This window comes from Urocampus carinirostris, chromosome 13 (assembly GCF_059441175.1).
Source record: "Urocampus carinirostris isolate Australia breed hairy pipefish chromosome 13, RoL_Ucar_1.0, whole genome shotgun sequence".
NCBI classification, from domain to species: domain Eukaryota; kingdom Metazoa; phylum Chordata; class Actinopteri; order Syngnathiformes; family Syngnathidae; genus Urocampus; species Urocampus carinirostris.
The window spans coordinates 35,041,559-35,113,300 of NC_142361.1; the positions used below are offsets into that span (position 1 = coordinate 35,041,559).

General features: G+C 40.4%; 2 protein-coding genes across 3 annotated transcripts; one reads left to right on the forward strand and one right to left on the reverse strand.

Annotated features, from left to right (window-relative positions):
* Window positions 1-9,029: 9,029 nt before the first annotated feature.
* Window positions 9,030-51,476, reverse strand: LOC148354428 (uncharacterized). 2 transcript variants are annotated; one of them, XR_015852536.1, is made up of 4 exons: window positions 51,009-51,476; window positions 46,148-47,227; window positions 17,380-17,437; window positions 9,030-13,118 (listed from the first exon to the last, which is right to left on the reverse strand). XR_015852536.1 is itself a non-coding variant. In XM_088351743.1 (4 exons), the coding sequence occupies exons 1-4, from the start codon at window positions 51,225-51,227 to the stop codon at window positions 13,103-13,105; spliced, it is 1,362 nt and encodes a 453-aa protein (XP_088207869.1). In that variant the 5' UTR covers window positions 51,228-51,476; the 3' UTR covers window positions 9,030-13,102. The 2 variants fall into 2 exon arrangements, 1 of the variants encoding a protein (XP_088207869.1); XM_088351743.1 differs by having other exon boundaries at window positions 46,159-47,227.
* Window positions 51,477-56,992: 5,516 nt separating this feature from the next.
* On the forward strand, window positions 56,993-63,441 carry LOC148354429 (uncharacterized). The gene is made up of 5 exons (XM_088351380.1): window positions 56,993-57,062; window positions 58,612-58,819; window positions 58,874-58,991; window positions 61,320-61,491; window positions 63,118-63,441. Exons 2-5 carry the CDS (start codon window positions 58,697-58,699, stop codon window positions 63,287-63,289), a joined length of 585 nt encoding a protein of 194 aa, XP_088207506.1. The 5' UTR covers window positions 56,993-57,062; window positions 58,612-58,696; the 3' UTR covers window positions 63,290-63,441.
* Window positions 63,442-71,742: the final 8,301 nt, after the last annotated feature.

Here is a 71,742-nt window from a genome sequence, read left to right on the forward strand (position 1 = left end):
GTATTTCTTTTTCTCTCTCTCTCTCTTTCTCTTCACCCCTTTTCTCCCACTTTCTGTCTCTGTCTCTTTCACTCTCTTTTTCTCTTCCTTTGTTGCTCTTTGTTTCTTTCTCTCTCTTTTGCTCTAACTTCCTTTTTTCCTTTTCTCTTTCTCTCTTTCTGTCTTTCTATTTTTCTTTGGATTACTTTCTTCCTTTCCCGTTTTTTTCCCCTCTCTCACGACTTTTTATCTCTTTTGTTTCTCATGCTCTCTCCCTCTCTCTCTTTTTCTTTCTTTGTCCTGCCCTCTTTTCCCTCCCTCTTTCTCTTATTTCTTTATCCCTCTTTTTCTTTCTCTCTCTCTCTCTCTCTCTCTCTCTCTCTCTCTCTCTCTCTCTCTCTCTCTCTCTCTCTCTCTCTCTCTTTCTTTTCCCCCCCTTTTCTCTCACTCAGTCTCTTTCACTCTCTGTGTCTCTCCTTTTCTCTTCCTTTGTTGCTCTTTATCTCTTTCTCTCTCTGTGTCTTTTAACCTCGTTTGCTCTAACTTCCCTTTTTCCTTTTTTCTCTTTTCTCTTTCTCTCTTCCTACCCTTTGCGCTTTCTTTTCTCTTTTCTCTCCTTCCGTCTTTCTATTTCTCTTTGGATTTCTTTCTCCCTCTCCCTTTCTTTTCCCCTCTCTCTCATGACTTTTTATCTTTTGTTTCTCACGCTCTCTCCCTCTCTCTCTCTCTCTTTCCACCCCTTTTCTACCTCTCTGTCTCTTTCACTCTCTGTGTCTTTCAACCTCTTTTGCTCTAACTTCCTTTTTTCCTTTTCTCTTTCTCTCTTAATAGCCTTTGCCCTTTCTTTTCTCTTTTGTCTCCTTCTGTCTTTCGATTTCCCTTTGGTTTTCTTCCTTCCTCTCCCTTTCTTTTCCCCCTCTCTCACGACTTTTTATCTTTTGTTTCTCACGCTGTCTCCCTCTCTCTCTTTTTCTTTCTTTGTCCCGCCCTCTCTCCTTTCCCTCCCTCTTTCTCTTTTTTCTTTATCTCTTTTTCTTTCTCTTTAATTTACTAGTTCGGCCCCCGACAGAATGTTTGTTCTATCGTGTGGCCCCCGAGTTGAAATGAGTTTGACACCCCTGCTCTAAACAATTCTGCCACAAACATCCATTTTAGATGAAAGCAGTGGTTCCCGAAGTGGGCGGTACTGCCCCCCTGGGGGCGGTGGAAAGATCTGGGGGGCGGTAGGGGGGCGGCAGTCCGAAGTCGAAGTCAGAAATTTGAACGTAGTGCGATTGTGACACTGCAAAACACTGAGGGTTTTTTCAAGGTTTTGTAGTGAGTGATGGAGTTTTGCCCAACCACAATTGTTACTGTTCGAGTTGTAAAAGCGCCGACCAATCAGAGGTAAGTTTGAATAATGGCACAAGCCAATGAACGCGATTCAAAGTTTGCAAGCGCCACACTATGCCACACCCACCGTGTGAGCTCGTTGAGTGTCATGACAGACTCTGTAAACATAGTCCCAGAGTCAACAAACGAGAGGGATCACTTTTTTGGATCTATTTTGGTTTTGACGAAGCGGACGTGGAACCGAAGAAAACGCCCGTTGCAGAATTTACTTTCGCGTAATAGCTAGGTCCAAAGTAATTTTTACCAGCACCTTAAAAATTATTACGGCATGTAAAAAGGATCACAAGTAAAAGATGAAGAATGTGCATCTACAAAACTGGGAGGGTGGGGGGCGCTGGTAGTACACTGGGGAGCCAAGGGGGCGCTAACCTGCAAAAGTCTGGGAACCGTTGGATTAAAGGAACAGTGTGTATTATTTAACCGCTACATGTCGATGTGGTGTGTAGTGCAGGGGTGCTGATTTCATCAATTGTGATCTACTAGCGGATCCCAGAAGTATTACTGGTAGATCACGAGAAACTGTAGTCAGTCTTTGGTATTTGTAAGGACACGCTGCCATCTAGTGGTCAAATGCAACACCTTAGCAATACAGTCTTAGTTATTGTTTCTTTGCCATATCATCAAAATAAGACTGACATAGCACTTTTTACGATTTGACTGTTTTAATTTGATTAAACACATTTGTTTTGTTTGGTTTTGTTTTGAGAAATACTTTTCGCATTCAATTACACAAATTAGTGATTTAGTTTTCCCACGAAACATCTATTTTGTCTTTTTGTCATAATTGTTGGCAATCGTGCTTCTACGGGTAAACCAAAAAAACTGCAAAACCGAAAGCAAGTCAGGCAGCCGGGACGGGAGAACGGAAGGTGGTTGGAGATCGGAACAAGTCGGGTAGCCGGGACAGGTGAACAAAGCATGATCGTGGTTTGGCACAAGTCGGGTAGCCAGGGCGGGAGAACGGAGAGTGGTCAGAGATCGGAACAAGTCGGGTAGCCTGGTCAGAAGAACAGAGTGTGGTCGGAGATCGGAACAGGAAACCGGGAACTGAATCAGGCAGGCTACAGGAACAGGTTGGGAACAGAGCGAGAGCCAGAGTCAAAAAAATGCTTGCCTTGCATGTGCTGAGGTTCGCTGACGGACTGACCAAGAGTGACCAAGAATGAAGTGGTTAAATAGGGAGAGGGGTAATTAGGAAACATGTGGCAGCTGGGGCTGAGAGAGTGAGCGCAGTTGAGGGCAATTAGATGGTAATTGGCAGAATCGCGACAGAATGAATGAATGAATGAATGAATGAATGAATGGCCTTTATTGTCATTATAAAATAGTACAACCAAATTGGAGGGCTTCTCCTTTTGGTGTAAAAAGCGATGCAGAGAGCGGCCGGCTAGCCTCACACTAGCATCAAGTATCCTCGGACTGAGCCAGGTCTCCATGATGATTCAAATACAAATGTTACGAATGAATTAGTTTCCATGAGTTGTAGCTCCAAAGCATCCACTTCAGGGGTAATGGATCTGACATTGGTGAGATACAGTGTCAGCAGGGGTGGTGTGTTTGAGTTGTTTAGTAGCTGCAGCAGTAGGATATAACTGCAGAGCCCACTTCTGTCTCAGGAAGTCCTCAGGGATAATAGATCGATGAAATAGCTGACGTCCACAAGTTCCTATCGGGTGTAGTGGTGTAACACAGAGGTGTGAATGGATATTGTTCAAAGAGAAACAGTAGTAATGCGGTTTAGTGAAATATACAGAAAACTGTCAAGGTCAAAATTTGAGATACCGTAAATTCCGGACTATAAGCCGCTACTTTTTTCCCTAACTTTCAACCCTGCGGCTTATTCAGTGATGCGGCCAATTTATGTCATTTTTCTAACGGCTGCCAGCGGCGCTCGAGTGTTGCTACCATTAACTGCCCTGTCAAAGCTATACGGTTTGGGATGAAAGTTATATTATTATTATTAAAGCTTTAAAAACTCTCTCGGTGTACCGGTTTTCTTTGCAAATATGTGTAACCCGTGTATAATATGTATTTGCAACTGTATATTTTTGTAATGTATTTATTTGTATTTATTTTAGACACTTATTCTGATATGTTTTGCCTGGGTGAACGAAAAATGAGGGGCGGAACAAACGCGGGGTGCCGAGTTTAAGTGGGGACCGCTAAAGGTGAAGGACAGACAATGAAAGAAGAGGGGGTAAAAAGTTGGTTAAAGAAAAAGGAGTTGCGTGAGTAAATGTGTTCATCTTATATTTTTTTCCCACCCTTACCTTTAGAAATATACACTTTTTTCCTTGGATTACTTTCAACAGGACCTGGACTCTGCAGGTCTGCATCAAACCTTAAGTACCGGTATCATTTTCCGTTCATTTTGCCGGCTGTGATTTTTGGACTGTGGACTTTAATGAAGAACATTTAGTTTCAATCGCGGGACTTGAAGTCGGGTTTGGGTTAATTTTGTGTTTGAGTTACATGTTTAAATGTGGGCGCGTGCGGCTTATATACAGGTGCGGCTCGTGTATGTACCAAATCGGTTTTCCTCTTAAAATGTGGTGGGTGCGGCTTGTAATCAGGTGCGCTCCATAGTCCGGAATTTACGGTATATTAAAGTAAAGACAGAAACACACTCTGATGTGCGTCCCACCTGAGCTTTACACTTGATCTGCTTCCAAGATCGGGTCAGGGAGGAAAGACAACTACAGGCTCATTTATTAAAAACACAAGCATAAAACAACACATCTGATTGGCATAAACAAGGTCACATGAATACATAGAATGAGTCTGATTGGCTTAAAAAAAAATCACGTGAATACATGAAACGAATAATGCTAGATGGCATGAGAGCATAATAAATGAACAGTAAGAAAAGTGAAACCTTTGTAAAATAAAAGAATAATGAGTTATGGTAAACCTAGAAAGTGTGGAAGGGAGGCAAGCTCTTGAGCAGGCTTCCTGACACTAAAGTGAAGGCCATCTTGATGAATAGTTAGCGGACCTCAAGAGGATACAATTGTTGTAAGAATACAAACAGCACCTGGATTTAATCTTTGATTTTGTTCAGGAATTGTTGGGAATTAATATCAAAATGTACCGTTTACCAAATTGTTTGAATTAGTTATCTGACTCTATTAACCAAACACAATCTACATTCACCCAACAATTTATGCGCGCTCGTTTCTTGAGGGAAAAGATGAACAAGAAAGCCGGCATTTTCACACGGGGGCAGATTTAATTTCATTAACAATCTTCTATTCTATTCTATTCTATTCTATTCTATTCTATTCTATTCTATTAACTAAGTCGTAAACGGCCGAATTAGTGTCGTTGGAGTCTCTGGGAAGCCCTCTTCTGAAGGCCTTTAGCTCTCACCTATTCACCATCTTCTCCCGGCATAATAGCGTGCCGACTCCTCCCATGGGCGTGCCAAGGAAGCCCCCCTAGGCTTCACCATCTCGCCGAAGAGCGTCACGATATCTGGAATACTCAAAACAACGCCTGCCGTCCTCCGTCAGAGTCCTGTTATCAACAGAACTAGACAAAATATTCTGCATTTGGAACAGCCTGACCTGTCATTGAACTAAAGCCTACTCAGTGAAAATCTTTCTTGCATAATGAGTCAATCGTATAAAATCCTTTATAGTCAAATGTATAAAATCCTTTGTAGTCAATTGTATAAAATCCTTCAGTACTTAAAATACAAAGGCACATTCAAAATATGATTTCCTTTGTTTCCTTTAGCCAAAAAATGGGTACGAATAGTAATCAGTTGCATCTTATTCCATTTTTTACTGGATTTCATGAGAAATAGTAGACATCAGGATGCTGAAACGTGGAGCTAGATGTCTTCAATCGGGATGTTCAAATAGCTGTGAGCTCGGGCCCATCCATCAACTTGAAAGTTCATTTCCATTTCTGCGTGTCCAATGCAGATGAACAGGACTTGCATTCAAACGGTTTTTGTTTTGTCACTCGCGGCGAGAGGGACAAAATTGATCTCATCCGTCTGGGTGATGAAGAAAGAAAACAGCAATTGGGAAGATACAGTCTTCAGGGTATCATGGCTGGCTTTTTGGTTGATAAGGAACTAATATTTTAAGAACTTTGACATTTTTAATGTTTAATATCACGTGAATCCATTCAATATGGTTGGTGTCAGGTGTCAAACACAGGCATGCCTTTTCTTTTGAAATAAAGGTGCAATAAGAAAGCTTGATGCGGTTGAGAAAATGGTCGGATCGCTTTTTTGGGCCACTTTTTTTTACCACGGAGGAGGAAGTTGCCTAACTCTTGAAGCCCATCTTTCAAAAGTAAGTTAACCTTAACTTTATTATTTAAGTATTGATTTAATAAAGCTCGGTTTTGTTTTTTAATCACTACTGTATATAGAAGTTAAATAACCAGATAAAAAATAAATAATCTTGAGACAGAATTCTTAAGAATAACTCGAGTACCATAAAATAAGAAGATTGTTCTTTAAAGACACAACATTTTCGGGCATTTTCCACACCCAATCATTTTGGTTCTTTTAAAGATTTATTATTTTGGTTATTTCGCTGGAAAAATAATCCGTAAATAAAAGAAAAATAATAGGAAAATAGGAAAATGAAATATTAGAAAGCTAGATGCATATTAGAACATAGTAAAAAAAAATCAAAAAAGTATATATATATAAATGAAATAAGAAAAAAAGAAAGTTAAACAGTTAAAAATGCATAAGAAAAATATTAAATCACAGACAAACAAAAATTATTATGTATTTGGAAAAAAAATCCACAATAAATTAATAGGTGACTCGAAAAATCAAATGAAAATACTTCAGAAAACTAAAACAATATTAAAATATAGTGAAAAATTTTACATTAACCTCACTATCGGGTAATAACGTTGCTATTCTTTGATATCCACACCCTTTAGGGGGAATCTGCTTCGTTTAACAGTGGAGATTTAGTACAAAGTAAGGGCTCAGGGAAAGATTTCTAAAACAGATGTAGAATTTGGCACTGGTTTTTACAGTTCTCTCCTGTTCACCTTGCAAGTTCAAAAATCATTGATTGTTAAAAATCATACATTGTGTTTTCTGGATTTTTCTTTTTAGTTTATCTCTCTCACTGTGGATATGCACCTACAATGAAAATGTTCAGATTTTTTGGGTCAAGAACACACACATTGATTGATTAAAAACCATAAAAATTGGAAGCATATAACTGGAAAACACATACAATTGTGAAGAACAATACATTCAGTGACATATTTCGAGATTAACACCGTAGTAATATGCCGCTGTATTTGTGTATATATATATATATATATATATATATATATATATATATATATATATATATATATATATATATGTATATACCGTATTTTCCGCACTATAAGGCGTTATAGGGCGCACCCCCAAAAAATAGTTTTTAGTCCTATATCTTCCATACATAAGGCGCACCGGATTATAAGGCGCTACAATGGGAACGTCGACAAAACAGTCAGATGGTTCAGTCAAACTGATTACCCCCTTAACATTCCCAAAGCTTGCAAAGAAGCAAATACGTGTCTCAGACATGTATGGAAACAGTGTCCGTACGATGTTACTCAAATGCATCGTTCCATCATTCGGAAGGTTAAAGTCTTAGGATTCAAGAAATGCCAACCATTCCTTAGTTTCTATTTTCTTTTTCGCTCGCAACTTTACTGTGCATATGACAATAAACATTTGGAATTGAGTTTAATTTAAAAAAAGACCCATCACAGAAACATCTAGATCACTCTGAAACAAGATACTGGGAAAATATATAGCCGGAGTAGCTCACCGAAGTCGTTGCGTTCAATAATAATGTGCAACCATGGTCCTCTTATATCCGTGAGTGTAGTAAATCCAGGTGAGTAAAATATTTACAAATACAGAATGGTAAAACATGTTTCCTCTATGCCGTAGACAACCAAACTTGCTATTCACATTCATCTTTTTCGGCCAATTGCAGGTTTTGTTTTGCCCCTTTAGCCTATGCGAGCCTGTAAATGATAAAAAGGATCCGCCCACTTCGCCTCCGAATAAGTTTAGCTAATAGTGATCAATTCAAATGATGATTGACACATTGGTTAGGAAATCAAACGCCGGTATATAAATCCCAGAATACACCGCGGACTACTTCGCGTTCAGGGGAAAATCGAGTCGGCGTCTGCTTGCATTAGTTGCAAGATTTTGCGACTTAATATTGATCCATATATAAGGCGCACTGTATTATAAGGCGCATGGTCAGCTTTTGAAAAAAATAAGACTTTTTGGTGCGCCTTATAGTGCGGAAAATACGGTACATAAATACATAAGAATACTCGGATAAAATACTTAAAATGAGCTAAATTAAAAACAGCACATCACAGTTTTTTAATGCACAGAGCTATTCTACCTGGAAGTGTTTTTTAACAGAAATACTTCTTTTCAAATGTATTTCCTCATCTCAAGTACCACAAAAATATTCAGATGTGTGCCAGCAAGCTCCATTGTGACGTTGCTAGCAGTTGACCATGGTTCCGTAATTTATTATGTAAGTACAAGTGCAGTCAATGAGGCAGAAAGGTACATGTGCATTTGTGTGCCTGTACACGTTTGTTTTAGGGACGCGCCTGTAAATTGTATCTGTCTCACTGCTTATTTGCCACTTCCGACCATTCATAACAAAAAAAAACACAAATAATAGGCCATTATGACGCAATCTGGGGTTTGGCAAGTCAAATGTCATGATTGCTGATTCAGGGCACCTTTGACTACCCAATTTATTCGAGGAATCAACTCCTTGCCCCGAGGAATTCTCGTGCTGGCGTGTAAGGGTATAAGCCTTTGTTACCGTTCGTAATCATGGGAAATGTGAACCCTCTTCCAAATAAGACCAACGAACTGACTGTGCCGGTGAAAAACATCAAAGCGTACAGGGAGTGCAGTTTGCTGTGTTTTACGGAAACGTGGCTCACGTCTAGCATCCCGGACGCTAACGTGGAGCTACCCGGCTTCAGCGCTGTTAGGACAGACAGAGACACAAAAGCCTGCGGGAAGCGGAGAGGAGGTAGACTCGCTGTCTAAGTGAACACGAGGTGGTGTAACCCTGGGCACAAAGATTTCCATCTGCTGCAGGGACTTCGAACTTTTGGCCTAGCGTGTGACGTCATCCACTCCGCTGTTGCTAAACTACAACACAGCACCCCGAGGCCATCCTGTTAATCTGTTAATAAACAACAAAAGGATACTGCTGGAAGTGTGAATTTCCCTACGGGGATGAATAAAGTATCTATCTATCTATCTATCTATCTATCTCGAGCTTGTGTGATACAGTCATAGGAAGCACAACATTCTCCGGGCATAATTCTGTGGACGGAAAGACAACAAATTCCGCCCACACAGCAGCTGCAGGCAGACCCGAACCTCCCACTGTATTTTTTAGGAGACGTTGTTTGAATACACAAATTTATTTTGTGTATTTTTGTGCGCTTGACAGTTGGTGAGGCCACGACTAGCAATGAAACGATTGGAAACACAGAAATCACCAAGATTTTATCTAAAATCCCTTTATTAGTTCGTACATAGAATTTTGGCTATATTTGTTATATTCATATACAGAGAGGAGTCAAAAATAATATTTCCTGGTATATATTTATAAAATAAAACACATTTATAGGACTACTGTTGTCACACTATATCTAGATATAGCTTATATATTGGGATGAAAACAAGATACAAGGTTCAGTGGTTACATAGTACGGACATACAGTATATTTGTGTATTTGGTGAGTAGTGAGAATAAAACTTGGTATGGAAAATTCCTACTAATCCTCAGCCGTTACGAAGTTTTTCATCAAAATACAGGAGTCATTGTGGAAACTGTAGTAATGGAAAATATAACAGCACTTTGAACTCCATGTTGTTGTCATGTCCTGGTTGTCATGGCGCCCAGCTGGCCCCGCCCCTTGATACCGGCTGACCCGCATTTTCCTGATTACTCCTATGGGTACTTAAACTCTCCTTTTGGAACTGCCCTTTGCCAGATCGTTGTTTACCCTTGTTGAAAGCCTGTTCATGCCTGTTTGATCTGAGTAATGCCTAGATTGTAATTTTGCCTGCCTTCGAGCCTGCTTTTTTTTGTCTTTGGTCCGTTTGTGTGTTGGACAACTTTTCTTTCTCAATTAAAGTGACAGATCGCCTACACAAATGAGTTCCAACTTTCTGATTCCCGACCCACTTCGTGACAGTTGTGGTTTCTCACGAAGCTTTTCGTATTCAGTTCTCAGGTTTTCCATAGAGTCATGACGATATTTATAGTACATTTGAGGAATATTGTAATCCTGCGCTACTTCGTACTTCATATTTCGGTGCATTACAAGTTTAAAAATATTCCATTATCCATTATCCCTGATCGCATACTGCTTCGAGCTGGGGTCTGGTGACTGTTTTAGCAGTTCTGTTCACCAGAAAGTGAACTGTCATCGTGCGGTCACGATCCAGTATCCCTGTTTGCCTATTGCTCTAAGCTGGGGCGGGCAAAGGTCTTTTTTTCACTTTATTTCCACCTAAAATGAACTGAACTTATGCGGCTGCTATCCAATATCCCCAGTCCCGTATTGCTACAAGTCGGGACTGGCAGAAAGCACTTTCATCGACAGGCGTATCAATCGGGCGCAGGTAAAATGAAATGCATTGATGTGGCTGTAATACATTATACCCGGTTGACTGTTAATGAGAGCAAGGGTCGAGAGAACCCTTTTTTTTCTTTATTTTGAGTCCCTGAAGGTTTCCATTGTGGCCCCCCTTAAATGAGCTGCACCCTTTTGGTTGCAATCTAATAACCCCAGTCGACTATTGCTGAGAGCCGGGGCTGAGAGAGCAAAATTTGTGTCATGCAGGGCTACTCTTGTGTTTCGCTCTTCCCTCCTAAAATGAACAGCACCCATGCAGTCACAATCCAGTATCCCCGTTTGCATTTTGCTGTAAGCTGGGGCAAGCAGAGTGCAGTTTTAGTCGAGCATGACAGGTCTTTTTTTGCCTTCATTTCCGCCTAAAATGAACTGCACTTAAGCGGCTGCTATCCAATACCCCCAATCTGGTATTCCTACAAGTTGGGACTGGCAGAAAGTACTTTTGTCGGCGCCCGTAAAATGAAATCCATTGATGTGGCTGTAATACATTATACCCGGTCGACTGTTGATGGGTCGGGAGAAAACTTTTTTCATTTTGGATTGCTAAAGCCTGCCATTGTAGCCCCCCCTAAAATGAGCTGCACCCTTTTGGCTGCAATCTAATATCCCCAGTGGATTATCGCTGAGAGCCTGGGCCGAGAGAGCAAAATTTGTGTTATGCGTGGTGGCTCTTGTGTTCCGGTCGTTCCTCATCAAATAAACAGAACCCGTGTAGTCACGATCCATTATCCCCGTTCGGCTATTTCTTCAAGGCTTTTTAGAAAAGGGGAGTAAAGAGTTTCACATATCGACAGTGGTTCTGGTCCCCATCAACCACGATAAAAAAGGGATTACAGTGAATTATCATCTGTTTTTGATATTTTTTTCCCTTTGATACAAAACAACTTTACTTAATTAATAAATGTTCTGATATTAGCTAAAAATAAAATGGTGGATATATACCTTTATACTACAATTTGAGGTCCAAACATGAGGATGATTTTATAATTTTGTATCGCTTTAGTAATAAAGTATATCATATTGTACACAAATCTAAACATTTTCTTTTTAGGTTTTGTGATTCTAAGACCATCATAAAACTGTAGAAAGTTTTAGAGTTGGTGATACTTACTGTTTGAGTTTTTTGACAAAGATCAATGATCTAGTGTCAAATAAACTACAAACTAATGTAATGCTGCTGTCATAAGTACATCAAAGTTTCCTTTGTATTGATGCTTGTGACAAAATTTAAGGTGAGTAAATGTTTTGGGAATATTTTTAATCACTGTCTTTAATTTATGGCATAGAATTGTTTATTTTTCATGCAAATATATAATGACTGACCTGCCATGTAATAGAAACTAAAAATTCGGTTTTTTGGGGGGTTATTGTATAATTATGGAGATCCGGTGGCCTTATTGAGACACCCGTTGTTGTTTTAATACTGTCATGATTTGCCAATTGCCCTAACTTGCGCTCAACCGTTCAGCCCCAGCTGCCACTCGTTCCCTAATGAGTTCTCCTCCTATTTAAACAGTCACTCCTGACCATCCGGATTATAAGACCAAATCTCGCCATGATGACAAATAAGACTTTAACTCAATATTTGCCTGTTCTTGGGAACTAGCGTTTTTTTTCTGTACCAAGGTATCTCCCCAAATCGGCTAGCATTATAGCGGAAAACTTGCTTTTTGTGCTAGTAACTTCTAGACTTTCAGCGGTCGAAAACTCCGCCCTCCCCCCCTTTTTTTTAATCATTTATTCTCTGTGCTATTAAATTTCAATCGGCCTGGTTCATTGATTACATCTATGGGGGATTAGTAATTCATATCAGAACTCCAAGAACTCAATGAAGTAATTTAGCATCCTTCAGAGAAATGAAAGATTCACGGTGGAGCAAAAGCAACACCTAGACGCAAATTTGTTAACTAATTGCATCAAAGAATAATTCGTTTCAATCGGTTTTCAAAACGAAAGCTCGAAAAATCCTTACAATCGTTAGCACTTTTGTCTTTCTTATACTCTTCTATGTGTGTACAGTATAAGGAAGTTCAGTTCTTTTAGACTCACAGGGATGCTTTGCTATACACATTTCCATGGTTACCATACATTTAGCTATTCAATCTCACAATAAGCAAAAAAAAACAAAGAAAAAAATGATGTCACTCATTTGTAGTAATGAACAAAAATGCACCCACGCAGCATCGGCAGCAAGTAGGGTAACGGTTCCTTCAACCTCCGTGGATTGATTCCGAACGTTACCACCGTTTAACCCAGGGGTGTCAAACAGGCGGCCCGCGGGCCGGATCAGGCCCACTAAGGGATTGAATCCGGCCCGCGAGACAATGCCGAGGGAAGCACAAGAGAAAAACAAGCTGCATGTTGAAATATGTCCACTTGATGTGGCCAAAGCCAGCTGCCTCTCACAAACACTGTACTTGTATTTACCCCTCTCTCTCTCTCTCTCTTTCTCTCTCTCTCTCTCTCTTACTCTGTTTTCTCTCATTCTCCATCTCTCCCTTTCACTTTCTCTCTCTCTCTTTTTCTCTTTCTTTGTTCCTTTTTGTCTTTCTCTGTGTCTTTTTACCTTATTATTCTCTCTCTTCCCTTTTCCTTTTCTCTCCCTCTCTTCTCTCTTTCTCCCTCTTTACCCTTCTCTTTTTCTCTCCTTCTCTTTTCTCTCCTTCTCGCTTTCTAATTCTCTGTGTATTTCTTTCTTTCTCTTTACCTCCCCCTCTCTCACTAGTTCTCTTTTTATCTCTTTTGTTTCTCACGTTATCTTTCCTCCTCTTTCTCTTCTCTCTCTCTTTCTTTCTCCCTTTCTCTCTTTGTTTGTCCCAACCTCTCTCTTTTTCATTCTCTTTAATCTACTAGTCCGGCCCCCGGGCGAATGTTTGGTCTTTTGTGTGGCCCCCGGGTTAGAATGAGTTTGACACCCCTGGTTTAACCGTTGGGTTTGTGGATCGATCCGCGCGTCCCGCCATCCAGAAATGTGCTAATAAGATTCTCTGGCGCTCTCTCCGGATTGTGCCTTGTCGAGCAGCATCTGAGCAAGAGGCGTGTGTGGTCAGGAGCCCTCAAAGCTGAAAAACACCAGGGAAACACAGCAATGACTTCATGTGATTGGATGAAACACGCGTAAGGGCTTGCCTGGAAGGATTTTCTTACTGCTGATTTATTCGGACCATTAGGAGAAGCGTCCTCGTTAAATATGAACCCCCCACCATCATTCTTCGGCGGTCAGTGCATTAAAACCAGAGTCGGACCAGGGTGACCTCTTAAAGGGACACACACGCACACTGTGTTAAGGTGTACACTAACAGAGGAGCTGCTTCTAGGACACAGGTGTCAACCAGGCGGCCCGCGGGCCATATCAGGCCCGCTAAGGGATTGAATCTGGCCCGCGAGACAAGACTCAGAGAAGCGCAAGAGAAAAACAAGCTGCAGGTTGAAATATGTCAACATGATGTTGACAAAGCCAGGTGCCTCTCACAAAGGCACTGTACTTGTATTTATTTCTCTCTCTCTTCCTTTCTCTTCTTTCTTTCTCTTCTTTCTTTTCTTTCTCTTCTTTCTTTTCTTTCTTTCTCTTCTTTCTTTCTATTTGTTTTTTCTTTTCTTTCTCTTCTTTTGCTTCTTTCTTTCTCTTCTTTCTTTTATTTCTCTTTTTTCTTTTCTTTATCTTCTTTCTTTCTCCTTTTCATTCTCTTCTTTCTTTCTTTTCTTTCATTCTCTTCTTTCTTTCTTTCTTTCTCTTCTTTCTTTCTTTCTTTCTCTTCTTTCTTTCTTTCTTTCTCTTCTTTCTCTTCTTTCTCTTCTTTATCTTCTTTCTCTTTCTTTCTCTTTCTTTCTCTTCTTTCTTTCTTTCTTTCTCTCTTTCTCTTCTTTCTTTCTCTTCTTTCTTTCTCTTTGTTTTTTCTTTTCTTTCTTTCTTTCTCTTCTTTAATTCTCCTCTTTCTTTCTTTTTCTTCTTTCTTTCTTTCTCTTCTTTCTGTCTTTCTCTTCTTTCTTTCTCTTCTTTCTTCCTCTCTTTCTCTATCTTTTTCTCTTTAATTTTCTCTTTCTCATTCTCTCGCTTTCTTTCTTTTCTCTTCCCTTCTCTTTAATCTACTAGTCCGGCCCCCAACAGAATTTTTGTTCTATCGTGTGGCCCTCGAGTTAAAATGAGTTTGACACCCCTGTCTTAAAGGGACACACACGCGCACTGTGTTAAGGTGTACACTAACAGAGGAGCTGCTTCTAGGAGGACCTTGTGTATTATTTAGCAGGTTATAGTAGTTAAAAATTTCAATTTATTTGACAAAAACACTATTTCTATCTTGAAATTAAGCTTGACTACATAAAGTATCCGATAAACGTGTTTTTTAATCGTCGTAAGACAAGAAATTTGTGATTATTTTACCTAAAATGAGGTTGATCTAGAGCAGGGGTGTCGAACTCAATTTACCTTGGGGGCCACAAGATAGCACAAACATTCTCTCGGGGGCCGGACTAGTAGATTAGAAAGAAAGAAATAGAGAAAGAAATAAGACAAAGCAAAGTAGAGAAAAAAGGGTGGGACAAAGAATGAGAGAAAGGGAGAGAGAGAGAGAGAGAGAGAGAGAGAGAGAGAGAGAGAGAGAGAGAGAGAGAGAGCAAGAGAGAGAAACATAGAAAAAGAGAGAGAGAACGTGAGAAAAAAAGAACGATAAAGACCAATAATGAGAGAGGGGGAAAGAAAGCGAAAGAAAGATATCCAAAGAGAAATAGAAAGAGAGAAGGAGAGGAACAAAGAAGAGAAAGAGATGATAGGAGAAGAAGAGAATGAGAAAGCAAGAGAGAGAGAAAGAGACGAGAGAGAAGGAAAAATGGAAGAGAGAGCAAAATAAGGTAAAAAGAAAAAGAGAGACAAAGAGACAATTAGAAACAAAGAAAGAAAGAGAGAGACAGCGAGAGACAAAAAGGAGGGGAAAAAAGAGCGAGATAGAGAGAGAGAGAGAGAGAGAGAGAGAGAGAGAGAGAGAGAAATAAATACATACATACAAGTACAGTGTCTTTGTTCGAGGCACCTGGCTTTGGCAACATCAAGTGGACATATTTCAACCTGCAGCTCATTTTTCTCTTGCGCTTCTCTGAGCCTTGTCTCGCGGGCCGGATTCAATCCCTTGGCGGGCCTGATCTGGCCCCCGGGCCGCATGTTTGACGCCGCTGATCTAGAGCAAGGGTCTCCAGACTTTTTCAAGCTACTCCTTGCTTACTCCAGTTAGATATACATTTCTAAAATAGTAACTTCATTTGTACTATTTACTATGCTGTTGCTATGTTATTACCGGGTTAATGATTGGAAGGAGAAAGAAGAATGGGAGAAAAAAAAAAGATGGAAAGAAAGTGAAAGAAAAAGAGCGATAGAAATAGTGAGAAAGAGAGAGAGAAAAGGAGAGAGGGGGAGAGAGAATGACCAAAAGTGAAAGAAAGAGGGATAGGGAGAGAGAGAGAGAAAGAGAGAGAGAGAGAGAGAGAGAGAGAGAGAGAGAGATACATTTACATTTAGAGAGAAAAGACAGACAGAGGAATTTAAAGAGAGTAAGAAAGAAAGAAAGAGAAAGAAAGAAAGAAAGAGAGAGAAAGAAAGAAAGAAAGAAAGAAAGAAAGAAAGAAAGAAAGAAAGAAAGGGAGAAAGAAAAAAGAGAAAAATAAAGAAAGAGAAAGAGAGAAAAAAATAAAGATAGATAGAAAGAAAGAAAAAAAGAGAGAGAGAAAAAAGAGGAAGAAAGGGAGAAAGATAGAGTTAGACACAGGCAGGAATAGGGAGAAAGAATGAAAAATAAGGGAGGGAGAGAGAGAGAAATAAATTTACATTTAGAGAGAAAAGACAGACAGAGGAATTTAAAGAGAGTAAGAAAGAAAGAAAGAGAAAGAAAGAAAGAAAGAAAGAAAGAGAGAAATAAAGATAGATAGAAAGAAAGAAAGAGAGAGAGAGAGAAAAAAAGAGAAAGAAAGAAAGATAAAAAGAAAAAGAAAAAGAGGAAGAAAGGGAGAAAGATAGAGTTAGACACAGACAGGAATAGGGAGAAAGAATGAAAAATAAGGGAGAGAGAGAGAGAGAAATACATTTACATTTAGATAGAAAAGACAGACAGAGGAATTTAAAGAGAGTAAGAAAGAAAGAAAGAGAAAGAAAGAAAGAAAGAGATAATTAAATAAAGAGAAAGAGAGAAAGAAATAAAGATAGATAGAAAGAAAGAAAGAAAGAAAGAAAGAGAGAGAGAAAAAAAGAGAAAGAAAGAAATATAAAAAGAAAAAGAAAAAGAGGAAGAAAGGGAGAAAGATAGAGTTAGACACAGGCAGGAATAGGGAGAAAGAATGAAAAATAAGGGAGAGAGAGAGAGAGAAATACATTTACATTTAGAGAGAAAAGACAGACAGAGGAATTTAAAGAGAGTAAGAAAGAAAGAAAGAGAAAGAAAGAAAGAAAGAGAGAAAGAAAGAAAGAGAGAAAGAAAGAAAGAAAGAAAGAAGAGAGAGAAAGAAAGAAAGAAAGAAAGAAAGAAAGAAAGAAAGAAAGAAAGAAAGAAAGAAAGAAAGAGAGAAATAAAGAAAGAGAAAGAGAGAAAGAAATAAAGATAGATAGAAAGAAAGAAAGAGAGAGAGAAAAAAAGAGAAAGAAAGAAAGATAAAAAGAAAAAGAAAAAGAGGAAGAAAGGGAGAACGATAGAGTTAGACACAGGCAGGAATAGGGAGAAAGAATGAAAAATAAGGGAGAGAGAGAGAGAGAAATACATTTACATTTAGAGAGAAAGAACAGACAGAGGAATTTAAAAAGAGAGAAAGAAAGAAAGAAAGAAAGAGAAAAAAAGAAAGAAAGGGAGAAAGAAAGAAAGAAAGAGAAAAAGAAAGAAAGAGAGAAAGAAAGAAAGATAAAAAGAAAGAAAGAGAGAAAGAGAGAAAGATGAAACTAAAGAGAGAAAGAAAGATAAAAAGAAAAAGACAAAGAGGAAGAAAGAAAGAAAGAAAAAAAGAAAGAAATATTGAAAGAAAGAAAATCAGAAAATCAGAAAATGAGAGACAGAAAAAGAAAGAGAGGAATAAAGAGAAAGAGAGAGAAAAATAAAAAGATTTGTGACGCCCATAATCACAAGGGCTGTACAGACTACAGATTATTGCAAACCAGACTATGTTGACCTGATCTACAACCTACATCAGGGCCAGGAAAAACTCAAAAACCTCCACATGAGGAAAATGACAAAACCTTGAGAAAGGACCTGAAATATTCCCCATTTCAACATAGAACATTTCCTCAAGATGAACCGAGTCATCGTAATTTCCGAGTTTCTTCATTCGCTCTGCGTCGCGCCGGAAGCTTACCTGTCCCAAATCTTTACACTACGGCAGGAGTTGGTGCAGCAGCCGGCAGATATCAGAACTGCAACACAAATGAAACCATATCAGACACAAAAAACTCAAAATGGCCGAAAGCAGAATTATTTTGCATTAAGGGTCTACAAAAAACAGCTTCCGGTGCGGACAAATCAGAGCATTTCTGAGATATGCGATGTACCGCGGAGTAAATCGTGTCACATCAAAGACTTTCTTATTCCGTCCATCCCCTTGATTCCTGTCACAGTTGGACAGCCACTGGCAGCAATTTTCCATCCCGCTCTTCATTTCCTGACTTTTTCCTTCAGTGACAGTCGCCTCGTTGGGTCAAGGCTGTAAACAGTGTATTTTTAACTCCTTCGCTGCTTTTTTTTTTTTTTCTAGTTGCCTTGAACCATCAACGGTAGTGAATGTGTTAAGCCGGGGATGTCAAACTCAGTTTGGGGGTGGCGTGGTAGAAAAGCCATCCTCGCAGGCCAGAGGGGGGCAGATGGGGCCAGAGAGAGAAAGAATGAGAAGATGAAAGAAGAAAGAGAGAGAGAAAAATAAATAGAGTGAAAAAAAAGACAGAGAGAGAGAGAGAAAGAGAGAGAAGGGGAACCGAAAAAATTGTGAAAGAAATAGCGTTAGAAGACGAGAAAGAGAAAAAAACGGAAAGAAAAACTAAGGGAAAGAAAGAGAGAGAAAGAAAAAGAAAGAGAAAAAAGAGAAAAAGAGAGAGAGAGAGAAAAGGGGGAACCGAAAAATTGTGAAAGAAATAGCGTTAAAAGACGAGAAAGAGAAAAAAACAGAAAGAAAAACTCAGGGAAAGAAGGAGAGAGAAAGAAAAAGAAAGAGAAAAAAGAGAAAAAGAGAGAGAGAGAGAGAAAAGGGGGAACCGAAAAATTGTAAAAGAAATAGCGTTAGAAGACGAGAAAGAGAAAAAAACTGAAAGAAAAACTAAGGGAAAGAAAGAGAGAGAAAGAAAAAGAAAGAGAAAAAAGAGAAAAAGAGAGAGAGAGAGAAAAGGGGGAACCGAAAAATTGTAAAAGAAATAGCGTTAGAAGACGAGAAAGAGAAAAAAACAGAAAGAAAAACTCAGGGAAAGAAGGAGAGAGAAAGAAAAAGAAAGAGAAAAAAGAGAAAGAGAGAGAGAGAGAGAGAGAAGGGGTAACCAAAAAAATTGTGAAAGAAATAGCGTTAGAAGACGAGAAAGAGAAAAAAAACAGAAAGAAAAACTAAGGGAAAGAAAGAGAGAGAAAGAAAAAGAAAGAGAAAAAAGAGAAAAAGAGAGAGAGAAAAGAGAGAAAGTAAGAGAGAAAAAAAGGAGAGGGAAAAGTAGAGAAAGAGGGAGAAAAAAGACAAAGAGATAAATCCAGAGAGAAAAACTCAGGGAAACAAAGAGTGAGTAAAAGAAACAGAGAGAGTGTGGGATAGAGAGAGCAAAAGAAAGAAAGAGAGAGAGAGAGAAAGAGAGAGAAAGAAAAGAGAGAAAGAAAAAGAGAGAGAGAGAGAGAGAGAGAGAGAGAGAGAAGGGGGAACCGAAAAAATTGTGAAAGAAATAGCGTTAGAAGACGAGAAAGAGAAAAAAAAGAAAGAAAAACTAAGGGAAAGAAAGAGAGAGAAAGAAAAAGAAAGAGAAAAAAAGTGAGAGAGAAAAGAGAGAAAGTGAGAGAGAGAAAAAAAAGAGAGGGAAAAGTAGAGAAAGAGGGAGAAAAAAGACAAAGAGATAAATCCAGAGAGAAAAACTGAGGGAAACGAAGAGAGAGTAAAAGAAACAGAGAGAGTGTGGGAAAGAGAGAGCAAAAGAAAGAGAGAGAGAGAGAGAGAGAGAGAGAAGGGGGAACCGAAAAATTGTGAAAGAAAGAGCGTTAGAAAAAGAGAAAGAGAAAAAAACAGAAAGAAAAACTAAGGGAAAGAAAGAGAGAAAGAAAAAGAAAGAGAAAAGAAAAGAGAGAGAAAAGAGAGAAAATAAGAGAGAGAAAAAAAGGAGAGGGAAAAGTAGAGAAAGAGGGAGAAAAAAGACAAAGAGATAAATCCAGAGAGAAAAACTCATGGAAACAAAGAGAGAGTAAAAGAAACAGAGAGAGTGTGGGAAAGAGAGAGCAAAAGAAAGAGAGAGTGAGAGAGAGAGAGAGATAGAAAGAAAGAAAAGAGAGAAAGAAAAAGAGGGAGGAAAAAATGTAGAGGTAGATAAAAGAGAACGACAGAAAACTGGAAGGAAAACCGAGGGAAAGAACGAAAGAGTGAGGTACAGAGAGATAGGAGGGGGAACAGAAAAATATAGTGAAAGGAAGAGCGAGAAAAATAGACGGAGAGACTAGAAAAAAAGAGAGAGAAAGAAAGGCATGGTGAGAGAGAGAATGGAAAGAGAGTGAGAGAAAAAGAGAGGGAGTGGGAATGAGGGAGCTAAAGAAAGATACATGAAACAAATAAATAAAACAAAGGAATGAAAAGAGAGAGAGAGTGAAAAGGGAGAAAGAGAAAAACAAGGAAGAGAGCGAAAATAGAGAAACAGAGAAAACAGAAGAGGAAAAACGAGAAATAGAAAGAGAAAAAGAGAGCGGGGGAACAGAAAAACTAGCAAAAGGAAGAGTGGGAGAAAGAGAGAAAGAGAAAGTAGGATAGAAGGTAAAAGAGGGAGAAATAGATAATGAAAGACAGAAAAAGATTGAGAGCAAGTGGAAGAGAGAGAAAAAGACAGTGGAATAAAAAGAAAGAAAGCGAGTGAAAGAGAAGGAGACGGAAAAGAGAGAGCAACATAAAAAGACAGAAAAAAATGATAAACAAGAAAGGAGATAAAAAGAGAAAGAGAAAATACACCAGACAAAAACCAAGAGAAAGAAATAAAGAAAGAAAAAGAGAGAGAGAAGGGTGAACAGAAAAATAGCAAAAGGAAGAGCGAGAGAAAAAGAGAAAGACAGACTAAAAAATTAGAGAAGGCTTTTGATATATCAATGGCGAGGCACAGATCAACCCTGTGAGGAAAGGGAAAACTTTTTCGGAGCACTTTTGACAGAAAAAAACAATCCGAAATACAAAAATGTACAAACTCTTCCTTTTTTATCTTTTCAGGGGTTCAGGTTAGCATTCGAATTGAAAACTGCTTGTAAATGCTTGAAATTGTTGCCATGCTTCTCCACTACTTCTTAAAAATGACGCCTGGTTAAAAAAAAGGTTCCTCATGGAAAAATAAATCGAACCTTCTCTGCTTTCGAGACATCAATGGCGAGGCACAGATCAACCCTGTGAGGAAAGGGAAAACGTTTTCGTATAAAGATGATAAAAAGAAAGAAAGTGATTAAAAAATGAACGAAATGAAATGAAAACTGGAGTACCTTTCCCCCATGCTAATTTGAGAAGGTTCAGGAAAGGATGAGCTATTTTTAACTCCACTTCACCACGTGGTCCATTTCATCTCCTCGCCGGAGAAAAAAAACTGGTTCCGTGCTATGCTGTAAAGCAGGGGTGTCCAACTCATTTTAACTCGGGGGCCACACCATAGAACAAACATTCTCTCGGGGGCCGGACTAGTAGATTCAAGAGAAAGAAAAAGAGAGATAAAGAAATAAGAGAAAGAGGGAGGGAAAAGAAGAGAGGGCGGGACAAAGAAAGAAAAAGAGAGAGAGGGAGAGAATGTGAGAAACAAAAGATAAAAGAGAGAGAGAGAGAGAGAGAGAGAGAGAAAGAAATAGCGTTAGAAGACAAGAAAGAGAAAAAAACAGAAAGAAAAACTGAGGGAAAGAAAGAGAGAGAAAGAAAAAGAAAGAGAAAAAAAGAGAGAGAGAAAAGAGAGAAAGTGAGAGAGAAAAAAAAAGGAGAGGGAAAAGTAGAGAAAGAGGGAGAAAAAAGACAAAGAGATAAATCCAGAGAGAAAACTTCAGGGAAACAAAGAGAGAGTAAAAGAAACAGAGAGAGTGTGGGAAAGAGAGAGCAAAAGAAAGAGAGAGAGAGAGAGAGAGAGAGAGAGAGAGAGATAGAGAGAGAGAGAGAAGGGGGAACCAAAAAATTGTGAAAGAAATAGCGTCAGAAGACAAGAAAGAGAAAAAAACAGAAAGAAAAACTAAGGGAAAGAAAGAGAGAGAAAGCAAAAGAAAGAGAAAAAAAGAGAGAGAAAAGAGAGAAAGTGAGAGAGAGAAAAAAAGGAGAGGGAAAAGTAGAGAAAGAGGGAGAAAAAAGACAAAGAGATAAATCCAGAGAGAAAAACTCAGGGAAACAAAGAGAGAGTAAAAGAAACAGAGAGAGTGTGGGAAAGAGAGAGCAAAAGAAAGAGAGAGTGTGAGAGAGAGAGATAGAAAGAAAAGAGAAAGAGAAAGAGAGAGGGAAAAATGTAGAGACAGATAAAAGAGAACGACAGAAAACTGGAAGGAAAACTGAGAGAAAGAACAAAAGAGAGAGAAAGAGTGAGGTACAGAGAGATAGGAGGGGGAAGAGAAAAATATAGTGAAAGGAAGAGCGAGAAAAATAGATGGAGAGAGAAAGAAAGGCATGGTGAGAAAGAGAATGGAAAGAGAGTGAGAGAAAAAGAGAGGGAGTGGGAATGAGGGAGCTAAAGAAAGATAAATGAAACAAACAAATAAAACAAAGGAATGAAAAGAGAGAGAGAGTGAAAAGGGAGAAAGAGAAAATAAGGAGGAGAGCGAAAATAGAGAAACAGAGAAAACAGAAGAGGAAAAACGAGAAATAGAAAGAGAGAAAAAGAGAGAGGGGGAACAGAAAAACTAGCAAAAAGAAGAGTGGGAGAAAGAGAGAGAGAGAAAGTAGGATGGAAGGTAAAAGAGGGAGAAATAGATAATGAAAGACAGAAAAGGATTGAGAGTAAGTGGAAGAGAGAGAAAGAGACAGTGGAATAAAAAGAAAGAAAGAAAGTAAAAGAGAAAGAAAAACTAAATCCAAGTACAGTGTCTTTGTTCGAGGCACTCGGCTTTGGCCACATCAAGTTGACCTATTTCAACCTGCAGCTTGTTTTTCTCTTGTGCTTCTCTGAGTGTGGTCTCGCGGGCCGGATTCGATCCCTTAACGGGCCTGATCTGGCCCGCGGGCCGACTGTTTGAAGCCTGTGCTGTAAAGCATTGTTAATACTCAAAAAAAAAAACTGTCAAAAACACAATAAAACTGGCTAAACTAAAAACAAAAAAAAAACAAACCTCATAAACAAGGATGGAACGGTAACACGGTGTAATGGGGACGAAGGCTTGACCCATTATGCTGTCCGATTGGTCCTTATTAAAGGTCGGGGTAATCACAAATAGGTGTGGAGATTAGACCAGGGGTGTCAAACAGGTGGACAACGCTCAGAGAAGTGCATGAGAAAAACGAGCTGCGGGTTGAAATATGTCCATTTGATGTTGTCAAAGCCAGGTGCCGCTGACAAAGACGCTGTACTTGTATTTCTTTTTCTCTCTCTCTCACTCTCTTTCTTTTCCTCCCTTTTTCTCTAAGTTGTCTGTCTCTCTCTTTCACTCTCTGTGTCTCTTTTTTCTCTTTCTTTGTTCCTCTTTGTCTTTTTCTCTCTTTGTTTTTTACCTTCTTTGGCTCTCTCTTCCTTTTTTCCATTTCTCTCTCGCTTTCAAACCCTTCTCACTTTCTCCCCTTTTGGTAATGGAGTAATCCAAAAGTCATTGAAAGTAATCAAGTTAAAGTAACCCTACCCAACCCTGGTTATCAACAGAACTAAACAAAACATTCGCATTGGGCGCGACCTGTCATTGAACTTAAGCCCTCTCTGTGAAAAATCTTCATTGCATTCAATAAATATAACTTGTATTAAAAAACCCTTTATAGTAAAATGTATAAAACCCTTCAATCGCAAACTACAGACTATCATCTAGCCCAGGGGTGTCAAACTCATTTTAACTCGGGGGCCACACGATAGAACAAAAATTCTGTTGGGGGCCGGACTAGTAGATTAAAGAGAAGGGAAGAGAAAAGAAAGAAAGAGAGAGAATGAGAAAGAGAAAAAGAAAGAGAAAAAGAAAAAGATAGAGAAAGAGAGGAAGAAAGAAGAGAAAGAAAGAAAGAAAGAAAGAAGGGAAAGAAAGAAAGAAGAGAATGAAAGAAGAGAAAGAAAGAAAAGAAAGAAAGAAGAGAAATAAAAAGGAGAAAGAAAGAAGATAAAGAAGAGAAAGAAAAGAAAAAAAGAGAAAGAAAACAAAGAAGAGAAAGAAAGAAGCGAAAGAAGAGAAAGAAAAGAAAAAACAAAGAGAAAGAAAGAAGAGAAAGAAAGTAGAGAAAGAAAGAAGAGAAAGAGAGAAAGAAAGAAGAGAAAGAAAGAGAAAGAAGAGAAAGAAGAGAAAGAAGAGAAAGAAGAGAAAGAAGAGAAAGAAGAAAAAGAAAAGAAGAGAAAGAAAGAAAGAAAAGAATGAAAGAAGAGAAAGAAAGAAAAGAAAGAAAGAAGAGAAAGAAAAAGGAGAAAGAAAGAAGATAAAGAAGATAAACAAAAGAAAAAAGAGAAAGAAAAGAAAGAAGAGAAAGAAAGAAGCGAAAGAAGAGAAAGAAAAGAAAAAACAAAGAGAAAGAAAGAAGAGAAAGAAAGAAGAGAAAGAGAGAAGGAAAGAAGAGAAAGAAGAGAAAGAAGAGAAAGAAAAGAATAGAAAGAAAGAAGAGAAAGAAAGAAAAGAAAGAAAAGAAAGAAAAGAAAGAAAAGAAAGAAAAGAAAGAAAAGAAAGAAAAGAAAGAAAAGAAAGAAGAGAAAGAAAAGAAAGAAGAGAAAGAAAGAAGAGAAAGGAAGAGAGAGAAAAATAAATACAAGTACAGTGCCTTTGTGAGAGGCACCTGGCTTTGTCAACATCATGTTGACATATTTCAACCTGCAACTTGTTTTTCTCTTGCGCTTCTCTGAGTCTTGTCTCGCGGGCCGGATTCAATCCCTTAGCGGGCCTGATCTGGCCCGCGGGCCGCCTCTTTGACACCTGTGATCTAGCCGATTTACTTTTTAAATAAAGTAACAGTAACTATTTACTTTTATTCCAGTAAAATGCCAGGATGTGAGAAATATGTACTGATAAGAAAGCCCCCGGGCCGGTTCACAGCTGTGTCTTCTGGTTCACTTCACTCACAGTGAATTTCAGTGAGACTGACGGACAAGAGTACTATTTTCGAGCGCTACACACAACCACCGAAAGAACAGACGGACAATATTGAATATAAGAAAGGATTGTTTGTCCATCAAAGACTTCAATGGATTCCAAACACCGCACCGAATCAGCATTTATCCGACCGCTTGGGTTTTTGTAAAGACGGTTTTGAGGTTTGGGTTCTGTGGCGCTTTCAGGCTAACGCCGCATTAGCATATTCGTTTTTGCAAGGTGCCTCTTTGATGAAATCTAAGGACAAAAAGGGGACATCAAAGCTGACTGCGGATAAATGACCAGGGAAGCAGCTGTTGGCCTAGTTAGCGGGGCGGTACTTAACACGGGACATCTGATTACACGCACAAACGGGAACACAAACGGACGGAATCCTAGTCCAAATGCAAATAAAGCCTCAAAGACTGCCTGTTCGACTACAACTTAGGGTAATGGTTTATATATGATACTGTCTATAGCACAGGTGTCAAAGAGGCGGCCCGCGGGCCAGATCAGGCCCGCTAAGGGATGGAATCCGGCTCGCGAGACAACACTCAGAGAAGCGCAAGAGAAAAACAAGCTGCAAGTTGAAATATGTCAACTTGATGTTGCCAAAGAAAGGTGCCTCGAACAAAGACACTGTACTTGTATTTCTTTCTCTCTGTCTCCCTCTCTGTCTCTCTCTGTCTCTCTCTCTCACCCCTTTTCTGTCTCTCTGTCTCTTTCTCACCCCTTTTCTCTCTCTGTCTTTTTCTCTCTCTCTCTCTCTCTCTCTCTCTCTCTCTCTCTCTCTCTCTCTCTCTCTCTCTCTCTCTCTCACCCCTTTTCTGTCTCTCTGTCTCCCTCTCTCCCCTTTTCTGTTTCTCTGTCTCTCTCTCACCCCTTTTCTCTCTCTCTGTCTCCCTCTCTCCCCTTTTCTCTCTCTCTCACTCTCACCCCTTTTCTCTCTCTCTGTCTCCCTCTCTCCCCTTTTCTCTCTCTCTCACTCTCACCCCTTTTCTCTCTCTCTGTCTCTCTCTCTCTCCCCTTTTCTCTCTCTCTCTGTTTCTCTCTCTCACCCCTTTTTTCTCTCTCTCTCACCCCTTTTTTCTCTCTCTCTCACCCCTTTTTTCTCTGTCTCTTTCACTCTGTCTCTTTTTCTCTTCCTCTGTGTCTTTTAACCTCTTTTACTCCAACTTCCTTTTTTTTCCATTTTCTCTCTTTTCCTTTTTCATACCCTTCGCGCTTTTCCTCTCCTTCTGTCTTTCTATTTCTCTTTGGATTTCTTTCTTCCTCTCCCTTTCTTTTCCCCCTCTCTCACGACTTTTTATCTTTTGTTTCTCACGCTCTCTCTCCCTCTCTCTCTTTTTATTTCTTTGTCCCACCATCTCTCCTTTACCTTCCCTATTTCTCTTATTTATTTATCTCTCCTTTTCTTTCTCTTTAATCTACTAGTCCGGCCCCCGACAGAATGGTTATTCTATCGTGTGGCCCCTGAGTCAAAATGAGTTTGACACCCCTGGTCTATAGCCTATTTTGCGGACTATGAGGTGCAACTAAAACCCCAAACTGGTCAAGTCCTGTTTATTTGTGATGCCCTTAATCACAAAGAGTCTCAAAGGGCTGCACAGACCACAGATTATTGCAAACTACAGACTATTATGACACCATCCCCTGATCTAAAACCTACATGAGGGCAAGGAAAAACTCAAAAAAACTCAAGTCAAGTCATGTTTAATTGTGACGCCCTTAATCACAAAGAGTCTCAAAGGGCTTCACAGGTTATTACACAGACTATTATTTCAGACTATTATTACACCATCCCCTGATCTGGAACCAACATGAGGGCAAGGAAAAACTCAAAAACCTCAACATGAGGAAAATGAAGAAACCTTGAGAAGGGACCGCACATGTGGCATCCCCCTTTTAGGATTACCAGACCACAAACTATTACCGACTAAAGACTATTATGACACCCTCCCCTGATCTAAAACCTACATGAGGGAAAGGAAAAACTCAAAAACCTCAAGTCAAGCCAAGCTATGTTTAATTGTGACACCCTTAATCACAAGGAGTCTCAAAGGGCTGCAGAGACCAGAAACTATTACAGACTACAGACTATTATGACACCATCTCCTGATCCAAAACCTACATGAGGGCAAGGGAAACCCCAAAAACCTCAACACGAGGAAAGTCAAGTCAAATGAAGTCATGTTTGTTTGAGACGCCCTTAATCACAAGGAGTCTCAAAGGGCTGTACAGACTATACAGACTATTATTAAACCATCACCTGATCTAAAACATACATGAGGGAAAGGAAAAACTCAAAAATTTAAAGTCAAGTCAAGCCATGTTTATTTGTGACGCCCTTAATCACAAGAAGTCTCAAAGGACTGTACAGACTACAGACTATTATTACACCATCCCCTGATCTAAAGCATACATGAGGGAAAGGAAAAACTCAAAAATGTAAAGTCAAGTCAAGTAATGTTTATTTGTGACACCCTTAGTCTGAAAGGGCTGCACAGACCACAGATTATTGTAAACTACAGACTATTATGACATCATCCCCTGATCTAAAACCAACAGGAGGGCAGGGGAAAACTCAAAAACTTTAGCATGAGGAAAATGAAGTCATGTTTATTTGTATAGCTCTTAATCACAAGGAGTCTCAAAAGGCTGCACAGACAAACAGATGATTGCAAACGACCTGATCTACTTTTGTAACCTAGGAGATTTGATTTAAAAAAAAAGGGTTTTTAGAACAGGTTGGAATTTTCTAATCGGAATTTTGGATCCACTCCCGTTCTCCTTGTAAGTTTGAAATTCATTGATGTCTTCTCTCCTTATTTTTGTGTCTACTAAACTATTAACTTGCCAATACTAATACTAATTTAAATGAGTTATATTTTCAGCCAGTGGGGTTAAAACATGTTTAAGTTTTATATTTTGCATTGTAAGGGTCACTTTGAATATCTGTTCCTGAAAAAGAATCATCTTGTGTTTAAAAAAGACTTTTATCTCATTTATTTTATTCATTTTAACACTATACTGTATTTTCCTGAAATTATCTCATTTAAAAAAACTATTCTAAATGATTTTATTGTGAAAACTTCCTTCTTACCTCATGTTCAGTCTCTTCAAGGTTTCTTCATTTTCCTCATGCTGAGGTTTTTGAGTTTTTCCTTGTCCTCATGTGTGTTTTAGATCAGGGGATAGTGTAATAAGTCTGTAGTTTGCAATAGTCTGTTCAGCCCTTTGAGACTCTGTGATTAACGGCGTCAGAAATAAACATGACTTGACTCGAATTTCTTCATTCTTAGGTTTTTGAGTTTTTCCTTGCCCTCATGTAGGTTTTAGATCAGGGGATGGTGTAATAATAGTCTGTGGTCTGCAGTCATCTGTGTTCTGTGAAGCCCTTTGAGACTCCTTGTGAATAAGGGCGTCACAAATAAACATGACTTGACTTGACTTTCCTCATGCTTAAGTTTTTGAGTTTTTCCTTGCCCTCATGTAGGTTTTAGACCAGGGGATGGTGTCATAATAGTCAGTGGGTTGCAATAATCTGTGGTCTAAGCAGCCCTTTGAGACTCTTTGTGATTAAGGGCGTCACGAATAAACCTGACTTCACTTGACTTCACTTGACTTCATTTTCCTTTATTTTGAGGTTTTTGAGTTTTTCCTTGCCCTCATGTAGGTTTTAGATCAGGGGATGGTGTCATAATAGTATGTAGTTTGCAATAAACTGTGCAGCCCTTTGAGACTCTTTGTGATTAAGGGTGTTACAAATAAACATGACTTGATTGGACTTTCCTCATGCTTAGGTTTTTGAGTTTTTCCTAGCCCTCATGTAGGTTTTAGATCAGGGGATCTTGTCATAATAGTCTTTAGTTTGCAATAATCTGTGGTCTGTGCAGCTCTTTGCAACTCTTTGTGATTAAGGCCGTCACAAATAACCATGACTTGACTAGTTCTAAAAATTCACTTATCCGCAAGAGTTCTTTCCCCAACTCTTATCTGAAAACTACTGACCAATGTAATAATAGACAGGAAGTTTGTCAAATCCCGAAAACCCTCATGCCAAAGATGGATGACTCTACTGCTAAATATTCAGAAGCTCAGCAATTTCTGCCTTGTCCCAAAAGAAAAAAAGAGGTATCACTGGTATATCGCATATGCTTGATTTCATTGTAATCCTTTCAATACAATCCAAGAGCAACTAGCTAAAACGTAGCCTAGCTTAAGTACTGTATTCTGATTATGGTTGTCCTGGGGTCAAGGATGTTTACCTGGAAAAGGTACTTATGCATGTCCCTACATACATAAGTTTCAGGTTACATAGGACCTGAACGGGAAAATATTGCCTCAAGTTACAAATATATTTCAAGATACAAAGTCAAAAATGTAACCCCGTGCCACTTCCAGAGTTCTCCCTGGCAACCCGGAGCGAATCCTGGCATGCTCTTCGTGTCCCTTTCTTGCTCTGTAAACACCTGGCAACCGGGATGTAGGTTTGAATCCTATTAGCTCTTTGTGTCCCCTTTCCCGTCATGCTCTTTGTGTCTCCTTTCAACTCTGTCAACAGTCTACCGTGTGGTACAGCTACAAAGAGCTATTTTACACAATGGAGCCCACGAAAGACATCCAGAAATGTGGACGAAGAGAAAGAGACTTTTTGTGGGTATCGGAACAAAGCAAGAGATAATACAAAAGTATGAAAACACACACCGCTATGCAGGAGGAGTTCAGAGACCACAAGGAGGGGGACGCATCTTTCCATCTGCCGAAATTAAGGATATTCGGGCAAAATTCCATGAAGTCTTGGAATTTGTGGGAAGGAACTACCCAGAAAGAGTTTTGAAAGTTCATTTCCAACGGCTTGTCAAAAGCTGGTAAAAGCAGACGTCATTGGATCAGTTTTTCATGAGACACGAGGCAAAAAACACTCCGGAGGACAAGTAAACAAAGAGGCCAGTTCTCAGATAAATTAATATTTTAACAGGGGCAACACGGCAGCGCAGTGGTTAGCACGTGTGCGGCACAGTTCTAAGGTCTTGGGAACCTCCTGCGTGGGTTCAAATCCAGCTACTGAACTTACTGTGCGGAGTTTGTATGTTCTCCCCGTGCACTCCGGTTTCCTCCCACATTCCAAAGACATGCATTTCAGGTGGATTGGCCGGTCCAAATTGTCCCTAGGTGTGAATGAGCGAGCAAGTTGTCTGTCCCTGTGTGCCCAGCGATTCGCTGGCAACCAGTTCAGGGTGTCCCCTGCCCACTGCCCGATGATTACTGGGATGGGCTCCAGCACCCCCGCGACCCTACTGAGGATAAGCGGTGCAGCTAATGAGATGAGATGAGATTTTACTGACAGGAAATAACTGAAAATGAATTAATCCTTTAACTGCCTCCCAAAAACGTCCAAGTTAACCCTAAATAGTCATAAAACACATCTTTCTCTTCACTAAAAACACAAACAAACAGTAATTGAACAGAAAAATACAGTTAAATGATTGAGAGACATTTCATACTTCGAGTTTATCTTGTCTCGAGGTGCTCTCATGCAGAGGTATGTTCTTTTATATACATGTATGTTAAATTATTTATTCGTATGGATTTTTTGTTAATATTTTTTATCAGATATATCAAAAGTAAGTAGGAACATAAGAATGTCACAAGCCAGAAACGGAGACAGGACCCAATAGCGTTCGTTTTTACTCAGTTTTATTGAAAAAGAGAGCAGTGCTTGCTTCCACGATCCGATGATCGTCGGACACGGGTGGCTGATGGCAAGAACGCGGAGGTGGCACTTCCGTGTCGAGCGAGGATAGTTGTGGGCGGCGGGCAAGCTGGTCGATAGCCGGGACGGGGGAGCAAGGGCAGAAACGGGTCCAGAAACAGGTCAGAAACAGGTATCAGGCAGGAGAATGTTGGAAGGTATAGAGCTTGCCTAGCTGAAAGCGTAGGTTCGCAGGACAGTCTGACAGCTTCCTCTTGGAAGCCCGGGGGTTAAAAAGGGTCAGGGAACCAATCAGCGACCAGGTCCAGAAAAATGGTCGGCAACAAGTATCAGGCAAGAAACAGGGCAAAACAGGTCGATGGCCGGGACGGAAGAACAGGGCAGAAACGGGTCCAGAAACAGGTCGGAAACAGGTATCAGGCAGGAGAATGTTGGAAGGTACAGAGCTTGCCTAGCTGAAAGCGTAGGTTCGCAGGACAGTCTGACAGCTTCCTCTTGGAAGCCCGGGGGTTAAAAAGGGTCAGGGAACCAATCAGCGACCAGGTCCAGAAAAATGGTCGGCAACAAGTATCAGGCAAGAAACAGGGCAAAACAGGTCGATGGCCGGGACGGAAGAACAGGGCAGAAACGGGTCCAGAAACAGGTCGGAAACAGGTATCAGGCAGGAGAATGTTGGAAGGTACAGAGCTTGCCTAGCTGAAAGCGTAGGTTCGCAGGACAGTCTGACAGCTTCCTCTTGGAAGCCCGGGGGTTAAAAAGGGTCAGGGAACCAATCAGCGACCAGGTCCAGAAAAATGGTCGGCAACAAGTATCAGGCAAGAAACAGGGCAAAACAGGTCGATGGCCGGGACGGAAGAACAGGGCAGAAACAGGTCGGAAACAGGTATCAGGCAGGAGAATGTTGGAAGGTACAGAGCTTGCCTAGCTGAAAGCGTAGGTTCGCAGGACAGTCTGACAGCTTCCTCTTGGAAGCCCGGGGGTTAAAAAGGGTCAGGGAACCAATCAGCGACCAGGTCCAGAAAAATGGTCGGCAACAAGTATCAGGCAAGAAACAGGGCAAAACAGGTCGATGGCCGGGACGGAAGAACAGGGCAGAAACGGGTCCAGAAACAGGTCGGAAACAGGTATCAGGCAGGAGAATGTTGGAAAGTACAGAGCTTGCCTAGCTGGAAGCGTAGGTTCGCAGGACAGTCTGACAGTTTTCCCTTGGAAGCCGGGGGGTTAAAAAGGGTCAGGGAACCAATCAGCGACCAGGTCCAGAAAAATGGTCGGCAACAAGTATCAGGCAAGAAACAGGGCAAAACAGGTCGATGGCCGGGACGGAAGAACAGGGCAGAAACGGGTCCAGAAACAGGTCGGAAACAGGTATCAGGCAGGAGAATGTTGGAAGGTACAGAACTTGCCTAGCTGAAAGCGTAGGTTCGCAGGACAGTCTGACAGCTTCCTCTTGGAAGCCGGGGGGTTAAAAAGGGTCAGGGAACCAATCAGTGACCAGGCCTGTTGGCACCAATCAGCAATCATGACAAAGAAACCCTTGCTCAAGGGCACCCAAGTCAGTCCAAGACCTATTTTACATATTAGCACTGAACTGTGTGTGTCTGTGTGTGCTTGCATATGTTACTTCATTATGGAAGCAGTGGACAAAGAGAATTGCTTATGCATTTGCTTTACAAAAATAGATGCTAAAACTTAAGGTGATACAGAAAAAATGTGCAAACTGCTGCATCTGTGCTGCTGACCGAAACAAAGCTTGCCTGCTACTGCAAAATTTGAGACCTGGTCACACTATAGCAATTTCACAGACAACATTGAGTCCTGATCTGCACTTCTCGTCTTTCTCTGCGGCAGTGTTCATTTTACCTGTGAAAAGTGATGGGTCCCGGGGACTGGCATGCTCAAAAATCTATGGGTCCCAACAGAGACCTATGGGTCCCCAAAATTTAGTTGAAATTGTTGACAAATATGTAATAAAAATCGATATATTTGTTCAGTTTTAATCATCAAATTATCAATTCATTTTCTGCATCAAATTCATCTCATCTCATCTCATTAGCCGTACCGCTTATCCTCATTAGGGTCGCGGGGGGCTGGAGCCCATCCCAGCCATCTTCGGGCAGTGGGCAGGGGACACCCTGAACTGGTTGCCAGCCAATCGCAGGGCACACAGGGACAGACAACTCATTCGCTCATTCACACCTAGGGACAATTTGGACCAGCCAATTCACCTGAAATGCATGTTTTTGGAACGTGGGAGGAAACCGGAGTGCCCGGAGGAAACCCACGCAAGCACGGGGAGAACATACAAACTCCGCACAGAAAGTCTGGAGCTGGATTTGAACCCATGCAGGAGGTTCCCAAGACATGAACTGTGCCGCACATGCGCTAACCACTGCGCCCCCGTGCTGCCCCTGCATCAAATTATTGTTGGTAATATACCGATTAAAGGGATAACCACAAACCTGTCTTTTTTTCATTTTCTCCTTTTATACTTCCTTTTTTTCTAAACTTCTTTGTACAACATCATAATTCGTAATGTAATGCTTCAAAGCAAGTGAGCCGTTTGAGAGCCAGCTCTCTTTAACGAGTGGAGCCGAAAAAGCCGATTCTCTAAAAAGAGACAGACTTTCACTACACAACTCGAACTCGAGATCGGGGTGCAGACGAAAACTTGAACCGCGAAACCAAAACAACAATGGCGGATCTGCCTGACGAAAAGTTTGGAGTGCGGTAAATCTTTGTTAAAAAATGATAATGACAATTCTGTGTCAAAAAAGTTGCGTCCCCGGCAAAAATAATGCGTCTCGGACATAGGGACGCGGGCAAACGAGAACACTGCCGTGGCCTTCTATTTCTGAAAAAATAACATTTTTGAAAACTGGTCAGGATTTGTGTAGCTACTCCATTGAAATGGCCTCCTGATTATGTAAATCATCCGTTGTTTCAAGAGTGCTAACAAAGCTAAACGTGAGATGGTCACGTTTAGTCAATTGTGTTCCCTTTTCACATGCAGCCTTTGTAGGAGAAAATGTAGGTTCGATAATCTTTTAAGTCTTCTTACGTGATTTAATAAAGTGCACCGGAGCTTGCCATGAGGGGGAGCCTTTTATTTCGTCATCCAAAAGAAACTCAGAGAACTCCAGACATAACAATGCTATTATAGCTTCAGTTTTAGTACAACCCAAAAGGCGGCCCTAGTCCACAGTAACAACAGGAAGATGCTGTCGTACCCTTATTAGGACATGTTGTTCGCCTCAGTTTGCTCAGAGGGACCTTGCACAGCGGGACCTTGCAGGTCCCATGCCCTTTTAGGGAAACTCAACTGTCTTGCCAAGGATCTTCTCGAATGATGTCAACATTCCCTCACTACTGTAAGCAATGTAAGCAAGTCTTTCTACATTTCTAAATGTATGCAACTCTATTCTACAAATGCAAGTCTATTTTCCACAACACCTTTAGCTATCAGATGACTTGATAGAGGACGTTTTTGAACTACAGTAATCCCTCGGGTATCGCGGTTAATGGGGACCGAGACCACCCGCGAGAACTGAAAATCCGCCAAGTAGCGGCACCCCTTCAAAAATGCTTAAAAAAACATATACAGGTATACAGTATACCCCCTCGCCATTAAACCGAAATGATCGCTGGCATGATGGCAAGGAGTAATTGGGTGATTCATCCAGAACTCTTCACAGTGGAACTGAATGTACCAAAACATGACCCACAAGTGTAGCCATGTCTTACATAATCAATTTAAACAGAATAGGACTGCGGCGAAACTACTACGAACCATTCAGTATGATTGTATAAATCTCTCTCAACCACATGCAGCAATCGCAGTTTATTTCGTATGTAACCGTACTACCGGTTACATATTGAAAATAAAAACAGTGAAAATGTCATATTTGATGAGTGTTTGTGAAGCGTTTTGGGAAACAACAGTTAAAAAAATGGTCTGTGTTCGTTTTAATGAAAGTGAAAGCGCTACCTACTGACAATAACGACGTACTTTAGCTAGCGGCATCGAATGGCTTTTACAACAAATACACAAAACCACACACAATTAGCCATCTTTAGGTAGTACAAACAACCGCTCGCTTTTGGTATAATAAAGTCAAACTTGAGATGAAATGTAACAGAAGAGCATATACTTACGTCGCGTCGCCGAGTTCCTCCATGATAAACAAGAGCCACATAAGAAGGGGGTGAGGTGGGAGGAGTTGAAGGGGGGGTGAGCGAAGAGGTAACTCACCATGATTAAGCATTGTGTCAGGGCCTCCCCCTCCCCTTCACAATAAGAGTGTCCACACCGTGTCTTCAGTTGACATAAGCTCGCGCTTGCTCAAGTCAATAAATGCTTTTATTGAGAAGGTAAGGTATATTTTTTAGACCCGCGAAGCTCTGAACCTGCAAAAGTGGAACCGCGAACTAGCGAGGTTCCACTGTATATGCAACTGTCACTGATGTTCTACAAATTCTGTTTCATTAAATAGACCAGCCGAGATGATGAATTCAACCTTGGCAGAGTAAAAAGAAAATTACAATCTGTGTCAATGCGAGCTACGCTGACTTCATTGAGCACCAATCAAAGCATTGCATCTTTCCTTTTAAATAAGCTGCACGCTGTTGTCTAACTGTGGGATAAAAAAAATCCATGTTTGGAAGATGTAAAATTAGCCTGTGTTGTGAGGTAACCATTTTGAAAGTTATGTCAGCTTTTGGCAAACGAATGGCATTGTTGCACTCATTTGCTAATTAGCTTAGCTTGCAGTTTAGTGTTAAGATCCACTAAAAAACTTTGATACACATACTAGTAGAGATTTTGATATTACCTTTAAATGCAAAGGTATAAGCTCTTCCATCCTTAAAATATAGCATACCGTATTTTCCGCACTATAAGGCGCACCTAAATGCCTTTATTTTTTTCAAAAGCTGACCATGCGCCTTATAATACAGTGCGCCTTATATATGGATCAATATTAAGTCGCAAAGTCTTGCAACTAAGGCAAGCAGCCACCGACTAGATTTTCCCCCGAAGGCAAAGTCGTCCGCGGTGTATGCTGGGATTTATATACCGGCGTTTTATTTCCTAACCAATGTGTCAATCATCATCTAAATCAGTCACTATTGGCTAAAGTTATTCGGAGGTAAAGGGGGCGGATCCTTTTTATCATTTACAGGCTCGCATAGGCTAAAGGGGTGAAACAAAGCCTGCAATTGGCCGAAAAAGATGAACGTGAATCACACGTTGGGTTGCACTACGGCATAGAGAAAACATTTTTTACTATTCTGTATTTGTAAATATTTTACTCTCCTGCATTTACTAGACTCACGGTTGTAAGAAGACCATGGTTACGTATCATTATTGAACGTGATGGCTGCAAGAGAACTTAGGTGAGCTATGCGGCTTTATATTTTCCCGGTATCTTGTTTTAGAACGATCTTGATGTTTCTGTGATGAGCCTATTTTTAAACTCAATTCAATTCAAAGTGTTTATTGTCATATGCACAATAAAAAAAAACGTTTCCCTGCACAATCAAATTCTTACTTTGCTGTCCACACAGTTGCCAGCAAAAAAATAAAATGGAAACTAAGAAATGTTTGGCATTTCTTGAATCCCAAGACTTTAACCCCCCGAATGATATTTGAAACGATGCATTTGAGTGATCGGTGACATCGTACAGACACAGCATCCGCACGTGTCTACGACACGTATTTGCTTCTTTGCAAGCTTTGGGAATGTTAAGGGGGTAATATGTTGGACTGAACTATCTGACTGTTTTGTCGACGTTCCCATTGTAGTGCCTTATAATCCGGTGCGCCTTGTGTATGGAAAATATAGGACCAAAAACTATTTTTTGGGGGCGTGCCCTATAACCCGGTGCGCCTTATAGTACGGAAAATAAGGTAAATTATTTAGGGAGCATTGGGATGTTTTTTTTTTGTCTTTTGTTATTTTTTTAACATTGCTTTTTGTCTTTTGGACACAACATTTCACATGAGATTAGACTAGTAAATAGTCATTTTATTGAAATGCCATACTTATGCGGATGCCATGGTATTACTGCGACAAGATCACTGTAAACAAAGTTCCCGAAAATGTATAAATCTAACATTATTCACCTTTAATAAAATTATTTGGGGCTCCATTTTACTTTATGGTCTGGTGTGATATGCCTTAACATGGCGTAGCATAGCATAGCGTAGCATAGCGTAGCGTAGCGTAGTACAGTATAGTATAGTATAGTATAGTATAGTATAGTATAGTATAGTATAGTATAGTATAGTATAGTATAGTATAGTATACTATAGGATAGGATCGAATAGGATCGAATGGGATAGCATAGGATAGTATAGGATAGTAGAGCTGTCAAATATTGAAAATATGATTTCAGAATGGCTCTAGAGAATTTTCAGTCGTAGAAACTGTTTTCCTAGTAGCATTTAAGATCACCATTATGAGGTTGACTGTGGTTTTCAGACGATATTTATCCATCCATTATCTGCACCGCTTATCCTCAATAGGGTCGCGGGGGTGCTGGAGCCCATCCCAGCCATCCTCAGGCAGTGGGCAGGGGACACCCTGAACTGGTTGCCAGAGACAGACAATTCGCTCACTCATTCACACCTAGGGACAATTTGGACCGGCCAATTAACCTGACTTGCAAGTTTTTGGAATGTGGGAGGAAACCGGAGTGCCCAGAGGAAACCCATGCAAGAACATGCAAACTCCGCACTCGAAGGCTGGTAGCTGGATTTGAACTCATGTCCGCAGAACTGTGCTGCGCACGCACTAACCACTGGTCTACCGTGCCGCCCCCTTAGACAATATTATCACTTTAAAAAACAATAAAGCAGCCATCATTAATGCCTTTATTTTACAAAGTAATATTTATAACAATCAATGTATTTATAAAAATCAACATTTTCAATGCAAAGAAAAACAGCAGCTTGGATTTATTTGGTAGTTTTTATCTAAAATGCCCTTTTAATAATTTGCTACAACCTTGAATAGCATACTACAAAAAAATCGTATTTGGTAGCTCTAATATAGGATATTTCTAAATGTTTAATAGGTTTCTTTTAATAGCCTGTAGACTCCAAAAAAAGGTCTCAGGAAACTCGACTTAATGAATAGAACATTTTGTGGGGCAGCACAAGAAAAGAAGACAGACGGAATTGATGAAGTGGTGTGGCCACCAGACCAAAGCGGATCACACAAGCTGTTCGAAGCCGCGACTCAAAGTCACCTTAAAAAAGAGACGAGCTTCTCTGATGTGCCGACCAGAGCCGTCTGACAGAAAACTGAACGAGAAATCAGTTGAGATGGAACTTCTGGCCCGTGACACAGTGAGTGAAACCTGTGAATTAATTTCCAATTCGCTTTTATTCATATTGCACCGCATGGCAGTGCAGGAGTCGTCTCTAGGCACTTAACACATGAAGCTAGACGGCTCACTTATTAAAAGATCAAGTTATCATCGCATAAGCATGCACTAGGCAACCGAGGTGTGCATAACTGAGTGACACAGGCAAGAATTATTACTATCTATCATCTATCTATCTATCTATCTAGACATCTAGACATCTATCTAGACATCTATCTATCTATCTATCTAGACATCCATCTATCTCGACATCTATTCATCCATCTATCTAGACATCTATCTATCTATTTATCTATCTACCTATCTAGACATCTACCTATCTAGACATCTATCTATATATCTATCTATACATCTCTCTATCTATCTATTTATCTAGACATCTAAACATCTATCTATCTATCTAGACATCTATCTATCTAGACATCTATCTATCTATTCATCTATCTATATATACATCTATCTATCTATCTATCTATCTATATATACATCTATCTATCTATCTATCTATCTAGACATCTATCCATCTATCTATCTAGACATCTATCCATCTATCTATCTAGACATCTATCCATCTATCTAGACATCTATCCATCTATCTAGCTAGACATCTATTCATCTATCTAGCTAGACATCTATCTATCTAGCTAGACATCTATCTATCTAGCTAGACATCCATCTATCTAGCTAGAGATCTATCCATCTATCTATCTATCTAGACATCTATCTATCTATCTATCTAGACATCTATCCATCTATCTATCTATCTATCTAGACATCTATCTATCTATCTAGACATCTATCTATCCATTTATCTAGACATCTATCCATCTATCTATCTATCTAGACATCTATCTATCTATACATCTATCTATCTATCTATCTATCTATCTATCTATCTATCTATCTATCTAGACATCTATCCATCTATCTAGACATCTATCTATCCATCTATCTAGACATCTATCCATCTATCTATCTATCTAGACATCTATCTATATATCTATCTATCTAGACATCTATCTATCTAGACATCTATCTATCTATCTATCTATCTAGATGAAGTATTTTTTCAACAAACAAAAGTTTGTAAACGTTTTTTTGTTTTTTTTCGAAAAATATCTTCTGAACTGTCAAATTAGAATTTTAAAAATAAGTCGTATACCTACCGGTCAGCAAAACCAAAAAAGGCTATATTAGATGCCCCCATAAAATGTCTGCAGCCACAAAAAATTAAAAGCCTTATACAAGCCTCTAATTAAAAAAATGAAACACATATGGTATCTTTCTATATTTGTCATGATGACTGATTAGTTTCACCTGTTCCCGCTCATTTGGCGCCACCTGATTGGTTCCCCGTTCTACCTAAGCTCAGTCCTTTCACTCGCCTGTGGTCAGTCCGTCAGCAAACCTCTGTTTCTACAAGGCAAGCACTTTGGCTCTGACTCACGTCTGTCCCACTTTTTGCACCCGTCCGTTCCTGATTTCCCCGCTTGTCTCAGGCTACGACCTGTTTTTTGACCCTGACCACGTTTTGCTCTCTTGTCTCGGCTATCGACCGTTTTTTTCCTTCTTCGACACCACGATCTCCCGCTCCTGAAGATCCACTTCCGCATTCGGAACACGTTGCGATTCTGTGAGCGTCTCTCTTCCCGCGTCCAGCGTGTACCAGATTGCGGGCGCTGACTTTTCTCTTTATCTCAATAAACTTGTGAGAAACGTTACGCGATTGGGTTTAACCTTCGTGCTGGTCGTTCTTTCCCCCTCCTTTACTATTTCTCTTTTTATCTATTTTGTTTCTCACATTATCTCTCTATCTTTCTTTGTCCCACCCCATCTCTTTTTCTCTCCCTCTCTTTCTCTTATTTATTTCTCTCTCTTTTTCTTTCGCTCAAATCTACTAGGCCGGCCCCCGAGAGAATGTTTGTTCTATCGTGTGGCCCCCGAGTTCAAATGAGTTTGACAGCCCTGCTGTAGAGGTACTGCTGTACTTACATAATGGTGTGGCCAAATCAAGTAAATCCCTAGACCTGATTTCCCTACCTATGTTATGATTACTGAAATTCTCGTCTTCCTGAAAGAACCCGTCAGATCGTCTGCGAACCTATGCTCCCAGCTAGGCAAGCTTTTGTGACCCTCCGACTCTATCCTGCCCTGTTTTCTGTCTGATACCTGTTGCCGACCTCTTTTCTGGACCCGTATATGTTTTTGCTCCTCCGCCCCGGCCATCGACCTGTGCCATTTCCGCGTTCCTGCTATCAGCTACCCGTGACCGACGATCATCGGATCGTGGATGCAAGTCCTCTTATTTCTTCTAAATAAAACTAAGTAAACAAACGCAATTGGGTCCCGTCTCCGTTCCTGGTCCGTGACAACCTATGGCTTTTGAGAAATCGACTCCTTCCTGCATTATAGAATTCATCTTTTTTCCCCCACTCTCTTGGTTGCATCTTCAGCAAGTAATAGCAACTCTTCTTATTGCAACCTGACGTTGCCATGGTGACAAAAGTCATGTCAGCGTTAGGCTGTGCAGTTGAAGGTGAACCGTGGCAGGAATTCAACCTTTGCACAGTGTTGAACACAAAACTATCTATCTATAAATCTATCTGGACATCTATCTATCTATCTATCGATCTATCTATCGATCTATCTATTAATCATTATTAAGACTATTTAGTGGCTATATTTGCACAGATAAAATACATGTATATAGTTTAATTCTACATGATGGTGGCAGAAAAAACTTTCATCCTGCCTGGGTGAAGTCCAAACAGAGAGAGGGAGTGGTTTATTTTGCGTCAGAGAAATCAGTACACACAAGAACATGACTTCAAAATAAATGAATACAAGATTGATAAACGTACAAGAGATATAATTACACTCATTGTTGAAACGTTACTTTATGTGTGTATGTGTATGAGGAACATTGTTTTTATATTTAGTAATATAAAAACAAGCTGATTACCTTGAGACAGAAATTCAAGAGATTTACATTGAAAACCTGACACTATCTATCTATCTATCTATCTATCTTGGTCATATCCCTCAAGAGGGGTGACCAACAGCAAGACACAAACATTCAATAACGAAGAAAATAAAAGGGAAATAAATAGCAAAAAAAGGGTAAACTCATTCGCGTTAACGATCAGTTACTTTTATTAAGGAAATAAAAGTCGTCCAACACTCAGGGACAACAACAAAAACAGGCTTACAGGCAAACAGGAACTCAGACTAGGAATACTCACTAAACAGGCTTTTACTCAGAACGGGCAAGTACAGGTTTCCTCCAGTCAAACAGAACAGAATAATGCAAAGTAATGCAATGAACCCGCAACCGGCAATCCCCAAAACCCGCCCTTAAGAAGTACACACGCAAATTAGAAAATCTGCTACAGCCGGTGCCAAGGGGGCGGGGCCAGCCGGTCGCCACGGCGACCATGCTGGACATGACACTAAGAGACAGCAAGGCAAAGAAAGGGGGGCGGAAAACCGAAAGGCCTCGCAAACCCTAGTTATAGTGTCACGAAATGTGAGAGGATGTGGAAGTAAAGCGACTGAGTGGAAGAAAGAGGAGATCGGAAGGATGATGACTAAAAGGAAGGTTGATGTGTCAGCCTTGATTGAAACAAAGATGAAAGGAAAGGGTGAATTACAGCTTGGAGGTATGTATGGTAGAAGGTCTGGAGTTACGGGTGGACATGCTAGAGAAGGAGTGAACAAGTATACCTTTGTCAGAGTGGATAGTGGCAAGATGGTGGACAGAGCACCGATGGATTTCTCACACACCTGTCGTACTGCAAACACCTGATCCACACATCCTCTTCCTTTCCTGAAACCACTCTGCTCCTCCATCACCAACTCATCCATTCTTCCTCTCACTCTCTTAATCAGACAACAAACTAATACCTCTCGAATTGCTACAATCATACTTATCACCTTTACCCTTATACAACAAAACGACCTGAAAACAAAACTAAACCAGGAAAAATAATGTAATTTCAGATGTTATGAAGACACCAGGGATAGCCAAAGATATATGACTAGTAAAAAGATTAAAAGCATCAGTGCATTTGTAATCAAAGTGTAATTATCCCTACATGAAAGCTTTACCCAATCAAAATCTTCCATTTAATTAGCAAAGGCAATTGTCCGCTCTAATTTGTTTCTTTGTAAAGAACTAAATGACTTGTTTTCTTCTAAGTGGCATTTTTTCATCCATGCGGAAAGAACAAGACAAACATTTTTTTTTTAATTATGGTTGGCTAACAATACTTTGCTTAATTTCGTTTCGGTTCTTAATTCATTGCGCTGAATAGTGTTAGAGTTTTTTGTTTTTATTTTTAAAGACAAGAGCAATGAAGGACTGTTGCAAACCTCTGTTTTTTGGAATATAGCTATGAAACACGATGATACAACTTTTCCATCTGCATTTTTAAGAAAATAACGTAAATCCAATAACCACGGAAGCCACATTAATGAAACTAAACGCATTAAAAGACTGAGGCAGAAAGTCAGACGTCAATTGGTGATTTATATTCGTAATATGTAAAAAACGAAACAACAACTGTCACGATTGCCATGGCGCCCAATTGGCCCCGCCCGGGTGTCACGGTTGCCGTGGCGCCCGATTGGCCCCGCCTGTGTGGCGCCAGGCTTGTTGACGAAATGGCTTCCTGTCAGTATTTAAACTCTGTCCTGTCAGTCCCCTTTTGTCGGTCCGTCTGCGAATTTGTTTTTACACGGCAAGCCCTTTTTCGCCTGTCCTTTTTTTTGCTCCTGTATGTCTCCAGTTATGATTTGTTTTAATCTTGACAATTTCTGCTCTCCCGTCCAAATTACAACCTGTTTTGATCTCCGGTCCCGAATAACGATCCGTTTTTGATCTCGACCACGTCTACTCTCCTCTCCTGGCTTTTGACTTGTTTCCGATCCCGATCACATTTTTGCGCTCTATCTATCTCTATCTACTGACCCGTTTTTTCTGTTCCTGACACCGCCATCGCTCGCCACGGATGTCCAACTTCCGCGTTCAAAGCGACCGCTCCCCGCAACCAGTGATCACCGGATGGTGTGTTTGCAATCATTTCCCTTCTTCCCAATAAAACTGAGAGAAATGTTACGCGAGTGGGTCCTGTTTCCGTTCTGGTTCTTGACAACAACGTGCATTTAAAACACAAAAAATGAACTCCATTAAATGAAACATGCAAAAATTCGACTATTTCAACACAAAAAAGAATTTACTGATGGTAGAGTCAAATTCCCAGAAGTGATATCCAGAAAGCTACGAAACGAGTGCAACTCTATTGTTAACAAGTAGTGTTAGCCTCTGTTTTTTGGATTAAACCATTCAGGCAGGGGGGGAATAAACCATAATAAAAACTCTCTAAAATATACTGTACATTGCGAAGCTCACACCAATAGCCCTATTTTTATTTTACGTGTACAGGTGTCATATACCTTTAAAATGTTACTTGACATGGCTGGCAACCAGTTCAGGGTGTCCCCTGCCTACTGCCCGGAGATGGCTGGGATGGGCTCCAGCCCCCCCGCGACCCTAATGAGGATAAGCGGTACGGCTGATGAGATGAGATGAGATAATCATTAGATATATGAGTCATAATTTTGAAAATCTCAGATGTGGTTCATAATATGTCCTTTTTTTCTTTTTCTTTTTTTTATAGTTAAATGTTTAACCACACAAATTTTATCTGTGGGGTGTCCAATACAGTTGAAATGTTATGGGAAATTAATTACTATACATTTAAATTTAGATATTTGAAATACAATACTCAAATAAGGAGGTAGGCTTTATGGGAAGAAAACAAAAAGAACACAAGGGGAGGATAATAAAGGCAAGGCGTTTGAGAGGGACCACGTTTCATTTTATTGTGATTTAGCGTGTTATCCTGCTGTTTTTGTTGATAATGATACTGTAGTTTCTCAAAACATTTGTGATAAGAAAAAGTGGATAACAGTGACAACAATGAAGGGAATGAAATGTGAAAATGGTGCACGAGTGTCTGCCGTTTAAATGTTGCTTATAAGTACAGTAAATAGTTTTGTCTTTATTAGCAGGAATTTAGTCATTTTTATCCAGTCATTTGAATAATTATTGTTGGTTCGGTAGAAATGTTAGTCATATTTTAGGTATTTAAGTACAGGTTAAAGGATCTTATACATTTGACTATAAAGGATTTTATACGATTGACTACAAGTTGCATGTATTGAGTTTAAAGCAATAGATATTTACTGACTGTTGACGTAAAACGACCCGGCGTTGTTTTGGGAAAACGAGACATCAAGGCGCTGTGTTGTGAGATCGTTGGGCGCAAACAACTGCTTAGCACGCCCATGGGAGGAGCCGAGACACCATCTTGCGGGAAGACGTGAGCCAATAAGAGAAAGCTAAAGAAGTGGAGAAGAAGGCTTCCCGATCACAAAATAAACATACGCCCCCGTGCGAAAATGTCAGCTTTCCTGGTCATTTTTCTCTCAAGAAACGAGCGCGCAAAATAGTTGGATGGATGTAGGTCGTGTTTGCTTCATGGAGTCAGATAACTAATTCGAACAATTTGGTACGTGTTGCCAGTTAAATTCCAACAACGTTTTATTTTCGTATGTGGCTATTTTAAATCAGTTTTAGAAGGTTGGCTTGTATAAGATAAAGTCTTATATGCAGGTCTATCCAATAAGTCTTTGGTAGGGCGGCAGTAGCTCAGGAGGTAGAGCGCTCGTCTTGGGATCAAGGGATCCCAGTTCGAATCCCGGCTCGTCCGTGTTACATGTCGAAGTTTCCTTGAGTAAGACACTGAACCCCTAACACCCCCAATAAGCAGGTTAGCGCCTTACATGGCAGCAAGGCCGCTATTGGGAAATGTGGAGCACATTGTAAAGCGCTTTGGGAAGTCATTGACTTGAAAAGCACTATATAAATGCAGATCATTTCATTTCATTTCATTTGGTTAATATTCGTGCAATTGCTCTGAGATCTTGTGATGCTCTCCTCCTTGCGCAAATTTTCAGACATTTAACAAATAAGGAGTGAAGTCTCCGGACCACATCCGTTTTAGATGCAGGGTGCATCAGACGGAACAAACCTGTCGAGAATTCATCAGGTTGAGAGTACAGTGGAACCTCGGTTCTCGACCCTAATCTCTTCCAGAACCCTGTTCGAAAACCGATTTGTTCGATCACCGAAATCATTTTTCCCATTAAAAATAATGTAAATAGTTTTAATCCGTTCCGACACCCTGAATGCTTACCTAAAATGTTTAACGTAAACAAAGCTAACCCAGGCTTATCGTACGTTCGCGTTATCGTAATCTTCTGTACGAAAGATTACGCTAACATGAACGTGTAAAAATAAAAAAAATCAGGTCGTTTACAAGTCATTTAGCACCCGGGTCTCCACAAGTGGTGAGCGGTTCATTGGAAAGGGGGCTCCGTTCCAACACCCTGAATGTTGGGCTCCGTTCGAACACCCTGAATGTTTACCGTAAACATAACGCTAACCCAGGCTAATCGTACGTTTGCGTTATCGTCATCTTCCGTACGAAAGATTACGCTAACACGAACGTACGCACTCACGCATTACGCGCATTCGAACTCCGATTTTTTGACCGAACAGCAAAGCAAGAATTTTTGGTCGGACTCCGATTTGTTCGAACTGAGAGGCGTTCGAAAACCGAGGTTCCACTGTACTATATTCTAAAGACTTTGAGTTTCTCTTGTGGTAAAATCGCACAAGGTTCGTGATCCAAGATGAGTTTGGGGGGAAAAAAAACATGTCAGTTACACTGGACTATAAGCTATTTAAAAAGTTTTGCAGCAGACAAGACGAAGACGACATTCGTTTTTTGCGTTGGAAGATTTTATACATTTGACTATAAAGGATTTTATACGATTGAATAAAAATTACATTTAATGTAAAAGATATTCACTGACAGGGCTGTGGTGCGAGGTCAGGGCACCCTGGTGGAAAAAGTTGTTTACAGGAACGGCGTGAACGGAACATACGGCTGATAGAATAATCAGCACATCCAGATGCTGTTGACGCAGAAAGGCCCTGATGACGTAGAAACGCTCGGTATTGTTTTGAGTACCCCAGACATTGGGACGCCCTTCTACGAGTTGGTGAAGCCCAGGGGACTTCCTTGGTGCGCCCATGGGAGGAGTCGGCACGCCATTATGCGGGGAGAAGATAGCCAATAGGAGAAAGCTAAAGGACTTGAGAAAATGGCTTCCCAGAGACTCTAACATCTAATTCAGCCGTTTTGGATAGAGTACACTTAGTTAAATTGTTAGGGAAATTAAATCTGCCCCCGTGTGGAAATGTTGGCTTCCTGTTCATCTTTTCCTCCAAGAAACGAGCGTGCATAAATTGATGGGTGACTGTAGGTTGTGTTTGGTTAATGGAGTTGGATAACTACTTCAAACCATTTGGTAAACGGTACATTTTAATAATTAATTCCAACAGTGTGCTGGAAAAACAACCTAGTAAAACATGCCAAACCATAACACCTTGACACAGAAATCAGGAGCTGGTAGCTATTGAAAATGATGACAGATGTTTCTAGAGAACAACTATAATTTAAAGACAAACTAATTTTACCCTGTGCCTACCGTTGTACAGACTCTGGTGTTGGGGGGACAGCTCTTCTCCAGCAGCTCTCCTATGAACTGCCTCACGGTTCAGGGATCCTCCGCTGTTCCCACTTTTGCTGTATTCCAGCCCAGGATTGAATTTACAGTGATGGTGGTGCCGTATTGACTCTGGACTCCCCACAATCACCCGGCCTTTTCGTAAATGTTCAGGTGTCCCAGGTACGGCTTTCTTTGCTTCCGGGCTTCCACAACTTGCACCCATTGCGTGATCTGGACGGTGTTTTTGACTCAATTCAGGACTGGACCTGGCTATGCCCTTTACACAACCAGGTGATACATGACCTAAAATTAAAAGCTGCTTCTGGGTATGAAAGTCAGAGCCACGGGCTTTACGGTAGGAGTTGCAAGGTTGCCTTTTGGGAGACCTGTTTCGTCTTTCCGGGCTGTGTCCTCCACAGTCTTGTGGGTCCATGTTGGTAAGGGAACCCCCTCTGGGACGGCATGGTTGTGGAAAGGTGTGGTATTCTGGTGTAGAGCTATGCCTTCTGCCTGTGGAATCGCACATGTCCCCAAGTGTTTCAGGAGGTTCTAAAGAAGCACATCTCGATCCAGGGCTAGAACCGGAACCCAACGACGAGTGTTTTTGCTGGGCATTGTCAGGACTGTCTGTGCTTCCTGCACTAGATGTGCTGCTCCCATCACCGACATCCCTAAGCAGACCAGGTACCGGTAACCCTCCGCCGAGTTGGGACAGGCTGCTCTGGCTGTCAATAGAAGTTCTGCACCCTGGCCCGTTTTGACCACCACTGCCATTCCCTAAAGCCACAGCCGCAGCCCTCTCCTCCTCCAGCATGAGGCACACCTCTTTGAGTTCCAAATTATCTCGCATAACATCGCTCTGTCGCTGCTCCAACTCCTTGAGTTTTTGCAGGTAGATTGCCACCTCCTTCTTCATCAGACCGCTACTGTAGCGGCCCAAGCGCTGCCACTCCCGGGTCACTCGTTTCCCTTTCTGACGGTCGTCATCCAGGAAACAACACAAGTCTCGGAGCTCTTGATTGTCCTCTTGCAGTTTTTGGTTCACATCCTGGTTTTCGGACACATATACAAGAGAGGGAAGGTCATCTATTGATACCAACCAGTGAGAAAGACTGCACACTTCTAGATTACATTTGTTTCGTATTTTTTGGTACCATTAACATATTCAGTGTCTGTGATTGATTATCTCATTTAGTTCGAGGTGTAACACAAGTTAAAATATTCTAAGACAATCTTGGACTATAAAATGTGAGTATCAAAGATTGTCTTTTACTAATACCCACTAGTAAGCCAGGATGCATAGCAAAGTTTAGAGATATAAATAATCAAATATTAGGTAGTCATCAATACTCGCATCACATATCGATACCACTCCCTTAAACTCGCAAAAAATGGCTGGTATCCAACATAATATTTTTCTTCATGCTGCATTTAATCAAGGTATTTTATTATTTTTCTACAATTTGTAGTTCCAGATTGTCAAACAAGACTAAAGGTGATACTGGTATTGGTCACTGTCAAGTGTTGATACTTTAGATAGTTGGTAACAAGAGAAAAAAATAAAGAATGAAAGAGAACAGAGAAAAAATAGCTGATCTAATGCCTTGTATCGGTACTCACCATATTGCCCATGCTCTATTAGTAAAAAGTTAGCTCTCTGTATTTAAGCTCAGTGCTCTCACTTTTCCTTTGTCAGTCCGTCAGCGAACCTCTGCCCCGCAAGACGCGAGTTTCCAGTTGGTATTTTTTCTCCGGTATGGTTCCCGTTTATTTTGTCCTGTCTAATATTGGTTTCCAGTTTCGTTCCGGTCTAGTTTGTCCTGTTTAATTTCGATATCCTGTTTTGATATCAATCCTGTCCGTCCCGTTGTTTGATATTGGTTTCTAGTTTTGTTCCCGTCTAGTTTGTCCTGTTTAATTTCGATAACCTGTTTTGAAATCAACCCTGTCTGTCCCTATGTTTAATAGCAGTTTCATTCCCATCTAGTTTGTCCTGTTTAATTTCAATATCCTGTTTTGATATCAATCCTGTCTGTCCCGTCCTGTCCAGTATCGACCCCATCTGACCGATAACTGCTCGGGCAATTGGTATCGTTATCATCGGCTTCTGGCTTCCTATCATTCCACGCCAGGCTGCTGTCTAACGTGCATGCCTCCCCATTTCCCGTAAAATAAAAGGCTTGTGTGAGAAACGCCACGCATTTGGGTCCTGATCCTGTTCCGGTTCCTAACACACAGGCAAAAAAAAGTGAGGGGAGCATTTACTGCATAATGTTGTAAGAAATATCGTATCATATAGTTGTGCTATAATTTTGACTCTGAGTATTAACACTAAAACAAAGTAACCTGAGTATGCTGTGGGTTCACCAGGACAAGCAGCTGTCAGTCACTCATGTCAATGAAAACACTTTGCATTGTGGCAGCTGTCCTTTGCTCAGGTCAGGGGAAAAATAACAACTCGCCTTTGAGCATTTGCTTTTAACTAACACTTATGAACGGGTCAGGTGAAGAATTTACAACCTTTGCATTAAATCGTCTGAAATCTTGACAAATAATTATCTCTTTCTATGTTGATCTTCTTTATACAGACATAATAATTTAGCATTTTCATTTTTTTGATGGGCGGATTATAAACCATACAACAATGACAACCACCATAGAACCTATCTATTATAAAACATGGAGTTTCATTATCCTTTCGTTCATTATATCCTAACAGGGCTGTTTTAGAAAACAGTTAGAAAATAGTATTCACATGGAAAACAAATAAGAGTTTTTACATAGTTTCCCTCAAAATACTACTACTAAAATACTACTTTATTAGATAACAACATATGACTTAGCCTATTGTCCAATGGGCGCCCCGTTGTTGCAGCTTAGACACCCATGCTTACTGTGAAGGTGTGTGGAGAGACTTAGATGATTACTCATGATTACTTGTCTCTTTTTGAACCCCCGTCTTCCTGTCACCTGTTGTCAGTCCGTCTGCAAACCTCAGCTCACGCTAGGCAAGCCTTTCGGCCCTGACTCTCCTGTTCTGTTTCTCGTCTGTTTCCCGGCCCATTTTCTGACCTTGACTACGATTTTTGCTCCCCTGTCCCGGCCACGGATCTGTTTTTTCCTGCTCTCGACACTGCCATCGCTCGCCACGGAAATACCACTTCCACGTCTGAGCAACCTGCTTTCCGCGACCAGCGATCTACGGATCGTGTGTACTATCCTTTCCCTTCTTCCAAATAAAACTAAGAGAAACACATGCAAGTGGGTCCTGTCATCATTCTGGTCTTGACAGTAGGTCAGTCCATACTAGAGGTCAGTCCGCACTGTAGGTCAGTCCGTACTAGCATTCTATGTTCATTGTTTAGACACTTTTTAATGAAAGGCTACACAACAAATGTTAAATACCCAAAAGCTATAGCAATTCACCTAGAGCAATTCGATTGGGTGAGAGGTTGCGCCGTCTAGACTGAAAGTAAATACATTGATATCCTCAATTGCAGTATTTTGTGACATTTTTACAAAAGAACTTTGCTTGCACCTTGTTTTGAAACCATTAATTAGGACAAAAACGGCGGTCCAAATGAGCATCAACACTCTTAAGTAACTTCTCGAGGGAGACAAACTTTAAGTGGTATAAAATGCGCTGGAGGATTAAGTTTTGTATGGCAAGCAGGTTTTCTGGTTTTGTTGAATTTTGTCTTCGAATATATACTAAATATATCCGGTAATGTTTTGCTTTTATGTCTCTTCGAGTCAAAAAGGTTACCAACCCCTGTGCTGGACTAACAAGTACAAAGAAAGAAAAAACAAAACCCTAGTGAGCATTGCATCACTTTCCACGAGTCTCCCTTCCCCGTTCTTCCTAACCAATCTGTTCTGCCCGAACAGCTTTGTTAAAAGTAAGATAATAGCAGATATTGACGGGGGGACGATACGGGTTTCTTTGAAGTCAGTTGAGCATTGTAACAGATACTTAATAGCATACCTGTCAGCCTGTACGTTTTTGCCATACAAAGTATGTTTATTATGCATTTTAAGACGTGCACGACGTATAAGAAAATCTGTACGGAAAAACGCAAATTTGTCAATGATGGGTACCATCCGGAATACACCGACTATGACGAAACGACAAATCAATCAATGCAAACAAGTTCGCCGCGGTAGCCTCTATCTCGGTATCGTTGTTTTCGTTGCAAACGAAGCCAACGGTTTGATGTAGTGAAAGGAAGTCCGTCTCTTTTTAGAGAACCGGCTTTTTCGGCTCAACTCATCAAAGAGAGCCAGCTCTCAAACGGCTCACTTGCTTTGATGCATTGTATTACGAATTATGATGTTGTATAAAGAAGTTAAGAAAAAAACGGAAGTATAGAAGGAGAAAATGAAAAAGGACAGGTTTGTGGTTTAATCTGAATATTACCAACAATAATTTAGTGCAGAAAAATAATTCATAATTTGAATAAGAAAATGTGTTATTCTAGTTAATTATATTTGCATGTGTTTTTTCCTTCTACGGTCAACGTCCAAGCTACTTAATTTTTGAACTTTTTTTAGAATAAACCTCATTCATGTCGAGCAACTCAACAAAATTTTAATTAACAATACATATGATACAACGAAACACATGCACAATATAACATGTTTAACTACATAAATAAACACGTTTGAAAAATAAATATGGTGTAAGATTTTTTTTTGTATTTTGTAAGGGAAAATACGATAGTTTGTAACTGCATGGAGCCCTGGAGCTTAATAGAGAAAATTCCCACTTTTGAAGGACACCTCAAACGTCACATCCAACTTCTAAGTGTTAAGTCACTTCATGGATTTACCTTCAAACTCCGGATCTCATTGAGGTGTTGCTGGAGCCTTCTGTTGACCTCCCGCATCAGGTTCCCGTGCTCCACAATGACGCCCCTTTTCTCAGCCTCGGTTCTCCGCAAACGTTTCACCAGCTCGTCTTTGCTCCACAGGAGAAGCTCCTCATCCGACACCTTGGTGATATCGTCCGGGTGACTATCTCCCCTTTTGGACGCTGCGCCTTTCTCCATCTTTCAAAACTCTAGTAAAGCCCCCTCCCAAAAAACTCAAAGATTTTCAGATTGCCCAGCCTGACTTTCCTCCAATATCTGAAACGCTTTCATCTAGGTTGTCCTCCTGATGTCCTACAAGTATAGATTCGTCCTTTCCTGGCAGTGCAGGAGTCGGTCCAGGTGCGTAAGGCCGCCATGCGGTCACCCAAACGCGGATTGGTGCCTAACACCTTTGCGCAAAGAAGAGGAACATCCGAAGGAGGGAGGCTGCAGGTGCAAAGAGAGCGAGGATGGATAAACCGGCATGCTCGCTCACGAAGCAAAGTGTGCGTGCACCCGTATGAATAGTTCTCTGCGTGCGCCATCTGGTGTTGTTTAGGGAACAGTGCACAGACATGTGTTTCACAAAATGCATCATTCGGTTGGATCTCATCTCTCATCTCATCAGCCGTACCGCTTATCCTCAGTAGGGTCGCGGGGGGGCTGGAGCCCATCCCAGCAATCATCGGGCAGTGGGCAGGGGACACCCTGAACTGGTTGCCAGCCAATCGCAGGGCACACAGGGACAGACAACTCATTCGCTCATTCACACCTAGGGACAATTTGGACGGGCCAATTCACCTGAAATGCATGTCTTTGGAATGTGGGAGGAAACCGGAGTGCCCGGAGGAAACCCACGCAAGCACGGGGAGAACATACAAACTCCGCACAGAAAGTCTGGAGCTGGATTTGAACCCACGACAGGTTCCCATGACATGAACTGTGCCGCACAAGCGCTAACCACTGCGCCGCCGTGCTGCCCTCGGTTGGATCGGTGCTTCTTAATTATTTTCTGTTGCGCCCCACCTCGGAAGAAGGAATCATACCTGTCGCGCTCCAGGGCTCCATGCCCTTAAAAACTGTCGTATTTTACCTTACAAAATACAAAATAATCTCATCTCATCTCATTAGCTGCACCGCTTATCCTCAGTAGGGTCGCGGGGGTGCTGGAGCCCATCCCAGCAATCATCGGGCAGTGGGCAGGGGACACCCTGAACTGGTTGCCAGCCAATCGCAGGGCACACGGGGACAGACAACTCATTCGCTCATTCACACCTAGGGACAATTTGGACCGGCCAATTCACCTGAAATGCATGTTTTTGGAATGTGGGAGGAAACCGGAGTGCCCGGTGGAAACCCACGCAAACACAGGGAGAACATACAAACTCCGCACAGGAAGTCTGGAGCTGGATTTGAACCCACGACAGGTTCCCATGACATGAACTGTGCCGCACAAGCGCTAACCACTGCGCCGCCGTGCTGCCCTCGGTTGGATCGGTGCTTCTTAATTATTTTCTGTTGCGCCCCACCTCGGAAGAAGGAATTATACCTGTCGCGCTCCAGGGCTCCATGCCCTTAAAAACTGTCGTATTTTCCCTTACAAAATACAAAATAATCTCATCTCATCTCATTAGCTGCACCGCTTATCCTCAGTAGGGTCGCGGGGGTGCTGGAGCCCATCCCAGCAATCATCGGGCAGTGGGCAGGGGACACCCTGAACTGGTTGCCAGCCAATCGCAGGGCACACGGGGACAGACAACTCATTCGCTCATTCACACCTAGGGACAATTTGGACATTCCAATTCACCTGAAATGCATGTTTTTGGAATGTGGGAGGAAACCGGAGTGCCTGGAGGAAACCCACGCAAGCACAGGGAGAACATACAAACTCCGCACAGGAAGTCTGGAGCTGGATTTGAACCCACGCAGGAGGTTCCTATGACATGAACTGTGCCGCACATGATCATACACCATATTTTTTTTTTCCAAACGTGTTTATCTATGTAGTTTATCATGTGATATTGTACATGTGTTTCGTTATATTATATATATTGTTAATGAACATTTTGGTGTGAGATACTGAGTTGCTCGACATGAATGAGGTTTATAATAAAAAAAGTTCAAAAATGAAGTAACTTTCTACGTTCACTGTAGAAGGAAAAAAATACATGCAAATAGAATTAAGTAGAATGTTCTTATTCAAATGATGAATTCATTTTCTGCATTAAATTATTGTTGGTAATATACTGATTTAAGGGATAACCACAAACCTGTCTTTTTTTCATTTTCTCCTTCTATACTTCCTTTTTTTTCTTAACTTCTTTATACAACTTAATAATTCGTAATACAGTGGAACCACGGTTTTCGAACGCCTCTCAGTTCGAACAGATCTGTTCTCGACCAGAAATTTTGAGAAATTCTTGCTTCGCTTTTCGTTCAAAACATCGGAGTTCGAACGCCGGCACGCTAGGGGCGATGCTGAGCGGCGTACGAGTGTAGATTGCCCCCACCCCTCGTGAAGAACTGTTGTTACGGCAACGCGCACTCCTTCTCTGCTTTCGTTTTTCAAAAGCGGTGAAGGGAGTGTTTAAACTCCTAATTATGCCTCGGAAGAAGGTTGGTGCAAGCAGCAAAGTTGCTACAGGTGAAAAAAGAGGAGTAGTGCGTACAACTATTGCATTTAAGAAAGAAATAATAGCAAAATATGAAGAAGGTGTGCGAGTTTTCCTTCTTGCAGGAATGCAGCATGGCTTCTGCAGACAACCGCCAAGGTAAGAAATCCTACTCATAATTATTTTCTTTATCCTTTAACTGCTCACCACTTGTGGAGACCCGGGTGCTAAATGACGTGTAAACGACCTGATTTTTTTATTTTGACACGTTCATGTTAGCGCAATCTTTCGTACGGAAGATTACGCTAACGCGAACGTACGATTTGCCTGGGTTAGCTTCATGTTTACGTTCGTGGTAAACATTTAGGGTGTTGGAACGGATTAAAACAATTTTACATTACTTTTAATGGGAAAAAACGACTTCGGTGATCGTACAAATCGGTTTTCGTACAAAGAAATGGAACGGATTATGGTCGAGAACCGAGGTTCCACTGTATAATGCATCAAAGCAAGTGAGCCGTTTGAGAGCCGGCTCTCTTGAATGAGTTGAGCCGAAAAAGCCGGTTCTCGAAAAAGAGACAGACTTCCTTTCACTACATAACTACCACTTGAAATCCGAGGCGGCAGACGTATGTGCACAGTAGCATCAAACCGCTCGCTTCGTTTGTAACGAAAAAAACCATACCGAGATAGAGGCTACCGCGGCGAACTCGTTTGACTTGATTGATTTGCCGTTTCGTGATAGTCGGTGTTTGCTGGATGGTACCCATAATTGACAAATTTGCGTTTTTCCGTACAGATTTTCTTGTACGTCGTACACGTCTTAAAATGCATAATACAAGAAACTTGGTACGGCAAAAACGTACAGGTCGACAGGTTTTAGGAATCATAAAACTGTTTTAAGTACATTGCTGTCTGTTGTATAAAACTGTATCCTGACTAACATATGTAACCGCGGTGTACTTGTCCCACCAAAGATCCACATTCACGCTGGACTGGATGATGAGGTTTTTATTATTACAGTTGCTGCAAATGAATGAGTCACAACATTAGCTTTTCTGCTGGCTTTGATCCCTTTGATCTCAGTAGCAGTTCCCTCTGAAAAACTGCCCACAAAGCATATCAAAGAGCTTTCTTTTCAATTTACATAAAATAGATCTTAGAATATCACAATACATTTTACATCCATTTTAACAAGATACTTTTAACAAGAGATCGTATAGTGGATTTTTAACGTTTACAATGAATTCAACATATTTTTCTTTAGTCTGAATTTTAACCAACATCCTTTTTATATATATGAGAAAATAAAAATAAAAATAATAATGAGTATAAAAACGGGTACAATTTACCTGCAAATGAATGAGTCACAACATTAGCTTTTCTGCTGGCTTTGATCTCTACAAGGGGAATTGCATTTTAATAAAACAGAAAAACGAAAATAAATCCAAACAGCTTGACAATATCAATCACATTACTGTGCATGTTGAGAGATTTGTCAGCTGTGGTTTTAATGTTTAAAATTAACTTTTTACGGAGCGCCAAAAGATCGTGTCTTACCGTTGGCAGCTCGTTGTAGACTGCCAAAAACCCGGTCACAAGTCAAAAGCCAAAACCAAACCTTACCCCCTACCAGCAGGTGGCACTGTTGGACTCATCCTTGCAGGACACTTACCAAAAACTATACACATATTTCAGCAGGAATTTCAATAAAACAAAAGTTATTATTACACCCGTTACACATATAAGAAAAAAAAAAGAAACAAACCAATCTACTCAAAGAACTGTCATGATTACTGATGTGACTCACCTGTTCCCCTGCAGTTGGCGCCAACCGCCGCGGGTTCTGATTGGCTCCCTGTCACTATTTTAACCCAGTCCTGTCAATCCCCTGTTGTCAGTCCGTCTGCGAACCTCTGTTTCTGCTAGGCAAGCCTTTTTTCCAGGTGCATTAATTCCAGAAATGCTGTCATTGTCTCATGTTGCAAAAGTATGAATGAATGAATGAATGAAAACTTTATTTCGAACATTAAAATAAAAACAGAACAAAAACTAACTCAACAAAATAATGTTACATCATATGTTTGAAAATGAGTTATAGAAGATGCTTTTCCCTACCCCTTCATCCTCCCTATTAAATACACCAATGATAAAAACAACAATAGTAATAATAGTAATAATATCGGTTATGATATAACAATAGCAACAATAACAACAAAGTTAACCATAGTTGTATTCCCAATCTCTCGTATCCCCCATAACCCATTTTCTTCATCTCTGTATTGGCCAGTAAATGTTTTTTGTATTTAGATTTGAACAAGTGAATAGTTGGACATTGTTTGATCTCGTCTTCTAAATTGTTCCAAACTTTGACTCCACACACAGACACACACATACTTTTCCTGGTGGTTCTCACCTTTGGGATTATGAATTTACGACAGCCCCTTAAATTGTAATTTCCCTCTTCCCGAATGAATAATTTATGGATGTTTTCTGGCACTATGTTTTTGTTGACCTTGAATAACAGTTGTGCAAGGAAAAATGTTTACTAAATCATCTAATTTTAATAATTTGGACTGCAAGAATAAAATGTTTATCAGGAGACCAGAACAGACCAGGAAACCCCAGAGCATTCGCTACAGTTATTTATTTAGGTAAGTGTTCAAGTCTCCAACATTTATAATAAAACGCTCTGAAATAAAAGACAAAGAGAATCGGTTCTTTAGAATTGGTTATTTTATTAATCATCATTATGAGAGCCGCGGAGACCAAGCTGTTAGAATTTCCTCCTCGCTCGCTCGCTCTCTCTGAAGACGTCTCCGAACCCTCCCTTCTAATATTCAGGTTCTTGGAGAAAAACAACTTGAGTTATGGCATGCACAGGTCAGGGTGCACCCACTGGAATGTGAAAGAGACAGAAACAAAAACTCATGGCCTTGAGAAACAGCTTAGGCTGAAAACTATACAAAAAGGGCTGAGAACACTTATAACATATTTGTGTCAACTGTAGGATAAATATACGTATATAATCCCAACAGTAAGCGATCAGGGCTTGAAGTCAAGCAGGTCGAGTTTACCGGGGCTGGAGAGAAGATCGTAGCGTGGGACGGAAGCAGGTCGGGTCGGAGGCAAGCAGAAAACAGGTAAGCAGAGTTCTTAGACGAATGGGAAAGCAGGAGAGTCACACAGAGTTACAATCGTAATACTCTGACGAAGAAGTCTGGGTGGGCGCAGCGCACTTAAGAACCAAGCGTCAGCCAATCAGAAGGCGCCCACATGATTGCTTCAGGTGACCAGAGTTAGCAATCATGGCAATATTAGTATCATCTTGATGTCCTACCCTGTGTATGGATCTAATTGGAGGATAAAAATGGGCTGTAGTGAACTTTTGTAATTCTTGCCCCAGACTTCTGCACAATATGTAAGTATGGCAGAACTAGAGATCAATATCATAGATACAATGCATTATATTTTAAAATAATTTTGGCTTTATTCATTATTGAAATGCTTTTAGATACATTAGTTTGTATGTGTTTGATGTGTGTTTTCCATCTTAATTTATTGTCTATTTTATATAAAACCTAATTTCTTATACAATGTCTATTGCAGCATCCATTTTTACTTCTAAATCTTGATTTGCCTTGCGTTTACCAAAGAATTTTACTTTGGTTTTATTTAAATGTAAAGATAATTTATCTATATCCATCCATACTTTTAGGTTAATTGATTCACGATGAATGCAGGTTACTGAGTCAATGTAGTTATCATTTGAATAGAAAAGGTTACTGTCGTCTGCAAATAGTACTATTTTTTTTAATAGTTTTGAAACATTTAAAATAGCGTTAATATATAAATTAAATACTAATTAAGTAGTACATTAAAAAGTAACCCTTGGGTTCAGTGTTCCCTCTAAGCTGCGAGCGTGCGCATTCTCAGCGCACAAGAAAATCTAGCCAGCGCACAAAAATCAGGGCTCAAAATTACTAATTAAGAAGCGACTTAAGTCAAAGTTACAGTGCATGAAGGTAAAAATACACAGGTTCCCCTGACATTGTGTTCTAGATGTGGTATTTTGAAGTCGAGTCGAAGGAGAACAAAGTTGAGTAAAGTTAGTAGTTTATCGGGGAACCGGCTTATTCGGCTCGGCTCACTAAAAGGAACCGGCTCTTTTGGGTCTCAAACGGCTCTTCAGGTTGTTTTTGCTTATTTAATCCCAACATGACCAAATATTAAGTAAAATTATGCACAAAATGACTTGAAGGAAGGGGGGAATAGAACCAAAAAGAAAAAAATACCAAAATAAAAAGGAGTGAAAAGCTGAGAAAAAAAGAAACAAAAGGAAGAGAAAAAAGAAGGAAAAAAGCCAGAAAAAAAGAAAAGAAAGAAATGTAGGAAAAAGTAAATAGAGAACAAAAAGTAACAGCTCGGAAAAAATGGACACAATGAGATTTTTTTGAAAGGAATTAAAAAAAAAATTAGAAAAACACGGAAAAAAGAAGAAAAAGTTTGTGTTGCATTCAAATTTCCAATGATATCAAGTGAATCTTGTTGCCAACATTGTACTTCCACTGAAAAAAGGGATTAAGTACAGTTCTGTATCTTACAACCGACGAAATAAGCCCCCAAAAATGTTAATATTATGCGACAAAATATATCAGGAAATAAAAAGAAATATATATATCTTGTGAAAGAATTGTAAGAACAAACGACGTTTGTAGACCGTACAACCTTTACATAGTACATGAGTCAATTCATTCAATAGAGAAAAATAATCTTGCATTGCCGGAAACTCAGCAAAATGTAACTTGATGGCAAGTTTTGGACATGTTTGATAATGATTTAGTTGCCGCACTTGGGATTGCTGTTGCTCACTGTTGTTTCAAGCGTTGCTCACCGACTTTGTGTGAACGCTCAGACCCGTAAGGAAAATGACAGGGAACATTGCTCAGGTGTCATGTTTTTTTTTTCAGCTTGCAGGACACGCCTACTCACCTGACCGAAAGAAGTCTACAGTTCGCAAAGCCAGGTCATCCAGTTTTGGCAGATTCACAGAAGATGGCACGGTTAACTTCTGCTCTGTTCGTCCTCGGCCTTCTTCTTCTCTGCCGAGCCTTGAACATTGAAAATGTTTGCGAGAAAACACAATGCCCTGAATACGAACTCGTTGAGGCGACGGAGGTAAGTTGCCGATCGAATCATATTTCGAATGGACTTTGATTGATCTTTCGACAGGGTTTTGAAACCCGGGTTTACGTCGAAACCCGTTGGATCAGCACGAGGATAAAGGAAAACAGCGATCTTGGTGTGATGGCCGCTAATAGCGTTTTGACAAACTTCTGTGACAGACAAGGTAGGTCTTCTGTGAGATGCACCGTTATTGTTACAAAAATGTCCAGAGGTGGGCAAGTATTTGGGATCGGGGGCTATATTGGGTTCCAACGTTTGGCTAAGGGGACAACCCTGGAAACAAATCCGATAAATATACATGCAAATGTCTACTTGTAAGATCTGATCTGATTAGCTACACCGCTTATCCTCAGTAGGGTCGCGGGGGTGCTGGAGCCCATCCCAGGAATCATCGGGCAGTGGGAAGAGGACACCCTGAACTGGTTGCCAGCCAATCGCAGGGCACACAGGGACAGACAATTCACTCGCTCATTCACACCTAGGGACAATTTGGACCGGCCAATTCACCTGAAATGCATGTCTTTGGAATGTGGGAGGAAACCGGAGTGTCCGGAGGAAACCCACGCAAGCACGGGGAGAACATACAAACTCCGCACAGGAAGTATGGAGCTGGATTTGAACCCACGCAGGAAGTTCCCAAGACATGAACTGTGCCGCACTTGCGCTAACCACTGCGACGCCGTGTTTCCCTACTTGTAATATGTCTTTTAAAATAGGTTAGTCTCATCAAATTAGTTTTGAAACATTCATTCATTCATTCATTATCTACACCGCTTATCCTCAGTAGGGTCGCGGGGGTTCTGGAGCCCATCTTCAGGCAGTGGACAGGGGACACCCTGAACTGGTTGCCAGCTAGTCGCAGGGCACACAGAGACAGACAATTCGCTCGCTCATTCACACCGAGGGACAATTTGGACCGGCCAATTCACCTGACATGCATATTTTTGGAATGTGGGAGGAAACCCACGCAAGCACGGGGAGAACATGCAAACTCCACACAGGAGGTTCGATCTCATGACCTCAGAACTGTGCCGCACACGCGCTAACCACTGCGCCGCCGTGCTTTCCTGGTTTTGAAACAATCAGAATTAAAAGTAAATAAGATAATGGTTCCCTGTTTTAAGCACTTGATTTGATATTTAGTTTTGTAGTATAACTGAAGTTTTTTTTTTTTTTTTTAGTATTTTTGTGGTATTTCTGCAGTCGTATTTTTGTTGTATTTCTGTAGTATATTTCGAGTATTCACAGAGGAGTACGGTAATTGTGTGATATCTCTTTTGGTTTATTTTTTATTATATTTCCATAGTAGAATGTTTGTAGTATATTGTTGTTGTATTTTTGCAGTACTTGATTCACAACACCTCTGTCGTAGTAATTCGGTAACAAGGTTTCTGTTTTATAGTATTATCGTGGTAGTATTTTTTTAAAGTATTTCCAAAAGTAGTATTATAGTAGTATTCCTGCAGACTATTTGTAGTCGTTCCATAGTGGTATTTTTGTCATGTTCCTTTAGTATTTTTTCAATATTACTGTAGTTCTATTTTTGTAGTATTTTAAGGGTGATATATACATAGCAGTATTTTTCTAGTAGTTATATGGTATTTTTCTCTTCAGAATGAAAGCAAATAAACACATACACACATGTATGTGTGTGTGTATATATATATATATATATATATATATATATATATATATATATATATATATATATATATATATATATATATATATATATATATATATATATATATATATATATATATATATATATATATATATATATATATATATATATATATATATATATATATATATATATATATATATATATATATATATATATATATATATATATATATATATATATATATAGGTCCGTGTTTTTGAGCACTTAATTTGATAGTCATATTGTAGTATTCACAAAGTAGTAATTGTGTAATATCCCTTTAGTTTTATTTTTAATATTTCCACATTATAATGTTTGTAGTATATTGTTCTTGTACTTTTGCAGTACTTCATTCATAATGCCTCTGTAGTGGTATTTCGGTAACAATGTTTTTATAGAATAGTATTATTGCAGTGGTATTTTGTGGTAGAGGTTTTTTTTTTTTTTTTTAATTTCCAAAGTAGTATTTTTGTAGTATTCCTGCAGACTTTTTGTAGTAGTTCCATAGTGGTATTTTTTTTCTTTAGTATGTTTTAAATATTACTGAAGTCGTATTTTTGTAGTTGTGTTTAAGGGATTCAACCCAACACACAAAGGGACAACGGGGACAAGGTCTGCACCTAAAAACACGTTTTTTTTTTTTTATCAGTAGTACTTTATTTACGCTAATATATTTATAATTTCATTATAGCTTGACCTTTTAGGGTTTAGCGGGCCAAATGACGAAGCCTGAAGGGCCCGTTGTGGACCATAGTTTGTCCACCGCCTGGTGTTTCAAGTCTTTATTTCCAGATTTTTTTGTAATCCGGAGTCTGTTTCACGCAGGTTATCCGATTCCCGACAGCGCTCCAATCCTCATCACGGTCATGAAAAAAAACGAATCGAACACCATGGAAGTAAACTTGTCATGGTTTATTCCAAACGGGAGAGAAATGCCAAAATCGAGTGGCACGGATGTGTGGTTTGAAACGAGACCAAAGGGAACTGTTTATGTCAGGTAAGAAATGAATACTTCGGCTGTTTTCTTTTTAGTCGATTGAATCGACCCTTGAAACAAAACAATGGCTAACAGAGGCAGAGACAGTTTATTACCCAGGGCCATCACCACCCTAAACAAGGGAACATTTTACTCATGTATCGAAAAATGGGTATACATATCTTCTTTTTCCACTGATTTGGGAATTTTGTCATTGCATTATTGTTCTGAAACACTTATGGCTTGTCTTGCCTGTCTTTTGTGATTCGTTTGTCATGAACCGGATCAGGACCCAAACGCGTGACGTTTCTCGCACAAGCCTTTTATTTTGCGGGAAATGGGGAGTCATGCACGTTAGGCAGCAGTCTGGCATGGAATGATAGGAAGCCAGAGGCCAACGAGATCGATACCAATATCTATATATACCGAGCCGATATCGGACAGATGGGGTCGATACCGGACAGGATGGGACGGACAGGATTGATGTCAAAACAGGATATGAAAATTAAATGGGACAAACTAAACGAGAACGAAACTGGAAACCGATATCAAACAACGGGACAGATATCAAAACAGAGTATAGAAATTAAACAGGACAAACTAGACTGGAATGAAACTGGAAACCGATATTAAACAGGACAAAATACCGGGCCATGCGGGACAGGAAATACCAACAGGAAACAGGACCGAGTCAAAACCCACGCCTTGGTTAGGAGTCTGGAGGTTAGTTGACGAACTGACCACGGAAGAGTGAGAGCACTGAGCTTAAATAGTTGGAAAGCCAATCTGTCAACGAGCCGCAGCTGGCGCAAATTGGGCGGTTTCCAATTTATCCTTACAAACTTTTTAATCTAATTGTTCTCATTTAAGTCTTAAGTATATGTTTACGCCGGACACCTTCTATCACGGTTGCCATGGCGCCCATGTGGCGCCAGCGGCGGCTCATTAACAGATTGGCTTTCTGTCTAAGCTCCTTTGTCAGTCCGTCAACGAACCTCTGCCCTGCAAGACGTGGGTTTTGACTCTGTTCTGTTTCCTGTTGGTATTTCCTGCTCGGTATTGTTCCCGTTTATTTTGTCCCGTTTAATTTCAGTTTCCAGTTTTGTCCTGTTTATCATTTTCTCCAGTTTTCGTTCCCGTCTAGTTTCTCCTGTTTATTTTCAATATCCTTCTTCTTTATCTATCCTGTCTGTCCGGTATCGACCCCATCCGTCCGATAACATCTCGGGCAATTGATATCGATCTTGCAGCCTCTGGCTTCCTATCATTTCACGCCAGAGCGCTGCCGAACAGGCATGACTCCCCATTTCCCGTAAAATAAAAAGCTTGTGTGAGACCGTCACGCGTTTTGGTCCGGTTCTTGACACCTACATCTAATCTTGTCGTAAACAGATTTCACTATGTTGTTATACCTTCAATTTGGTTGGTGTAAAATGTAAAGAAAAGGCGAGCCGTTTCATTAGAAATGAAAGTGGAATAAGAAAGCTTGATGCGGTTGAGAAAACGCTTGGATCGCTTTTTTTTTTTCAACACAATTCTAATTCTAATGACAACTGCAGTCAAAATTGAGAGTTTTACGTCACATATTGCGACTTGCAGTGTCAATTATCGGTGATCAATAACTGAATCGATTGTTTTCCATTCTAGAATACTGAGAAACAGACCGAGCATGTCAGAGGCACGCAGCAATGCATTACAATTTCAGAAAGACTTGATTGCAGCCGGGAAGTCCATCGATACAGACCAGGCTTCTGGAGCGGGTTACCCTCCCTGGATAAGTCTGGAACACTACAGTGAAATCTGGATTTCAGCAGCTTGAAAAAGTGAGGCTATTGCAAGTATTAAGCGCAAACTACTACCAGACCTGGGTTTATTTGGTAAATATACTGTTGTCCTGGTAAACCTGATGTTTTGTATAGTTGAAGAATCACTCGAAATATCCTAATAAACCATTATCTCATGTGCATCAAATGGACCTTGGTTTTCTTTACCGTTATCAAGCGATCAAACTATGTCCACTCACAGAGGCAACCAAACAAACACGCTTGTGGAAATATGAGGTTTTTCTTGTCCATCTGGGTTAACTAGTTTGTTCTATGGCTGACCGTTGTTGATGTTGGTTTCAGTAAGAGTATTCATTTCCAGGGTTAGGTAGGGTTACTTTAACTGGATTACTTTCAATTCCTTTTGGATTACTCCAATACCAAATATGCTAATAAAAGACAAAATAAACTAAATATGAATAAATTGACTCACAGCACGTGGTAAGCTTTCCCTCCTGGCTTTTATCTCTTTGATCTCCGGCAAAACTAACATAAAATCAGGGTTGGGTAGGGTTACTTTAACTGGATTACTTTCAATTACTCTTGGATTACTCCAATACCAAATATTTTAATAAAAGACAAAAGAAACTAAATATGAATAAAATGATGACTCACAACACGTGGTAAGCTTTCTCTCCTGGCTTTGCTCCCTTTGATCCCTGGCAAAACTAACATAAAATCAGGGTTGGGTAGGGTTACTTTAACTGGATTACTTTCAATTACTTTTGGACTACTCCAATACCAAATACGCTAATAAAAGACAAAATGAACTAAATAGGAATCAAATGATGACTCACAACACGTGGTTAGCTTTCTCTCCTGGCTTTGATCTTTTTGATTTCCGGCAAAACGAACACAAAATGTGACAGAAACAAAATGAAAATAAATCCAACATCATTTTTGCCGTTCCGTGTGTTCAGTTACTCCCGAGCCTGCACAAAATGTAGTCATTGTATTCATATTTAGTTTCTTTTGTCTTTTATTAGCATATTTGCTATTGGAGTCATCCAAAAGTAATTGAAAGTAATCCAGTTAAAGTAACCCTACCCAACCCTGTACTTTTCTTTGTAACCTAAATAAATGGTGATATTAGAAATACAGTCATTAGGTGTCGTTTTGAGGTTAATCCGACTTTTGATATTAAACTCTAGATGGCAGTAGATGTTAAGCTATGTTTGGATATTAGGTAACCTGCTATTGTAATGTCCCCTCATATCTGGTACTTTTTAGTCAAAGTAAATACAAATATTTGGAATTGTTATCACCAATGTTCCCTGTAATTTTCCACGGGTCTGAACGTTCACACAAAGTGGGTGAGCAACGCTTGAAACAAGAGTGAGCAACAACAATCCCAAGTGTGGCAACTAAATCATTATCAAACATGTCCAAAACTTGACATCACGTTACATTTTTCTGAGTTTCCGGCAATGCAAAATTATTTTTGACTATTGCAAAGGTTGTACGGCTTACAAACGTCGTTTGTTCTGACAATTCTTTCACAAGATATCCATTTCTTTTTATTTCCTGACATATTTTGTCACATAATATAGACATTTTGGGGGGCTTATTTAGTCGGTTGTAAGATACAGAACTGTACTTAATCCCTTTTTTCAGTGGAAGTACAATGTTGGCAACAAGATTCACTTGATAGAATTGGAAATTATTTGAATGCAACACAAACTTTTTCTTCTTTTTTGTGATTTTTTTCTACTTTTTTAAAAAATTCCTTTAAAAAAACCTCATTGTGTTTATTTTTTCCGAGCTGTTACTTTTTTCTTTTTGTCCTCTTACTTTTTTCCTGCATTTCTTTCTTTTATTCTGGCTTTTTTCAAAATTTTTCCTTTTTTTTCCTCTTCCTTTTTCTTTTTTTTCTCAGCTTTTCACTACTTTTTCATTTTGGTATTTTTTGTTCTATTTCCCCATTCCTTTAAGTCATTTTGTGCATAATTTTACATCATATTTGGTCATGTTGGGATTAAAGAAGCAAAAACAACCCGAAGAGCCGTTTAGGACCCGAAAGAGCCGGTTTCTTTTAGTGAGCCGAGCCGAAGAAGCCGGTTCTCGACAAACTCTACTCACTTTACTCAACTTTGTTCTACTTCGACTCGACTTCAAAATACCGCATTTAGGACACAACGTCAGGGGAACCCGTGTATTTCATGCACTGTAACTTTGACTTAATTCGCTTTTTAATTAGCAATTTTGAGCCCTGATTTTTGTGCGCTGGCTAGATTTTCTTGTGCGCTGAGAATGTGTGAGCAGTGCGCAATGGCTCACGGGCGCAGCTTAGAGGGAACACCATGATTCACGCCTGATTATGAAATAAATTCACAACAAAACAAAGACTTCTACTCCTAGGGATTTTTTTTTAAATTTTCAATTGAGAAATGGGCTTCTACTTTGTAATATATGTATAACAACAACAAAAAGTGCTTGATTTTGCAAATGTCGCCTTTTTCAAACACTTGCATCAAACTAATACAGGGTATTATTTCTAGACAGCTTGATCATCTTAGAACTAATTGCTTTTATCAAAGAATAACATTATCATTTCTGGCATTAATCTACCTCTAAACAAAAAAAACTATCCACCCAATTCTGTATATCAGTTTTGATAAACACTGTGAAAACATCAACTGCATTTTATATACTAACAAAAATAAATTAAATTAAATAATAAATGCAAAAAAAAGGGGTTTTAGTCAACTTCTGGGGAGTTGTTACAGTGCTGTTCAAAATAGCAGCAATGCAATGTGACTAAACGGGGTTGAGTAGGGTTACTTTAACTGGAGTACTTTTAATGACTTTTGGATTACTCCAATACCAAATATGCTAATAAAAGACAAAAGAAACTAAATATGAATTAAATTACTAAATTTTGTGCAGGCTTGGGGAGTAACGGAATACATGGAACGGCAAAAATGATGTTGGCAAGCTGTTTCATTTTGTTTCTGTCGCATTTTCTGTTAGTTTTGCCGGAGATCAAAGCCAGAAGAGAAAGCTTACCACGTGTTGTGAGTCATCATTTTATTCATATTTAGTTTCTTTTGTCTTTGATTAGCATATTTGGTATTGGAGTAATCCAAAAGTCATTGAAAGTAATCCAGTTAAAGTAACCCTACCCAACCCTGCATTTTATGTTAGTTTTGCCGGAGATCAAAGAGATCAAAGCCAGAAGAGAAAGCTTACCACGTGTTGTGAGTCATCATTTTATTCATATTTAGTTTCTTTTGTCTAATTAGCATATTTGGTATTGGAGTAATCCAAAAGTCATTGAAAGTAATCCAATTAAAGTAACCCTACCCAACCCTGCATTTTATGTTAGTTTTGCCGGAGGTCAAAGAGATCAAAGCCAGGATCGAAAGCTTACCACGTGTTGTGAGTCATCATTTTATTCATATTTAGTTTCTTTTGTCTTATTAGCATATTTGGTATTGGAGTCATCCAAAAGTCATTGAAAGTAATCCAGTTAAAGTAACCCTACCCAACCCTGGTTTTGAAGGACCCATTTTCTCAAATGCATGTTCAACCTGTGCTGGCTTCATCATCCTTAAATAGGTACCACCGATCTACACCTGATTTACTGTTTGGGTTTTTCTGCATTCCCAAAATTGATGAACACGGAGATTTGTTGCCACACTGCAGAAAGGCAAAACTCTCGATTTACCCGTCGATCTGCATTCCTACCCTCACCTACGGTCATGAACTTTGGGTCATGACCAAAAACAAGATCTCCAATACAAGTGGCTTAAAAGAGTTTCTTCTGCAGGGTGGCTGGGCTCTCCCTTAGAGATAGGGTAAGTTGGTTCATCCGGGAGGGACTCGGCATAGATGAAGTGGCTCGGTATCTGATCCTGGACGCCTCCTTCGTGAGGTGTTCCGGGCATGTCCCACGGACAGGAGGCCCCAGAGACAACCTAAGACACGTTGGAGAGACTGTATGTCTCTAGGCTGGCCTGGGAAAGCCTCAGGATCCCTTCGGATGAGCTGGATGAAATGGCTGGGTTTCTGGGTTTCCCTGCTGAGACTGTTGTCACTGCAACCTGACCCTAGACAAGGATAAAAACATGGATGGATGGACAAAGTTAAAGCCCTTAAATGCATCATAAGAGCCTTTTCCACAAGCACATGCTTGGACATCGTGCAATAATAACTCAAGACACATTTCCTCTCAATTTTCAGATCTAGTATTCGATTACGTCATATAGGACAGCAGATGATACAATAGCTGCAACTTGTGTAGACAGGAAAGGTTGCATTAATGAAGAGTTGCTCTCTGGATGAATAATCCTACGCTCTGTAAGAAGATTACACAGTGTTTTGTTAAGTTTTTGTTGATTTTCTCATCGCACATGCACACACTACCGAAACCTTTCTCATTGTACAGTCTAGGCAAGAGAGAGGGAGGAAAACAAGCAAAAGAGAGTAAGGGAGAGCGAGAAATACAAAAAATGACAGAGGGAAAGAGGTGAGAAAAAGAGTGGCTAAGAAAGTTAAGCATGTATGAGAAAGTGTTAGACAATTAAAGAGTTAAAGGGGGAGAGAAAAAGAGAGAAAGGGAGAGTGAGAGAGAGAGAAAAAGAAAGAGCGAGAAAGATAAAAAGAGGGAGAGAGAAAGAGAGGGGAGAGAAAGAGAGGGGGAGAGAAATATATGAGGGAATGAGTGATAGAAAGAACAAATGAGCAACCGCAAGAGAGTGAGTAGATAGACTAAGACACTTAAGAAGGACAGAGAGAGTGAGAGAGAAAGAGAGAGTGAGAGAGAGAGAAAGAGAGAGAGAGAAAGAGAGGGGGAGAGAAATATATGAGGGAATGAGTGATAGAAAGAACAAATGAGCAACCGCAAGAGAGTGAGTAGATAGACTAAGACACTTAAGAAGGACAGAGAGAGAGAGAGAAAGAGAGAGTGAGAGAGAGAGAAAGAGGGGGGAGAGAAAGATAAGAGGGAATGAGTGATAGAAAGACTAAATGAGCAACCGCAAGAGAGAGTAGAAAGAGTAAGACACTTAAGAAGGACAGACAGAGAGAGAGAGAAAGAGAGAGAGAGAGAAGGAGAGAGAGAGAGGAAGAGAGAGAGGGAAAAAGAGGGGAAGAGAAAGAGAGAGAGGGAAAGAGTGATAGAAAGAACAAATGAGCAACCGCAAGAGAGTGAATAGAAAGAGTAAGACACTTAAGAAGGACAGAGAGAGAAAGAGAAAGAGAGAGAGGGAGACCTTGAGAGAAATAGAGATATGGGGGGAGTGAGTGAGAGAGAGACTGTGAAAGACAGAGCGAGAGTGAGAGACAGACAGAGTCAGTCAGTTGGACGGACGGACGGACGGACAGACAGACAGACGAGAAGAAAGTGATGAAAAAAGAGTGAGACACTTAAAGAGTTAGACTGAGAGAGAGACAGAGGAAGAACGAAAGAGAAAAACTAAGAAATTGGGAGCAAGAGGGAGAAGGAGATAAAAGAGAGAGAAAAATTGAGGGGGTGATGGAGAAAGAGTGAGGCACTTAAAGAATGAGAGGGAGAGAGAAAGTGAGTCAGGGAAAGTGAAAGACAATAGAGAGATTTAGAGAAAGAGAGAAAATGAAATGAAAGAAACAGTGAGAGAATGGAAAACATTAAGAAAGCTTAAGAGAGTGACAGAAAAAGAGTTAGATATTTGAAGAGTTAGAGGGAGGGAAAAGAAGAAGGAAAGTGACAAAGAGAAACAGAGAGATTGGGAGCAAGAGAGAAAAAGGAGATGAGAGAAAGCAAGAGAGAACAAAATTGAGCTAGCATAAAACAATGACAGAGAAAAAGTAAGGCACATAAAGAGTTGGAGGGAGAGGTAAGGAGAGACGAAAGAGAGAGAGACAGAGGGAAAGAGATTCAGTCCACCTCGCCACCTGTCACCGGCCGCAGGGGCTTCCTGTTTCCCTTGCCCCTGGCTCCCGATTGTCTCCAGTTCCCTGACTTGCTTCCGATCCCCGACCTGGCTTCGTTCTCCTGTCCCGGCTACCTGTCTTGTTCTGATTCAACCATGCTTCGTTCTCCTGTCCCGGCTACCCGACTTGCTCCGATCCACGATCACACTCTGCTCTCCGGCCCCTTCTGTCCGTCTCGTCACCTGTCACCGGCCGCAGGGGCTTCCTGTTTCCTTTTCCCCTGGCTTCCGACTGTCTCCGTTTTCCTGACTTTCTTCCGATCCCCGAACAATCTTCGTTCTCCTGTCCCGGCTACCTGTCTTGTTCTGATTCAACCATGCTTCGTTCTCCTGTCCCGGCTACCCGACTTGCTCCGATCCACGATCACACTCTGCTCTCCGGCCCCTTCTGTCCGTCTCGTCACCTGTCACCGGCCGCAGGGGCTTCCTGTTTCCTTTTCCCCTGGCTTCCGACTGTCTCCGTTTTCCTGACTTTCTTCCGATCCCCGAACAATCATCGTTCTCCTGTCCCGGCTACCTGACTTGTTACGATTCAACCACGCTTCGTTCTCCTGTCCCGGCTCCCCGACTTGTTCCGATTCGACCACGCTATGTTTTCCTGTCCCGGCTACCCGACTTGCTCCGATCCACGATCACACTCTGCTTTCCGGCCCCTTCTGTCCGCCTCGCATCCCGTTTCACCTGCCCAGCAAGCACCAGATCACAGTTTTTTCCTATCTCCCTGATCCCCCCGAACCCTTAATGAAGTGTTGTGTGAAACCTTATGCATCTGGGTCCAGTATTTGTTCCGGTCATGACAATATGTCCATACCTGTCAACCTGTACGTTTTTGCCGTACAAAGTACGTTTATTATGCATTTCAAGACGTGTACGACGTTCAACAAAATCTGTACGGAAAAACGCAAATTTGTCAATGATGGGTACCATCTGGTGTACACCGACTATCACCAAACGGCAAATCAATCAAGTCAAACGAGTTCGCCGCGGTAGCCTCTATCTCGGTATCGTTTTTTTTTCGTTGCAAACGAAGCGAGCGGTTTGATGCTACTGTGCGCATGCGTCTGCCGCCTGGGCTTTTCCCATCATGCATCATTCTGTGATGGTTGTGCAGTGAAAAGTCCGTCTCTTTTTAGAGAACCGGCTTTTTCGGCTCAACTCATTCAAGAGAGCCGGTTCTCAAACGGCTCACTTGCTTTGATGCATTATATTACGAATGGCCGGTTTCCTCCCACGTTCCAAAAACATGCATTTCAGGTGAATTGGCCGGTCCAAATTGTCCATAGGTGTGAATGAGCGAATTAGTTGTCTGTCCCTGTGTGCCCTGCGATTGGCTGGCAACCATTTCAGGGTGTCCCCTGCCCACTGCCTGGAGATGGCTGGGATGGGCTCCAGCCTCCCCGCGACCCTAATGAGGATAAGCGGTACGGCGAATGAGATGAGATGAGATGATTATGTTGTATAAAGAAGTTAAGAAGAAAAGGAAGTATAAAAGGAGAAAATGAAAAAAGACAGGTTTGTGGTTATCCCTTTAATCAATATATTACCAACAATAATTGAATCCAGAAAATGAATTCATAATTTGAATAAGAAAATGTATTATTCTACTTAATTCTATTTGCATGTATTTTTTCCTTCTACAGTGAACGTCCAAGCGACTTCATTTTTGAACTTTTTTTTTTTATGATAAACCTCATTTGTCATGTCCTGTACGGTTGTCATGGCGCCCAGCTGGCCCCGCCCCTTGACACCAGCTGAGACGCATTGGACTGATTGCTTTTGGAGTACTTAAACGCTCCTTTTGGGACTGCCCATTGCTTTACCTTGTTGAAGACCTGTTCATGCCTGTTGGATCTGAGTAATCCCTAGTTGGTAATTTTGATTGCCTTTAAACCTGTTTTGTTTTGTCTTTGGTCCGTTTGTGTGTTGGAACAACTTTTATTTCCTAATTAAAGTGACAGATCGTCTACGCATATGACTTCCTGCTTCCTGGTCCGTTTCCTGACATCATTCTTTTCGAGCAACTCAGTATCTCACAACAAAATGTGAATGAACAATATATATACAGTATGATATAACGAAACACATGTACAATCTAACATGTTAAACTACATAGATAAACACGTTTGAAAAAAAATGTGGTGCGTGTTCCCGAGCTATTCATTTTATTTCTTCAATCTGCTCACTTACAATACAGTGACGCACTTCCAAACCTAAGAAAAAAACAACGTCAGACTTGTACCACTTGAATCGCGGAATGTGAACGCACAGAATGTTTCCTGACCTTTGAGGGCCCGGAGGGGGTACAATTCCGCCTGGTGCTTTGTATGCAGGGTTGGGTAGGGTTACTTTAACTGGATTACTTTCAATGACTTTTGGATTACTCCAATAGCAAATATGTTAGTAAAAGATAAAAGAAACTACATATGAATAAAATGATGACTCACAACACGTGGTAAGCTTTCTCTCCTGGCTTTGATCTCTTTGATCTCCGGCAAAACTAACATAAAATGCAGGGTTGGGTAGGGTTACTTTAACTG

Bases quoted from the DNA above. Each gene is read 5' to 3' on its own strand.
- LOC148354428 (XM_088351743.1), bottom strand. From the start codon at position 51,227: ATGGAGAAAGGCGCAGCGTCCAAAAGGGGAGATAGTCACCCGGACGAT. The intron at 47,228-51,008 runs GTAAATCCATGA...TCCGAAAACCAG, and splicing joins ATGAGATCCGGAGTTTGAAG to GATGTGAACCAAAAACTGCA. The intron at 17,438-46,158 runs GTAGGCACAGGG...TTTGTGTTGCAG, and splicing joins ACACCAGAGTCTGTACAACG to TTCTGATATCTGCCGGCTGC.
- LOC148354429 (XM_088351380.1), top strand. From the start codon at position 58,697: ATGGCACGGTTAACTTCTGCTCTGTTCGTCCTCGGCCTTCTTCTTCTC. The intron at 58,820-58,873 runs GTAAGTTGCCGA...ATCTTTCGACAG, and splicing joins AACTCGTTGAGGCGACGGAG to GGTTTTGAAACCCGGGTTTA. The intron at 61,492-63,117 runs GTAAGAAATGAA...TTTCCATTCTAG, and splicing joins AAGGGAACTGTTTATGTCAG to AATACTGAGAAACAGACCGA.